A 62,649-nucleotide genomic window follows, 5' to 3' on the forward strand; every position below is an offset into this window, starting at 1 on the left:
CCCTTCATCTGGTCCTCAAACCTTCATCTGGTCCTCAACCCTTCATCTGGGCCTCAACCCTTCATCTGGTCCTCAAACCTTAATCTGGTCCTCAACCCTTCATCTGGGCCTCAACCCTTCATCTGGTCCTCAAACCTTCATCTGGTCCTCAACCCTTCATCTGGGCCTCAACCCTTCATCTGGTCCTCAAGCCTTCATCTGGTCCTCAACCCTTCATCTGGTCCTCAACCCTTCATCTGGGCCTCAAACCTTCATCTGGGACTCAAACCTTCATCTGGGCCTCAAACCTTCATCTGGGACGCAAACCTTCATCTGGGACTCAACTCTTCATTTCGGCCTCAGTCGGAAGATACGTGGATGGACAGGTGAGGAAGGTGCTCATGGAGAGTGGATCGGACACAGGATGTGTGACCTGTTGGTCTTGCACTTGCCTCTGTGGATGACCATGGAAGAATTGTCAATAGGCTAACTGAAATATATTTTTTTGTTGTTTTAAGAGCAACTCTGAGATTGAAAAGTGATATACAAATTAAATATATCATTATTAGAATGACCGGTCATTCGTTCCATACCAAATAAATATTATGAACTCAATGTGGAGAAAAAGTAGTAAGCCTACATATATACTGAACAAAAATATAAATGCAACATGCAACAATTTCTAAGATTTTACTGAGCTACAGTTCATATAAGGAAATCATTCAATTGAAACAAATGAATTATGCCCTAATCTATAGATTTCACATGAGTGGGAATACAGATATGCATCTGTTATTCACAGATACCTTAAAAAAACAGCGGAGGGATGGATAAGAAAACCAGTCAGTATCAGCGAGACACATCTCCTTTGCATAGAGTTGGTCAGGCTGTTGATTGTGGACTGTGGAATGTTGTCCCTCTCCTATTCAATGGTTGTGCAAATTTACTGGATATTGGCGGAAACTGGAACACGCTGTCGTACACGTCGATCCGGAGCATCTCAAACATGCTCAATGGGTGACATGTCTGGTGAGTATGCAGGCCACGGTATCTCTGTGCATTCCAATTGCCATTGGTAAAATGCAATTTTATTCGTTTTCCAAAGCTTATGCCTGCCCATACCATAACCCCACCGCCACCATAGGGCACTCTGTTCACAACGTTGACACCAAAACGCTCACCCACACAACCCATACACGTGGTCTGCTGTTGTGAGACTTGTTGGACATACTGCCAATTTTTCTAAAACGACATTGGAGGCAGCTTATGGTAAGAGAAATAAACTTTAAATTCACTGGCAACAGCTCCAGTGGACATTCCTGCAGTCTGCATTCCAACTGCACGCTCCCTCAATATCTGACATATTGATGGCATTGCGTTGTGACAAAACTGCACATTTTAGAGTGGCCTTTTATTGTCCCCAGCACAAGGCTGTGTAATGATCGTGCTGTTTAATCAGCTTCTTTTTGTGCCACACCTCTCAAGTGGATGGATTATCTTGGCAAATGAGAAATGCTCACTAAAAAGGAATGTAAACACATTTGTGCACAGAATTTGAGAGAAATAAGCTTTTTGTGCGTATGGAACATTTCTGGGATCCTTTATTTCAGCTCGTGAAACATGGGACCAACACTTTACATGTTGCGTTTATATTTTTTTGTTGTGTAAATCTCCTGAGGCATACCTACCAAGAGAAGCTGTAGATGTGTAACTCTGTCTGATAGCATGTCTGACTCGCCCATTACAGGCCGTCATCATGAGTAAGGTTGAGAAACGGTTTGATAGCACCATCTAATGGCCAAACCCATTCGTTAATGTGGGAGAGAAATAAAGGCTATTGTTAGAGATGGGGTTCCCAAGTGTATCCCAGGTGACCTACAAATTGATCTAATTGAATGTATTAACCCGAAAGGGGAACTTTGTCTGGCACGAAGAGGGACATCATCTGGTGTGCATCATGTGATTTTAACCAGTTATGAGTAGGCATTGCCCGTCATTTTCTGCAGACAGAAATGCAGAGTCAACACGATTCCTTCTCAGCTTTCTGATAGAATGCAATAAAGCAAATCCTAAACCTAATGTTTATGATATGAACTTGTAGGAAACAGAAAGGGAAGGGACAGACATACAGCACCAGTAAGAGGTTTGGACACACATACTCATTCTTTGGACACTGTGTTTTACAAACCTCCAAACGAGCTTCAACGCCATACAACACTCCTTCCATGGCCTCCAACTGCTTTTAAATGCTAGTAAAACTAATTGCATGTTCTTCAACTGATTGCTGCCTGCACCCTCCCGCCCGACTAGCATCACTACTCTGGACAGTTCTGACCTCGAATATGTGTAAAACTACAAATACCTAGGTGTCTGGTTAGACCGTAAACTCTCCTTCCAGACTCACATTAAGCATCTCCAATCAAAAAATTAAATCTAGAATCGGTTTCCAACAAAGCATCCTTCACTCATGCTGCCAAACATACCCTCGTAAAACTAACTATCCTACCGATCCTTGACTTGGGCAATGTCATTTACAAAATAGCCTCCAACACGAATTGCAAAAACCCCTGAAGCTGGAGTCTTATATCTCCCTCTCTAACTTCAAGCATCAGCTGTCAGAGCAGTTTACCGATCACCGTACCTGTACACAGCCCATCTGTAAATAGCGCACCCAACCACCTCATCCCCATATTATTACTTACCCTCTTTCTCTTTTGCACCCCAGTATCTCTACTTGCATATCGTCTGAATATCACTAGTATTAATGCTAAATTGTAATTATTTCACCTCTATGGCCTATTTATTGGCCATCTCCCTACTCTTCTACATTTGCACACACTGTACACAGATTTTTCTATTGTGTTATTGACTGTACGTTTGTTTATGTGTAACTCTCTGTTGTTGTTGTCACACTGCTTTGCTTTATCTTGGCCAGGTCGCAGTTGTAAATGAGAACTTGTTCTCAACTCGCTTACCTGGTTAAATAAAGGTGAAATAAATTAAATAAAAATTCAATAGTTTTTCTTTACTTTTTATATTTTCTGTAGAATAATAGTGAATACATCAAAACTATACAATAACACATATAGATAGAGTCATGTAGTAACCAAAGGTGTTAAGCAAATCCAAATCTATTTTATATTTGAGATTCTTCAAAGTAGCCACCCTTTGCCTTTATGACAGCTTTAAACACTCTTGGCATTCCCAACCAGCTTCATGAGGTTGTCACCTGGAATGCATTTCAATTAACAGGTGTGCCTTGTTAAAAGTTCATTTGTGGAATTTCTTTCCTTCTTAATGCGTTTGGGCCAATCAGTTGTGTTGTGACATGGTAGGGTTGGTATACAGAAGATAGCCCTTTTTGGTAAAAGACCAAGTCCATATTATGGCAAGATTTGACCAAGGAGAGTGATGGAGTGCTGCATCAGATGATCTGTGATCTGGCCTCCACAATCACCCGACCTCAACCCAATTGAGATGGTTTGGGATGAGTTGGACCGCAGACTGAAGGAAAACCAACAAGTGCTCAGCATATATGGGAACTCCTTCAGGACTGTTGGAAAAGTATTCTAGGTGACTACCTCATGAAGCTGGTTGAGAGAATGCCAAGAGTGTGCAAAGCTGTCATAAAGGCTGTCATGGGGTGGCAGGCAGCGTAGTTGTTAGTGTGTTGGGCTAGTAACCGGAAGGTTGCTATATCGAATCCCTGAGGTGACAAGGTAAAAATCTGTTGTTCTGTCCCTGAACAAGGCAGTTAACCCACTGTTCCTAGGCTGTCATTGTAAATAAGAATTTGTTCTTAACTGACTTGCGTAGTTAAATAAAGGTTAAGTTGAAAAAAGGCAGGTACTTTGAAGAATCTCAGACATATTTAACACTTTTTTTGGTTACTACGTCATTCCATATGTGTTATTTCATAGTTTTGATGTCTTCCCTATTATTCTACAATGTAGAACATAGCAAAAATAAAGAAAAACCCTTGAATGAGTAGGTGTGTCCAAACTTGACTGGTACTGTACATCTGTATTATCCAGGGGGGGAGTCGGCTTGGAGGAAGACATGAGTCCGTTAAATCTAGACCAGCTTCAGATTGGATCATACAGGGTTGTATAAAAAAAAAATCAAAAATTGGGGGGTAATCTCTGAAATTATGTTCTGAAATAGTTTCTTAAAAGTACACCAAATAAAATGTAACATTGAGGGCAATAAAACAACATGTGCACAAATGAGATAAGACAAGGTATTGATCAGAAACCATAAAGACCATTTAAATCATCAGTAGTCATCAGGATAAGCAGTACAGGGCAGTACAGGGCATTACGCCTAATTTACACCCTACGCAAGTACACAACACAAGCCATTAGAAATGTGCGTTCTTGCATTGTGTGCATGCGTAGGGTATACAGTTCACATTGAGTTAGAGATTAGAACACCTCCTTTATAATGAACGGTTGACCAATATGTTTCTGATGTTCGTCTGTTGGTGGCAGCGGTGGGATCTGTTCATGTGTTTTTAGGTCTGGAGCCACAGTGGACATAGCACTCAGAGGCACTGAGGCACGCAATGAGACACATCAATGATGGGCCAGATCAGGTGTCTGTTGTTCAGAAGCTAACAGACACCAGTATGACGGTAACATTGTCGGCACATCCTCTTCTCACTGCCTCGTTGGCCAGTCTCTGACATGCTGCTTCATAGTGGCCTTCTTCCTCAGTCTGTCCCTCCTTCCTCTCAACACTCCCATTCTGAAAATACCCGCAAAACAGTCTCACACACCGCAGCAAACACACATCTTGAGACCTCTTTTATCCATAAACACACATTGTGAGCATGATGTATACCTGCAAGACGTTGAGAACGTATTTAACAGCATCCTCTGCAGAAAACACTTTAAACAGACCATCACAGCCCAGGATAATGAACCTGAGAGAGAGAAAAAGAGAAAGAGTTCACCCATCAGTCCACCAACAAATTCAATTAGCTTTTCCAAGCCCACATCATGTCAGTTCAGTGACTACTTCAAGGAAGGGAGTAAAAGAAAATGCATTTACAAAGTATTGGAACAGGGCTCAGCTGGGAGTACCTGGCATAGATTGGTTTAAACCGTACATGTCTTACTGATCATTGGTTGAAAGAGTCAGTGTATTACCTGTCATTGGGTGTAAGCTGACAGCGTCTGAGGTCAGGTGTGGATATGACTCCAATGCGTTTGTACTGTCCATCTCCTATAGACCTGGACACTTCCAGCACCCCAAGGACTCTCCCATCCCTGCAGCAACATACACAGCAGCAACCATGGATAAAGAGTTGATTAAATAGTTATTCCTCCTCACAGAGCAGGTCAAGGACATCACTAGTACTTATCAAAGATTAGTTTTGTTGTTGATGGTTTTTTCCAGGCACAGATTTACAGAGAAAAGATATGAAAGCCCAGTGAAAGCCCAGTACCTCACGGTGCCCCCCGCCCGCTGGATCCTCATGCGCTCCTCGTAGATGGTGGGGTTGTGTTCCTTACTGAGCGCCAGAGTGACACACTTCCTTTCTCCGCCCTGCATTTCCTGTTCCATCCGACAGAGAACCGCCTACAGAAAGACAGAGACACAATGTTACAGGTGAGGAAATGTACTACAACGCAACAGAATAAAAAAAGCCGCTTCCTATGGCAATATCATCATTGATGATGGCTAAATAAACAGGTTAAAACTAAGGTTATGTATAAAATTGCACCCTATTCCCTAGTGCATTACTTTAGCCAAGGGTCAATAGGGCACTGGTCAAAAGTGGTGCACTATATACGGAATGTGTGAGCAGAGGAGCACCTTACCCTGCTGTCTCCCAGGTTGGCTACATACACCATGTCATCCACCACTAACATACAGGTGGCTGTAGAGCCATCCTTCCAGGCAGGCTTCCTGTGGGACCAGACCAAACACACTGTACACATCGCTTCATACTTTCATTCATGTAGGACAGATTACCTCATCAATTTATAAGGCTTCTAAAATACTCCCAAATGGCACCCTATCCCCTACATAGTGTACTACTTTTGATCATTTTGATATTTTGATCAGGGCCCATTTGGGAAACAAAGCTATATAAGGAATTGTTGGGAGAGTTGTCCGTCTTCCCTTATCGTAGTTACCAAGAGAGTGCGTCATGTCTACCAGAACCTAGTCACTGCTGTTGCCTAAGGTCAGGTTTACAAGACTAAGCACTTACTGGCTGGAGGCTTTTTTCAGGAAGTCTTCGTCTGTTTGTCGGAAGGTGTCTAGTAGGCACTTCTTCACGAGTTTGTCCAGGTTCTCAGTTTCTACTGTGGGAGGAGACACACAATATGCATTAGATATTGATGAATCTTCTAGAATATTGTGAAGAGATAATACCACTAGAAATGAAAGCCATGTTTATTGAGGATGAATAGGCATGTGATCTGAGTCATATTTTAAATTATTTAACCAGGCAAGTCTGTTAAGAACACATTCTTATTTACCATGACAGCCTATCCCGGCCAAACCCAGACAATGCCGAGCCAATTGCGCACCGCCCTATGGGACTCCTAAACACGGCTGGTTGTGATACAGCCTGGAATCGAACCAGGGTCTGTAGTGACGCCTCTAACACTGAGATGCAGTGCGCCACTCAGGAGCCAAATCTCAAGAATTAACTGATGTATATTGAATATGTGAAGAGATAACACAACAAATAAATCCAGCCCAGTATTTTGACAGTGAAGAGGAGATCTGAGTCTTTCCACTCACCTTTAGGGAACTTCAGGGCCAGAGTGTGGTGAAGATGTTCTGCAGCGAAGCGAGAGGCTCTAGCTCCTCCATGGCCGTCGAACACAGCGAAGTAGGCCAGACGAGACCTTCAACACAGACAGTAGTGTACGTCACTTCACTGGAGCACACCATCACACCTTCCAGGTCCTAACAGACTGACACTCCCCTATGTTAGAGAGAAGGGGGCTTAGGATGTCTCCCAAAAGACATTCTTACCTATATAGTGTACTACTTTTGGAGGGTCTGTTCAAAAGTAGGAAACTACATATGACTGGCAATAGGGTGCACTTTGGGACTCATCCTGACACTGCCCTGCGTCAGAGGGGACTTACACTGTAGTTGGAAGGGTGGACAGGCAGGTTTTCATGTCAGATAGGAGAATGTGAGCGTCCTGCATCTCCTCTCTCTCTCCCCTCCGAGCGGCTACATACCCCTTCAGGGTAGGCACACCTGGGGACACAGAGAGTGATCACTTTCACTCAGAGATTGATCATCTGGGGACACAGAGTGATCTCTCATAGCTAGTAGTAACTGTACAGCCAGACACAGACAGACACAGACAGACAAGCATAAAATAAGTGACATACTGCATATTCATGTGGAAATGTCAAAAACCTTTACAAACTTTCTTTTCTTCTAGTGTTTGTTCTTCCACCACCTCATCATCATCAGGTGCGTCTCTTTTCCTCTTGGACCCCCTGTCCTCCAGGGGTGATGGACATGTCTTCTGTACCGAGGCTTCACCTGATGCAGGACGAACCGGGACAGACAATGAAGGGAAAAGATAGCTATTCAGTCATCCACTGCTAACTGTCAACTACCCAGTTTAGCAGTTCCAGTTTAGCAGTTCCAGCTTAGCTAACAAGTAACGTTTGATAGCTAGTCGGGAAACCCACTGCACTGGGCCTATCAAATTAATGACTAGCTATTCTTATAAAAAATAAACTGTTAGATTATATTTGTTCAAGTAACGTTAGCTCGATAGCTAGATTTGTTGCTCTCTGTGTGCTACATAGCAGTTGACTTGCTAACTAAAACAAGGCTCGCTAACGTCACATAATTGGCTAATGTAATGTTAGCAAACACGTTATAGCAGAGGCTGGGTTAGCATTAGCAAGCTAACGTTATTTGATTACGACACCTTGAAACATGTTAAATGTGTAATTCGTGAAACATGTTTAAAGTGACATTTCAAGTTATCTACCTGCGGTTTGGGTTGGTTCTGGAAGATCGTCAAATAAATCCATATTGAAGAAGGCGCTTTCGTTGGTTTGCTGCTTCTGGCTTCATTCAGGGGCGCTCGCAAATAGTAGCTAATGAAAATGTAGCAAATGTGGCAAATGAACATTAGCACAGCTGTATTATTTAATCGTGACGTATTCTCAAAAGGTTTGCCTATTTTCTATGAACATCTAGCTAATTAGCAAGTCCGATATGTATATGGTCGAATAAAAAAATATATAAATGAAACTTTTCGAATTACGGAAAACATCAGCTATTACTTCAAATATTAATATGTTTCACGGATACTCTATGTCAGCGTTGGTGGTATAGTGGTGAGCATAGCTGCCTTCCAAGCAGTTGACCCGGGTTCGATTCCCGGCCAACGCAAGTTATTTTTTAATACTGTCTGATCTCGCATGCTATGTTTGGCTATAAGCTATATACAAACCATTTTCTACATGTTTTTTCCCCAAACAATAACAGACACGAAAGTGCCAACAACGCAACATTGAATGAAGATGTTCAAAAAGGGTTGTGATATAGCCTTCAACCACCTGGCGACGCCCGACGATTTTGGTCTCTAGTCGAACTCGGAAGCTATGTCAAGCTTTGCTTTAATAGCATCACCGCAGCAAGGTTAAGACATCCGGTTTTCGTATTATGCCTTCAAAATAAATGTCCGCGGTGAAGACGCTATGTGTACGATACAAAATCAATATTCTTTGCAGATTTGCATAGTGTTAAAATTATGTCAAAAAATTTATAACAACATGGGGCGAAATTTTTTACCAAAGAGAATTATTACATGTACTCCACTTTATAAATAATATTATAAAGTGGAGTGCATTGAGCAATGGTTGGAAATTAAGTAAATGAATGTAAAGAACATACAGTAGTAATAGCCTACCGGTAAAACAAAAAATATAGGCCTAAAATGACCATTTAAAAAAATGTAACATTATTTTGATTGTATGATTATTGTTAATTTATTGCTGCTATTGTTCAAGGTTGCAATTTAGAAATGTAATGTTTAAGAAAAGTCTTAGTTTATGTTTGTTGTGTTGCACAAACAAATTGCACATCACAGAAAAAACGACCAATTGTGTGTCCATTAAACCATAGTCCATTTTACTCACTAGTGTCCATCCCTATTATACAAAAAAAATAAGTGAATTTGAACAAAAAGCTCGGTCTTAGGAGGTGTTGCTGCACTTTTACTGTCCTCAGATAGGTTTGAATGGAGTAACTGGACTCTATGGCACAAATATCAACAATGATTCATATTACTTGCATCCTAAAAAAAGACTAGTTGTGTTTTGCTGCAAAACACACATTATTTGTCTACCCATATGATGTAGATCATTGTTAAGTTATTTGATGTATAAGCTTCAGTAACAAAATAACACCATGGTTGTAACAAGACTTTAAACAGGTACTTTTTGTGTACAATATGTTTATCTGGAGTCCACACTGGTAAGTTAACTTATGTAAATTAGACAGTCACAGAGGATTTTCTGCTGAATAACTGGTCAGAGCATAGAACTTTCCATTCAGCTTCAGGCAACTTTAATGTAAGGCATGATCACACCTGTAGTGACTACTTCTATCTGTCACACCTATTGTTGCTTATCCATAGTTCACTCGATATATCAACGTAATTAAACCCAACACAATGTTGGGTTTAAACAGAATGCTTCCCACCACTTGATCACATAACTAGACGTGATCTGTACGTGATCCCAAAGCTGCCACCAACGTAGCGGAAGAAAGTGAAAGCTGCAACAGGGACTCTAACCAGGGCGTATACTTGGCAAAGTGAGCTCTAACTGATGTTGCCATGAAAGCCTAGTAGACCTCTGGGAAGAGGCAGTAGGCCTAAAATCATGGCATGTGCCTTGTTACAATAGCCTAAGTATATAACATGATTAACACAACCATAATAATCATCATGAGACGGCCTTGGAAGTGTAAGCCAACAATTTTTTTTAGGTCTTCTGTTTCCTCACATTTATTGATTAATTCATTTCCCCATCATGAAAATGCATCCCCATTCCCCAATCAAATATGTTTATCAATACCACAAAAACAGTGAAAACAAGCATAGAAAACAGCAATGGCATTAATACTTTTTTTTAACGTAAGGCTACTATTATATTATAAATAGTTCGGTGACAACCTGGTTGATTAACAATATTGGTTTGTTAAAATGTTTGTTTTGTTATATAAATAATTGTGGGACACAAAAAAGACAGTGTAGAACACCATTGCCCAAAATGCATTGCTCCAATAACTTTCAAAAGATTGTTCTGAAGTTTGCTCCCCAAAAAACGTATTTTCCTATGAATGAAGTCCACAAATCTTTTTATGTTTTCCTATGAATTTAGTTGCACAAAAATGTGTGTATTTTCACACAAATTATGCCACACAAAAACACATGAAATGTGCTGAAATACTTTTTTTTCTACATATTTGCAGGAATTGAGTGTGAGATTATGTTGAACATATATATAGCATTCTGTTGGTGGCAAGAATGTTGTATAATAATTTAAATAGAAAAACTGGAAGTGTTGAATCAAGTGTTGTTTTTCATATCAGTTCATACAGTGCCTTAAGAAAGTATTCAGGCCCCTTGACTTTTTCTACATTTTGTTACGTTACAACCTTATTCTAAAAATTATTAAATCGTTTTTCCCCCCTCATCAATATACACACAATACCCCATAATGATAAAGCAAAAAAATTGGCAAAATTCTTTCCCTCCAAACATAACAATGGTCATTATGGCTAAACAGTTCTATTTTTCTTTCATCAGACCAGAGGACATTTCTCCAAAAAGTACAATCTTTGTCCCCATGTGCAGTTACAAACCGTAGTCTGGCTTTTTTATGGCGGTTTTGGAGCAGTGGCTTTTTCCTTGCTGAGTGGTCTTTCAGGTTATGTTGATATAGGTCTCCTTTTACTGTGGATATAGATACTTTTGTACCTGTTTCCTCCAGCATCTTCACAAGGTCCTTTGCTGTTGTTCTGGGATTGATTTGCACTTTTTGCACCAAAGTACATTCATCTCTAGGAGACAGAACGAGTCTCCTTCCTGAGCGGTATGATGGCTGCGTGGTCCCATGGTGTTTATACTTGCATACTATCGTTTGTACAGATGAACGTGGTTCCTTCAGGCATTTGAAAATTGCTCCCAAGGATGAACCAGACTTGTGGTCTTTATTTTTGAGGTCTTGGCTGATTTATTTTGATTTTCCCATGATGTCAAGCAAAAAGGCACTGAGTTTAAAGGTAGGCCTTGAAATACATCCACAGGTGCACTCAGATTATGTCTATGAGCCTATCAGAAGCTTCTTAAACCATGACATAATTTCCTGGAATTTTCCAAGCTGTTTAAAGGCACAGTCAACTTAGTGTATGTAAACTTCTGACCCACTGCAACAGTAAATTTTTTTTAGAAAAATTACTTGTCATGCACAAAGTAGATCAAGTAGATCTCCTAACCGACTTGCCAAAACTATTTGTTCACAAGAAATTTGTGGTGGTTGAAAAACAAGTTTTAATGACGCCAATTTAAGTGTATGTAAACGTCCGACTTCAACTGTACAATGGCTCTTCATTTCTTGTAAGTCTAAGTCAAATCGCAATTACGTAAAGATATTCACGTTTGTGCTGTACTGAACTAAAGACTTGTGTTTGCATCTTTTTACAATTTAATCTGGTTTCTCTGTTGCAGTGAGCCAGCCAGGAAGCTGTCAATGTCCATTCCCCATGTCAGTCTCCTAGATCACCCCGTCTTTGTGTCTGAGTGGTGTGGATGCAGTCTTCAAGCCCACCAGTCTCTCCAGGAGGAACATAACTCTGATAGTCAGCACCACAGCAGAGCACCCTGGCTTCTGTAGGGGGGGTCCTCCAGGTACCTATTGTAACCCAACGATTGCATTTGACAAGATGAAGTGAACAACCACTTTGTATAGGAGCTAAATGAAAATAAAACAAATTGCTATGAAAAGTATTTCAGATGTTTATTTGAAAAGTATTTACATCTAGGAATGTATATATTCATCCTAGCTTGGTAAGGCCTTCAAAATGGATATAATGAATGTACATCTGTGGTGCCTGATGCACATCTATTAACCCCCCCCCACATAAAAATAAAATAAAAAGTCTGAGCTGGAGGTAAAAAGCAGTGCACTATATAGTGAATAGGGTGTCATTTGGGACTCAATGTCCTTCTGGGTGAGTAGCGGCGACCAGTATATTCTGACATAATGGGTTTAGGGTTAGAATAGGCCGGATGAGGAGGAATTGTCCTCAGTACTGGAAACTTCTCTTGGTCTGAATGTCATCAAGGATTTGCTGCAGCTCCTCATCCTCAAACCGCCCCTCCACACTGCAGAGAGAACAAGCAGGTTTCAGAACGAAACAGCACAACTCCTGTCACTAAATGTATAATTAAATGTAACATTTATTTAACTAGGCAAGTCAGTTAAGAACAAATTCTTATTTACAATGACGGCCTACCGGGGAGCACTGGGTTAACTGCCTTGTTCAGGGGCAGAACGACAGATTTTTACCTTGTCAGCTCGGGGATTTTATCAAGCCACCTTTCAGTTCCTGGCCAAATGTTCTAACCACGAGGCTACCTGACACACAGTTTGGTTATACCAAACGTTTAAGCCCGATTTCCTGGTCAAGAGCCGACTGCTACCCAATCAGAGACGAGGCTAAAGAGTCCAGGTTAGAGCAGGGGTTTCTAAAGTTTCTCACTCAGGCCCTCCTTCCAGCATTGTGGAACATCCCACGCCCCCCTGCGTAAGCACCACATCTATTTCTATGGGCACAAGCTCTGTTCATGACACAAACTGTTCAACCCGCTTGTTGGCAGAGAGAACATGTTGAAGGTTTAAAGCTTAATTCCTGCAATTGTACACATTTTGTCATGGGGCGCAGAGAATGTTGCTGTTTTAAAGTTAATCTTTTTCAAATTCTTTACATTTTGCCCTGTCTAATGTGTGTTCATGTGATATGAGTGACAAACCTTACATGATATTTAGGCAAATAAAACTAGCTTTAAAAAGTTAACTGACATGGGATAGTTGATCTGGACATTCTTGACAAGTTATAAATGGCTCTCTAAGGTATGCAATGACCGACAAGAGGAACTGACGATGCACTACCCAACTTCAAAATGGCACCTTGTGCACTTTCTAGAGTAAGTTGAAAGCCGGACTGACCCCCCCCCAGGCAGTTTGGGAACCACTGGTTTAGAGGGCTGAGTATGGCGATAAGTGAGGAGACGGTAACAGCAGGTCTTACCTAGGGATGAGGGCTTTGGCCTCCTCCGCTGCTTCTGGACAAAGGTTGGCCAAACTGGCTAACTCAAACTTATGCAGCTTCTTCTGCAAGAGCAAGCTGTGGGATACAGGACAATTTCAGTCAACATGAAAAGTTAATGAAAACATTCACCACCAAATAAATGTACATGGACTTTTATAAGGTATTGACATTTGTTTTTGGTTGTGATAGTGACAACAATTACACTGACCTGCGAACACTGGCAATAGTTTCTCTGTTTTTGAAACGGCTGAAACGTGCAGTATAATTCAGAGTTTTCATGAAGACCTCAGATAGCTCTTGTTCGTCCTCTGCACTCTCGTTCTGCTGCTTGCGATGCTCCAGAAGCATGTGTACCTCAGAGTTTAGAAGAGTCTCCGCGTTCTCGAACTCTGAAGAACGCAGGGGAGGGTGGGTTTTAATTCAGCAATAATGCCTGAGGGGGTGTGGAATATGGCCAATATACCACGGCTAAGGGCTGTGTACAGGCACTCCGCGTTGCGTCGGGAATAAGAACAGCCTTTAGCCGTGGTATATTGGCCATTAATCACCAACCTCTCGAGGAGCCTTACTGCTATTGTAAAAACTGGTTACCAAGGTAATTAGAGCAGTGAAAATACCAGTGGTATTCGGTCTGATATTCCAGAATTCAGGGCTCAAACCATCAAGTTTCTAATGTGGAATATAGTTAGATAGGTACCTTAAGTGAATCGTTACATTCAATCTAGTTAACATAAATAAATTTTGATACGAACCTTTGGGGAAAAGTAGCTGAGACGCGTCCTCCTCAATATCTCCGACAGTTGTTGTTGAACCGCCACTGGACGCCATGCTTCTTGTCACACTGAATGAATGAGCCTTCCTAGCTGCGGGTACAGTTAGAAAAATGAATCAAAAAAGAAACAGCTGATATCCAGTTGCTTGCTCTGAACCAAAAATGCCGTATATCGGCGCCTTATAATTGTTTGCAGAATTGTTTCGGCATAACAAAAACACTAACACGACGAATCTCCAAATTCATCAAGGAAGGAAGCTGCGTACCAATCAGCGTCTCGTCAGAAACACAAAAAAGTACTTCTGGGTCACGGAATTTCAGAGATTTTCAAAATAAAAGTCCCCCAACGTAACAGTAGAAATATGTCAAAAAACTGTATTTGTTCATGATATATAACAAATAATTGTCTAAACAATAACAATGATCAATATTTGTTCATATTTAAGTGACATTTGGGTTTTAAAACATGTTCAAGTGTCAAATAAATGACCCCAATGCGAATCAACGTACATATATTACATATTGGTTTATATATTAAAAACTATTCTGGGTGCCACACAAAGTATTGCAACGAATACTCCGTATGGTCTGTAGAACGTATAGGCTATTTTATCTCACTTGGTGCTTTCAAGAAAACTTGGACTCGGAAAAAAACGAGGTCAAACGATGACTTCAGATAGTCGGAGCTCTAGAAAGATGGCAGAGTTTCTGACTTGGAACAAAAAAACACAGACACACACACACACACACAACAGCAGCAACCCAGCAACCCAGCAGGATGAATCTGACGTGCTTGCCATGAGATAGTGAGTCACGTAGTCGGAGCTCGTTTTTTCCGAGTTCCCAGTTGTCGTTAAGGCGTGAGACAGTGAGTCAAGTAGAACCAGTTTCACTTTCATACACAACTCGAGACGAGACAGAACTTCATCGGGTAAGCGAAACAAATATTTTGCGCAATACCATTATTGCCTGTAATTTAATAGAAAAGTAGAGTAGGACAATGATGTCCTCAGGTTATACGGCCGTATAGCCTATTGACATAGGTCTGCTGTATTCTTTCTAAAACTATTAGTTTGAAACGACCAAAACCCTAAAAGGATTCTTCGGCTGTCCCCATATGAGAACATTTTTGGTTCCAGGTACAACTCTTTTGGGTTGTATGTAGAACCCTTTCCACAGAGGGTTCTACATGGAACCCAAAAGAGTTCTACCTGAAACCAAAAAGGGTTCTCCTATGGGGACAGCAGGAATAACCCTCTTGGAACCATTGTTTTTTCTAATAGTGTAGGATTGCAGAAAATTAGCTTCTGGACCAGAGTCAGGAATATAAATATATAAGTATGTGAAGGGTGTGTATGGACAGTATGTGAATAGAAAATGTGTGTACAGCAGTAGTTGTATAGGATGAGCCATAGAATACGTTACAGTTGAAGTCGGAAGTTTACATACACCTTAGCCAAATACATTGAAACTCCGTTTTTCACGGAGTAAATATTACCTGTTTTAGGTCAGTTAGGATCACCACTATTTTAAGAATGTGAAATGTCAGAATAATAGTAGAGAGTGATTTATTTCAGCTTTTTTCTTTCATCACATTACCAGTGGGTCAGAAGTTTACATACACTCAATTAGTATTTGATAGCATTGCCTTTAAATTGGTTAAGTTGGGTCAATAAGTTGGGTGAATTTTGGCCCATTCCTCCTGACAGAGCTGGTGTAACTGAGTCAGGTTTGTAGGCCTCCTTACTCACACACGCTTTTTCAGTTCTGCCCACAAATGTTCTATAGGGTTGAGGTCAGGGCTTTGTGATGGCCACTTCAATACCTTGACTTTGTTGTCCTTAAGCCATTTTGCCACAACTTTGGAAGTATGTTTGGGGTCATTGTCCATTCGGAAGACCCATTTGCGACCAAGCTTTAACTTCCTGAATGATGTCTTGAGATGTTGCTTCAATATATCCACGTAATTTTCCACCCTCATGATGCCATCTATTTTGTGAAGTGCACCAGTCCCTCCTGCAGCAAAGCACCCCCACAACATGGTGCTGCCACCCCCGTGCTTCACGGTTGGGATGGTGTTCTTCAGCTTGCAAGCCTCCGCTTTTTTCCTCCAAACATAACGATGGTCATTATGGCCAAACAGATCTATTTTTATATCATCAGACCAGAGGACATTTCTCCAAAAAGTATGATCTTTGTCCCCATGTGCAGTTGCAAACCATAGTCTTGCTTTTTTATGTCCATTTTGGAGCAGTGGATTCTTCCTTGCTGAGCGGCCTTTCAGGTTATGTCGATATAGGACTCGTTTTACTGTAAATATGGATTATTTTGTACCTGTTTCCTCCAGCATCTTCACAAGGTCCTTTGCTGTTGTTCTGGGATTGATTTGTACTTTTCACACAAAAGTGTGTTCATCTCTAGGAGACAGAACATGTCTCCTTCCTGAGCGGTATGATGGCTGCGTGGTCCCATGGTGTTTATACTTGCATACCATTGTTTGTACAGATGAACGTGATACCTTCAGGTGTTTGGAAATTTCAACCAAGGATGAACCAGACTTGTGGAGGTCTACAATTTTTTTCTGAGGTTTTGGCTGAGTTATTTTGATTTTCCCACATTGTCAAGCAAAGAGGCAGTGAGTTTGAAGGTAGGCCTTGAAATACATCCATAGGTACACCTCTAATTGACTCAAATTATGTCAATAGCCTATCATAAGCTTTTAAAGCCATGACATCATTTTCTGGAATTTTCCAAGCTGTTTAAAGGCACTGTCAACTTGGTGTATGTAAACTTCTGACCCACTGGAATTGTGATACAGTGAATTATAAGTGAAATAATCTGTCTGTAAACAATTGTTGGAAAAACTACTTGTCATGCACAAAGTAGATGTCCTACCCGACTTGCCAAAACTTTAGTTTGTTAACAAGAAACTTGTGGAGTGGTTGAAAAACCAACTTCCAACTTCAACTGTATATACTTACAGTGCTATTCGGAAAGTATTCAGGCCCCTTGACTTTTTCCACATTTTGTTATAGCCGTTTTCTAAAATGGATTAAATAAATCAATTTCCCCAGCAATCTACACACAATACCCAAAGCAAAAGCAAAGCAAAAACAGGTAAAGAAATTTTAGCAAATGTATTAAAAATAAAAAAAACAGAAATACCTTATTTACATATGTATTCAGACCCTTTGCTATGAGACACGAAATTGAGCTCAGGTGCATCGATCATCATTATACAACTTCATTGGAGTTCACCTGTGGTAAATTCAATCGATTGGACATGATTTGGAAAGAAACACACCTGTCTATATAAGGTCCCACAGTTGACAATGCATGTCAGAGCAAAAACCGAACTATGAGGTCAAAGGAATTCTTAAATGGAAGAAGTTTGGAACCACCAAAACTCTTCCTAGAGCTGGCTGCCCCCGGCTAAACTGAGCAATCAGGGGAGAAGGGCCTTGTTCACGGAAGTGACCAAGAACCCGATGGTCACTCTGACAGAGCTAAAGAGTTCCTCTGTGGAGATGGGAAAACCTTCCAGAAGGACAACCATCTCTGCAGCACTCCCCCAATCAGGCCTTTATGATAGAGTGGTCAGACGTAAGCCACTCCTCAGTAAAGGGCACATGATAGCCTGCTTGGAGTTTGCCAAAAGGCACCTAAAGACTCTCAGACCATGAGAAACAAGAGTCTCTGGTCTGATGAAACCAAGATTGAACTCTTTGGCCTGAATGCCAAGCGCCACGTTTGGAGGAAACCTGGCACCATCCCTACGGTGAAGCATGGTGAGACAAGTCTCTGAATGTCCTTGGGTGGCAGAGCCAGAGCCCGGACATGAACCCGATCATCCGTGGCTCGGGTGGCTGAGGTACTTGATAATCTTCTCAGCCTTCCTGTGACACCGGGTGCTGTAGATGTCCTGGAGGGCTGACAGTGTGCTCCCGAGGATGCATTGGGCTGACCGCACCACCGTCTGGAGAGACATGCGGTACCGTGCAGTGCATTTTAAGTACCCTCGCTGTGATATTTCCAACAGAATCCTCTCAATGGTTCATCTGTAGAAGTTTGTGAGGGTCTTAGGGGCCAAGGAAAAATCTTCAGCCTCCTGAGGTTGAAGACGCATTGTTGCGCCATCTTCACCACACTATCGGTGTGAAGGGACCATTTCATGTCCTCAGTGATGTGCACACCGAGGGATTGAAGCTTTTGACCTTCTCCACTGTGGCCCTGTCTATGTGGATGGGGGCGTGCTCTCTCTGCTGTCTGCTGGAGTCCACCATCAGCTCCTTAGTTTTGTTGAAGTTGAGGCAGAGGTTAGTTTCCTGGCATCACTCCGCCAGGGCCCTCACCTCCTCCCTGTTGTGTCATCAGCAAACTTGATGATTGATTTGGAGACGTGCGTGGCCACGCAGTCATGGGTGAACAGGGAGTACAGGAGGGGGCTGAGCATCCACCCCTGTGGGGCCCCCGGTTGAGGATCAGCATGGCAGAGGTGTTGTTGCCTACCTTCACCACCCGGGATCGAACTGTCAGGAAGTCTAGGACACAGTTGGACAGGGAGGGTTTCAGACCCAGGGTCATGAGCTTAGTGATGAGCTTGAAGGCTGAGCTGTAGTCGATGAACAGCATTCTTACATAGATATTCCTCTTGTCCAGGTGGGATAGGGCCGTGTGCTGTGCAATGGTGATTGCATCATCTGTAGATCTGTTGGGGCGGTATGCAAATTGTAGTGGGTCTAGGGTGTCGGGGAAGGTGGAGGTGATCCTTAACCATTCTCTTAAAACACTTCATGATGACAGAAGTGAGTTCTAAGGAGCGATAGTAATTAGGTCAGTTATCTTGGCTTTCTTGGGTACAGGCACGACGGTGGACATCTTGAAGCAAGCTGGGACAACATACTGGGATAAGGAGAGATTTAATATGTCCGTAAACATTCCAGCCAGCTGGTCTGCACATGCTATGATGATGCGGCACACAGTCCTTGTGAGCGGTGGGGGCTCACATCGGCGGCTCAGTGTTGTTTTCGTTGAAGTGGGCGAAGAAAATTTTTAACTTGTCCGAGAGTGAAGCGTCACTGTCCCCGACTTGGCTGGCTTTCCCTAACACATGCGTCTCTTGTCCGAGCCTTTGAATTGCGACTCCACTTTTTCCATGTACTGTCGTTTTGCCTCATTGATTGCCTTACGGAGGTCATAGTCTGTTTGTTTGTACATGTCCATGTCCCCAGTCACCTTTCCGTGGTTAAATACGGTTTGTGCTTTCGGTTTTGCACGAATGCTGCCATTTTCCCATGATTTTTGTAGGAACAGAACATTTCCCTGTTTGAGTGATCAAAAAAGGCTTGAAGCTTCCTGCTTAAGTCTCTGCCTTTATGCGGGGAGGAGCAGCATGGAGGTGTGATCTGATTTGCCAAAGGGAGGGCGGGGGAGGGCCTTGTAGCCACTCCGGAAGGGAAAGTAACAATGGTCAAGCATGTTCTCCCCGCGTGTAGCACAGAAGATTTTCCTCAGATTTTCTTTATTAACGTCTCCAGCTACAATAAATGTGTCCTCGTATATGCTGTTTCTAGTTTGCACAAAGTCCAGTGTGGTTCCTTGAGAGCCATCACAATGTCGGGCTTGGGGGGGGAATATACACGACAATAACCGAAGAGCTTTCTCTCGGGAGGTAATGCAGTGGGCATTTGATGTAAGATCTTGAGTGGATGGCTGAGCTGAGCTAGTCTGGAGAAAGAGAGAGTTGAGCTGACCAACAGCTCACACGGTTGTGTGTGTGGCAGCCAGCCTAATGCCGCGTTCACATCATGTCGGGAACTCTTAAATGCGATCCACCTACTAGGAAACATGGGTATGATCTCTGGACCCTGATCTTTCCCACATGCTGAACTCAGACTTCATACACCACTGAAAATTGCAACAAACATGGCAATTTACTACGAACAGTAAACCATGCCACACACAGCAGGTCCAGATTTAGGAATAGGACATAGGAATGGTTTACATGCCACACACAGCAGGTCCAGATTTAGGAATAGGACATAGGAATGGTTTACATGCCACACACAGCAGGTCCAGATTTAGGAATAGGACATAGGAATGGTTTACATGCCACAGTATCTTACCTCCTCTTTTTTGTATTTAATTTACAGAATACTAACTTCTTGAAACTCACAGAACCATGAGTCCCAGAAAGACAAACAAAAATGGCTCTCACACTGACAGCTCAGCCTTAAAGAGCCCACCAAAACAAAGGCATATCAACAAAGGTTCCATCCTAAATCCCTCTAATGGCTCAGGGGACTCAGGAACCAGCAGAGCGACGGCCAGCCAGGCCAGGGAAGCAGGAGCAAACACAGACATGCGTTATGCCAAGAAGAACATCCCTACTGTCAGATATCATCTTGACATCGCACAGAAGAGACCTGAGGCCCATCAGCATAGTCATAGCCCTGACAAGAGCAGTCAGGTCAGGGGTAAGCCTGTGGTCTCTCCCCCCAGGACCAATCAGGATCAAATAAAATCTATTAAAATCAGCAGAGCCACAGCTAGCCAGGCCAGGGGAGCAGGAGAAAAGACCACAGACACACGTTACGCCAAAAGGAACATCCCTACTGTCAGATATCATCCTGACATCGCAGAGAAGAGAGCTGAGGCCCATCAGCATAGTCATAGCCCTGACACGAGCAGTCAGGTCAGGGGTAAGCCTGTGGTCTCTCCCCCCAGGACCAACCAAATTGGGGGGAGCTCCATGGTCTCTCCCCTCAGGCCCAAAGCACTGCCCCTGGGGTTATGTCAGAAAGAAGAGGTGGAGGCGGTGGAGCTCCAGACCCGGGGCCAGAGAGAGAACCCCAGCTGGTTCTCCTGGCGTCAGAACCGAATCACAGCGTCGGTCGCTCACCGAATCGCCCATAGCCGCTTCGTTACTGGCCAGAGCACGACCCCACCGGCTTCCTACCTGGCCGCCATCACAGGCCGCGGCACCAACGTCAAGACCCGCGCCATGACCTGGGGCATTGAGCGGGAAGCCGAGGCCGTGCGGAGGTACCATCTATGCATTTACTTTAATTGTTCTGCGATTGTTTTTAAATGTTGTGTTGAATGTTGTATTCTGTGTCTGTCATAAAGTACAATCTCATCTCATTTTATCTCAGATATCAGAGCCTGAAGAGCAAGGCCCTGGGCCGGGCGGTGAGGGTGCAGGAGTGTGGCTTGTTCATCGACCCCCAGCGCCCCTGGCTAGCAGGCAGTCCTGATGGCATCGTAGAGGACCAAAGGACCGGCCAATGGCTGCTCTGCCTAGAGGTCAAGTGTCCCTACAAGCACCGTCAGAACACTGTAGCCCAGGCCTGTAGAGAGGACCCAGCCTTCTGCCTGACAATACAGGACCAGGGGGAGGAGGGGGGACAGGTTAGTTAAGACATGTTGTTTTTTGTATCATTGTAGCCCCTGACTTGGGCTATACCAAGCTTTATTAAAAAAAATTCAAGCATACTATCATCATAAAGGCATTTTAATTATATGAAGAGTGCCTTGCCTTGGTCCCCCTTGTTTTTGATGACCAGTTAACCCCTTAACCAAAGAGCACCTTCAATCTGTAAAGATCTACCTACTAGTGTATTCTAGCAGCACTTCCCTATTCTTCTTTTCTCTACAGGTGAGGTACCATCTGAAGCCAGACCACAGCTATTTCACCCAGATCCAGTGCCAGCTGGCGGTGACAGGGTTAACCCAGGCTGACCTAGTGGTGTTCACCCTGAAGGAAACAGCCATCGTCCCTGTGACCTTTGACCCTGTGTTCTGGGACGAAACCCTGGCCAAGCTGGAGATGTTCTACACCGATGCTGTCCTGCCCTACATCAGAGACATACTAGATATGAGGCCGGAGGAGTAGCTAGCATGCCTGGACACTGTGGTAGAACCATGTGGCTAGCTTGTTCAGGATGAGACTAGCTTGTTCAGGATGTCAGATATGGAAGTCCCGAGACAAACTGTAGTTGTGTCTGTGGTAAAGGACTGGTCTGGGTTGTGTCTGTGGTAAAGGACTGGTCTGGGTTGTGTCTGTGGTAAAGGACTGGTCTGGGTTGTGTCTGTGGTAAAAGGCTATGGCGACTGCAGGTTTAGAGATTTTAACCTATTACTTTACTGTCAAATATTTGAATGTAAATAAACCATGCCTGCCTTACGACATCTCAGATACCTGGAGCTGATTTCATGTGAGCAGAGATCAACCTATTACTGAACAAAAATATAAACACAACATGCAACAATTTTAATTATTTTACTGATTTCAAAGAAGGAAATCTGTCAATTTAAATAAATGATTAGGGCCAAATCTATGGATTTAACATGACTGGGCAGGGGCACTGCTATAGGTGGGCATAGACCCACCCACTTGGGAGCCAGGTCTACCCACTGGGCTGGCGTGGTTACACATGGTCTGCAGTTGAGGCCAGTTGGACATACTGCCAAATTATCTAAAATGACTTTGGAGGCAGCTTATGGTAGATAAATGAACATTAATCTCTCTGGCAACAGCTCTGGTGGACATTCCTGCAGTCAGCATGCCAACTGCACGCTTCCTCAAAACTTGAGACATCTATGACATTGTGTTGTGTGACAAACCTCAGTGTGGTCTTTTATTGTCCCCAGCACCTAGTGCACCTGTGTAATGATAATGCTGTTTAATCAGTTTCTTGATATGCCACACCTTTCAGGTGGATGGATTATCTTGGCAAAGGAGAAATGCTCACCAACAGGGATATGAACAAATTCAAGAGAAATAAGCTTTTTGTGCATATGGAAAGCTTCTGGGATATTTTATTGAATCTCATGAAAACACTTTACATGTTGCATTTATATTTTTGTTCAGTATATATGATCAACAGTAGTGTGGCAGCTGACAGGAAGTTGTGCTGGAGATCAGTTGTTTAAATAGGCACGAAGAATACTTGTTTAATAATGGTGATGATTTTTACATTTATTTAACCTTTATTGAACTAGGCAAGTCAGTTAAGAACAAATTCTTAATTTACAATAACAGCCTACCCCGGACAACACTGGGCCAATTGTGCCACCCTATGGGACTCCCAATCACAGCTGGATGTGATGCAGCCTGGATTCGAACCAGGGACTGCAGTGATGCCTCTTGCACTGATATGCAGTGCCTTAGACTGCTGCGCCACTCAGGAGCCGTGCTCCATTAAAACCAGACAAAACCATATCTGGTCTGGTGACTGATGTGTACAATACACTTAATAATATGTAAACAGTACAGAACACCGATGAGACTAATGAGCTAGTCCTTTAACTTTATTACTGCATGTGTCACATATAAGATATAAAAAACAACTCTAAAAAGCAAACTATTTACATCTTATTAAAGGTTTACCATCTGATATACACTGAGTGTACAAAACATTATGAACACCTGCTTTTTCCATGACAGACTGACCAGGTGAAAGCTATGATTCCTTATGGATGTCAAATTCACTTCAATCAGTGTAGATGAAGGGGAGGAAGGATTTTGAAAGCATCGAGACAATTCAAACATGGATTGTGTATGTGTGCCATTCAGAGGGTAAATGGGAAAGAAAATATTGAAGTGCCTTTGAACAGGGTATGGTTGTAGGTGCCAGGCGCACCGGTTTGTGTCAAGAACTGCAAGCTGCTGGGTTTTTCAGCGTGTATCAAGAATGGCCCACTACCCAAAGGACATCCAGCCAACTTCACACAACTGTGGGAAACATTGGAGTCAACGTGGGCCAGCATCCCTGTGGAATGCTTTCAACACCTTGTAGAGTCCATGACTGTTCTGAGGGCAAAAGGGTGAGAGGGTGCAACTCAGTATTAGGAAGGTGTTCCTAATGCTTTGCATACTCAGTGTACATATATAACATGTTTGGCAGAGAGGCAGGCATCCACTGGCAATGTACAATAATACAGAGTCAGAAAGTTGAAGGCGTGACAATCTTATACATCAAATGGCAACAACTGTGGAAATAACTGAAAATGCATATTTTGAGAAAGTAGTCCCCAGAAACCTGTCCATGGGTCTCAAATGGCACCATATTCCCTACATAGTATTGTACTAAGTAGTGAATTCAACATATTAGTGTAGATGAGCCAAGGCAAGCCCTTAGGTTCAGTGATGCACAAATGAAGAGATGGGTAGAAGGAGGGAGGAAGGTATAGGTGGGTGGCAGAATGGAGGGGTGGGGGGTAAATGAGATTAGCATGTGAGAAGATGTTATGTTCTCACCACAACAGTAACAGCTGACCGTTACCAAACACATTCCTCTTTCACCCCCCCAAATCCCTCTTTCTCGCTCTCCTGTAGCCCCTCATTCCTTCCTGAGTAGATTGTCTGTGAATGCATGGACATTGTACTGTTCTGGGGAGAGTGATAGGATCTTACAATGCCTGGATAGGTATTAAGTATCAGCTAGCCATTTCATGTTATAACAATCTGGTGCCCGATGGCACAGTTGATGTGGCACGCAACCATTGGTTGATGAATGTAACATCTGAGCAAGGGAACACAACCATAGACTCATGGCTTGGTTGCTGATGGCAGTGTCCTGGGTCGTGTCCATTAGGCACAACATGGAAGAAAAAGGACCGAAACAGGGAGGACTACCTGGACTTGTCCAATAACAGAAGTTAATTTACTTTTTCTGTGTCTTACTGAACACAACCCTGGTGGCGGTTTTTGCAGAGCAACAAAATGGGCCAGCATAGAACTTGATGCTCACTAGTGGTCAACGTCCCAAATGGCACCCTATTCCCTACATCAAAAGTAGTTCACTATATAGGATACCCAAGTCAGTTGCACAACTTAATGCATTCAACCGAAATGTGTCTTCAGCATTTAACCCAACCCCTGAATCAGAGAGGTGCGGGGGGCTGCCTTAATCGACATCAACAGCACCCGGGGAGCAGTTGTTGTTTGGGGTTGCTACATAGCTCAAGGGCAGAACAGCAAATTTTTCCACCTTTGTTATTCAAACCTTTCGGTTACTGGCACAATGCTCTTAACCACTAGGCTACCTACTGCCAATTGGGACGCAGCCAATGAACCAGCTGGTGCCATCTAGTCTAGTCGCTGAAGCGTTTGCGGGGGGCAATCCGCGCCCGGTTGGAGCGTCTGATGTTGGTTTTGGTATCTCGGCAGGGCTGGCAGATGAAGACTTCAGGAACATGGGTGCGGCGGATCTTAGCGCAGGACAGGTGCACCCAGGTGCCACACTCACTACACTCTATCATGGGCCGACCCGCAAATGGCTTCAGGCAGAAACAGGTGATCAGGTCCCACGAGTCGTCCTCATCTGAGAAAAGAGAGAAATAGGAGACGTTATATTAAACACAGTCTCTGTTTTAAACTATCAATGATGGTTGTAGATAGTGATGAGGTGATGAGTGAGTGTCCAAAACTGCACCCTGTTCCCTATTACTTTTGACCAGAGTCCTACTAGGGTCCTGGTCAAAAGTAGTTCACTATATAGGGAAAATGGGTCCTGGTCAAAATGTATACAAGAGGAGAGCGTGCCATTTGGGATGCTTCTTTAGTCTCAGGTGGGGTTCCTCTACTCACCCTCCATCTTGCGGTTGTCTGCAGATGTGTCCTCTCCATCGCTCCCTCCCTGGTCTGTCTGGTAGTTGCTCCCTCCCTGGTCTGTCTGGTAGTTGCTCCCTCCCTGGTCCCGGTCGGGGCTGCTACCCTCCTCTGTGTGGTAGCCTGTCTCTTGGTCTTCAGCTAGCTGACCTCTGAACCTCCTGTCCATCACCATCCTTAGGATATCTGACCTCTGACCCCCGTCTATGCCTCCTTCACTCCCAGACCCCTCCCAGCTCTCCCGTGACCCCTTCTCTTCCTTTCTTCTCTTTTTTTCTCTGTCTCCCAGCCTGTGAGGACTGCTCCTCTCCGTCTCACAGCTTGTCATTGTCATGTCAACTGGCTGCTCTGTCCCTTCCTGTTCCAGTTCTTCACTTCTTTTCTTCTGAGGGAAAGCGTCGCTAGTCTTCCCAGCCGACCCGTTGAGGTCTGGTGTGTCTGTCTGACTGTTGTTGGTCTTGTTCCTGTGGTCAGACAGAGAGCTGCTGAGGGTGGCTTCAGGGAAGAGTTGAGTCAGGAAAGACTGGGGAAGTTTACAGTCATGGTCACGTTTGGAAACCATCAGAGGATGTGTTTTGTTGTCAGTAGGACAGCTGTTGTGGTTGGTCCATCCAGACTGGGGCAGGTGCTGCTCATGGATCTCTGGCGTTTTGCTGACCGTTGATCTAGTGGCAGCCTGCTCCATATTGGGAGACTTGGCACTTTCTCCTCTAGGCTTCTTCTCTCCCTGACCAGGCCCGACTGGATTCTTGTCTGACCTCCTCTTCACCTCCTTCCCTTCCTCCTTCTGGCCCCGAGCAGAGGAGCCACAGTCTGAGGTAGGAGAGGACTGGTAGGCCCATGGACTGGTACTCTGTCTGGTGCTGCAGGGGTTGCTGTCCCTGGGCTTGCTCTCACTACACCACCACTCCTACAGGGGGATACATCACCATGGAAACACAACAGCAGAACTAGAGACATCATTCAACAGAAATATACTGAACAAAAATATAAAAACGGAACATGCAACAATTTAAACAATTTTACTGAGTTACAGTTCATATAAGGAAATCAGTAAATTGAAATAAATTCATTAGGCCCTAATCTATGGATTTCACATGACTGTGCATTGGTCACAGATACCTTAAAAAAAGTTAAGGGTGTGGATCAGAAATCCAGTCAGTATCTGGTGTGAGCACCATTTGCCTCATGCAGCGCAACACATCTCCTTCACATAGTTGATCAGGCTGTTGATTGTGGCCCATGGAATGTTGTTCCACTCTTTTTCAATGTCTGTGCGAAGTTGCTGGATATTGGTGGGAACTGGAACACACTGTCATACACGTCGACCCAGATCATCCAAAACGTGATCAATGGGTGAGAATGCTAGCCCCAGAAGAACTGGGACATTTTCAGCTTCCAGTAATTGTGTACAGATCCCTGCGACATGGGGCTGTGCGTTATCATGCTGAAACAGGAGGTGATGGCGCCGGTTGGACTTACTGCCAAATTCCCTAAAACAACGTTGGAGGCGGCTTATGGTAGAGAAATTAACATTGAATTCTCTGGTCACAGCTCTGGTGGACATTCCTGCAGTCAGCATGCTCCCTCAAAACGTGATGTGTGCCATTGTGTTGTATGACAAAACTGCTCATTTTAGAGTGGCCTTTCATTGTCTCCAGCACAAAGTGCACCTGTGTAATGATCATGCTGTTTAATCATCTTCTTGATATGCCACACCTGTCAGGTGGATTGGATTATCTTGGCAAAGGAGACATGCTCACTAACAGGGATGTAAACACATTTGCGTACAACATTTTGGGGATCTTTTATGTCAGCTATGAAACATGGCACCAACACTTTACATGTTGCGTTTATATATTGTTTTCAATGTAGAAACAATAAGACATCAATTAATTACAAGAGCAATTTGGTGTTAATAAGCTACATCTCAGTCTTATTTGAACAGGAGAAAACTGTGTTTTATCAACCTACCTCTGTTTGATAGGGGATGTATCCAGCATAGGCCAACACAAAGGTGCAAAACTGGTTGAAGTCTTCCACAGTGCGTTTTCTCTTTCTCTGCAGAAAAAAACAACCTTGTTATTATAGACCATTAATAACCACATAACATGTGCAGAGTCCCTCCAATCCATGCAACTGGCCCGTAGCGCCAGGTAAGCAGAGTGTGCACATTTGAGACCATTCCATTGAAAGCAAACTGTCTACTCGGTGCACCCAGCGAGCTGAAACAAACGCACCGAAGTGCAATAGTAAACTGCCGTGAGCCAAAGTGCGGGAGGCGGCCACACCGACCACATTAAGACAGTTAAGTAACAGACAAACCCGCTGTGTGAAAGCAGGCATAGTAATGATACAACGATTGCCAACTGATTTAGAACATCAGGGCCCACGCCTTTTGAAATGTAAACGTTAATTACCTGGATAGATGGTGGGCTCTTAGCTTGATCGGTTAAAGAATTACTGTTTGTGGGATAGTCTACGCTAATTTATGCAAATGTTTATAGCTAATCAAGATTTTGTTACATTAAATGAGGATAGCCTGAACATTATAAAGTTGGTTTGGCGTGTCTAGCTTGAAAGGTTCAAGAGTTGCTGTTGGAGAGTTATTTTATGCTAATTTAGACATTTATGTAGCTATAGTTGATAAAGATTTTAAAGAATTTTAAATTAGGATAGCCTGAACATTTTAAAGTTGCTCTTATAGCTTAATTGGCAAAGGAGCAGGACCATTTTGAATAGCTACCTCTGTAGTCTGCTAAATGACTTAAATGTAAATGTAGTCCTATGGTTCTCATTCAAACCCATGTTAATTTATGCAAATCTTAAAATGGTTATAGGTGAAAAAGTATCTATATGAAACTAAAAAAATAATATGTTTAGGAATGTCATACAAAACATGATGCATTTATTTCAAAAGAACAGAATAGCATGTTTTGAGTTGTATTTAGCTGTGCTTCATAGCAGAGGCTATGAAAGCAACTTTTTATATTCCCTTGCCCTACCACAGTCAACACATATTTTACAGTAAAAATGTAATGGAAACAAGAAAGGATATTTATAGCTGATTGTCGCCAGTACTCACATGAGGAATGCAACGGTATGGAACCTCAGTCTAGGAAAAAGTCATACTTTGTCTGTTTCAATCTGCACAATTTGTAGAGTTGTTTGGCAAAAATAGGTTCATTAAAAACCTTGAAATTTGCTCTTTCCGACAGGGTAGAAGCAATCAAAATGACTGACCTGCATGGACCTCTGTAGACTGAAATGGAAGTGCTATTTCGTACGCCCCGGTCCCTTCTTTTCCAATGCGCTGGTGCACTTATCAATTGATTGTGAAGAGGCTGATGACAATTGTCACCCATCAGACTATTGGCAATTTAATATTTAAAATTAGTTTCAATGTGGTTTAGGTGTAGTTTGGACGGGCTAGATGGGCAGTCAACTATTGTCTTAGTCAGAAAATACACTATAATCTTATTTTAGTATTTACAGTCTATGCACTTTTGGATCATTCAATACATTTGTCTAATTACAATTTACATTTGGTGTCCTGAGGTTTCTTATGACCCATTTTAACAAAATAAATGCATTCATTTAGCAATGCATTGTTTATTATGGAATATTTACACAATTGAAACAACTGACTCGAGACCATTCTAGTAGTTATGGATTTCCTGAGCGCTGACTGTTAATATATTTATTTTACTAGGCAAGTCAGTTAAGAACAAAATCTTATTTTCAAAGACGGCCTAGGGTTAACTGCCTTTGTTCAGGGGCAGAGACAGCTTCTTTTTTTTTTACCTCGTCAACTTGGGGATTCGATCTCGCAACCTTTCGGTTTACCACCAGGCTACCTTCCGCCCCTTAGCAGTTTAAGCGCTAGAGCGAGTGGAATAATAATAACAATATTATTATGTAAGACACCTAGAGTTGTGCTTTGAAACAACCCTCAACTTTAGGCTAAGATTGTCAAAATAAACTTTCAAAAGGCCTGGCACCGGAAGGACAAAATGGACAGCCCTTCAAAAACGTGAAGCCAAATAGCCTACAACGCATGAAAAAAATGTAGCCTAGCCCAAGAAAGTCTCGCGAATATTGCATAGACAGACAGACAGACCCGTGTTGATAAACATAGGCTATTGCAACACTGTCGCAACTTGCGACTCAATTGGACATTATGTATAACTGAATAGCAACATTGTATCGAGTGTGTAAAGCCGGGGATAATGGGGGAGGGGAGGAAACGAGGGCTGAAACAGACTGTAGGTGCACCTAGAACAGAAACACTGACAACGAAGCCGGTCTCGATAGTTTCTCGGCGCGCCAACCGTAGACTAGTCGTCATTTCAACAAGACAACTGTTCGTGTATAGGCTGGTTAGCCGTATTGTCATTATCATCCCATCCGGGATTTGACAGTCAGGAAGAAAAAAATCAACTTCATGTCTGTCTCTACACCAGGGTCGCCTGCATAGGTGATCGACGCATAACGAGACAAACACTGTTCCCAAAAGCAATCAAATAATCCTCTACTGTCCTTAAGTAATTGTATCTAAAGATGGCGACGAAGATGTAATTTCATCGTAACATGATTGCTGGGCGGTCACCAGAGAAACATGACAGTGGGTTTGACTGTTGAAGTAAGCTTGTAACATGTAACCTTCGCTTCTCCAAATAGTTTCTCTAAATTAGAGAGCTTGATCAGATGGCATCCTAGTCTACTCAAGGATACATTTTTTATTAACTTAAAGTTGCGATTGCAAATCAATGAGCGGAGTGCCAAATATTTCAGCGACACAATAGAATTCCTCCTGACATGGCTTCTGTAGTCTAGCCTAGGCTAAACACACTCGATGCTGCGCAGGAAAAAAAAAGTTGTGTCAACGTTTTCTGGACACCAAATAAACTAGATCACGTTTCACACGAAATGCAAATAAAAGAGCATCCAGCATCGTCGATGCTTTTTTCACTGACCATCATTTAAAGGCGTTTGATTCATTAGGCTACGCGGAAAGAACGTTGTCGTATCCAAGTCGCGCGCCCTGGACACGCCACAACAAGCTTGCAACCTACACGGAAACGTGTGTTCTTACCACTTTGGAAAACATTTACCAACAATGTAGGCTAATAAACCATACATACCTGGGTTAACATTGTTGTATGTCTCTAAATCAAATGCAAACAAAATGCTGAGGGTGAGGTCTTGTCCTCTTTGCTCTGCTGTAGCCTTGTCCTGATGATCTTCAATCGACGAAATTGCGTATTTTAGGAAAACAAATCGATGTTTTACTTACAGCAACACGTTCGTTACAACAGACAACATTCAGCTACTAGACATTCTAGCATTGTCAGCAACGATGTTGTTTTATTCACAAAATGTTTAATGATAAACCATGGAACAGCTGTCCTAGAATGAAGACTAAGAGCGAAAATGTACTGTTCTTTGGTAGTCGCTCTACAAACAATTGTCTTTGTCGCTGCAGCGCAAGCTGTCCTATGAAATAAAAAGCAACGAAACGTACACGGACTCCTGACCGTGGGAGATCCGCGAAACCATCACATTCTATTAGTGACATCAGTCCACGGAGCAGGACAGGACCGCTTTAACTCAAAAGAGGAGGGTTACTCCCGTTTCGTAGATGGTTGAACGAATACTATCTAAAATAACTATTGGAGTATAAGAAATATGCGTTATAAATTGTAGCACAATATTATAACACATTTGCATGACGCAACTAAACCCAAACTTACTACATATAGCGTAGAATTTGTGGAACACCCCTTTCCAGTCAGATAGTTGAGTCCGTCGGTCATCGAGTAAGACGCTGAACAGGAGGATGGATATATTATCATATCTCCCGCGAAAAGTCGGCAACTGTTTATGGAGCACAGGTGCCCTCATTCAATTTGACCTGATTTGAAGTTGCATGTTTTTAACTTTGAGAAAGTCAATATTTGAGCCATGTAAAATGGTTAGCCTTCTGCGCAAGTATTTACAAATATTTCAAAATTACAACATGGTGTTTGGCTATACAAGCCTACTCTGGCACAAAAACAATCCATAGTCTACCAGTAGAGGGTGTTGTAACACTTGTGTTACCTGGGACAGCAGGCTCCCACTTACACTGAAAATAAAGTTCTTTAATAGATACCATTCTAGAGTTATTTAATAGATCCTGCCCGCAATAGATGGCATGTCAACTGCCTTGGTCAGGTGATCAGACATGTCCAGAAACAACCAAGGCAAGTCTGTGGGTCAGAAGACTCAGAAACCTCTACTGTTACTTTGAACCCAAATAGCATTCTTGAGAATAGAACATGTAAACATAAATCAAACTGTCCACTTAGGAAGCAACACTGATTGACAATACATTTCACATGCTGTTGTGCAAATGGAATAGACAACAGGTGGAAATTATAGGCAATTCGCAAGACAACCCCAATAAAGGAGTGGTTCTGCAGGTGGGGACCACAGACAACTTCTCAGTTCCTATGCTTCCTGGCTGATGTTTTGGTCACTTTTGAATGCTGGCGGTGCTTTCACTCTAGTGGTAGCATGAGACAGAGTCTACAACCCACACAAGTGGCTCAGGTAGTGCAGCTCATCCAGGATGGAACATCAATGCGAGCTGTGGCAAGAAGGTTTGCTGTGTCTGTCAACGTAGTGTCCAGAGCATGGAGGCGCTACCAGGAGACAGACCAGTACATCAGGAGACGTGGAGGAGGCCGTAGGAGGGCAACAACCCAGCAGCAGGACTGCTACCTCCGCCTTTGTGCAAGGAGGAACACTGCCAGAGCCCTGCAAAATGACCTCCAGCAGGCCACAAATGTGCATGTGTCTGCTCAAACGGTCAGAAACAGACTCCATGAGGGTGGTATGAGGGCCCGATGTCCACAGGTGGGGGTTGTGCTTACAGCCCAACACCGTGCAGGATGTTTGGCATTTGCCAGAGAACACCAAGATTGGCAAATTCGCCACTGGCACCCTGTGCTCTTCACAGATTAAAGCAGGTTCACACTGAGCACATGTGACAGACGTGACAGAGTCTGGAGACGCCGTGGAGAATGTTCTGCTGCCTGCAACATCCTCCAGCATGACCGGTTTAGTGGTGGGTCAGTCATGGTGTTGGGTGGCATTTCTTTGGGGGGTCGCACAGCCCTCCATGTGCTCGCCAGAGGTAGCCTGACTGCCATTAGGTACCGAGATGAGATCCTCAGAACCCTTGTGAGACCATATGCTGGTGCGGTTGGCCCTGGGTTCCTCCTAATGCAAGACAATGCTAGACCTCATGTGGCTGGAGTGTGTCAGCAGTTCCTGCAAGAGGAAGGCATTGATGCGATGGACTCGCCCGCCCGTTCCCCAGACCTGAATCCAATTGAGCACATCTGGGACATCATGTCTCGCTCCATCCACCAACGCCACGTTGCACCACAGACTGTCCAGGTGTTGGCGGATGCTTTAGTCCAGGTCTGGGAGGAGATCCCTCAGGAGACCGACCATCCACCACCTCATCAGGAGCATGCCCAGGTGTTGTAGGGAGGTCATACAGGCACGTGGAGGCCACACACACTACTGAGCCTCATTTTGACTTGTTTTAAGGACATTACATCAAAGTTGGATCAGTCTGTAGTGTGGTTTTCCACTTTAATTTTGACTGTGACTCCAAATACAGACCTTCATGGGTTGATAAATGTGGTTTCCATTGATTGTTTTTGTTTGATTTTGTTGTCAGCACATTCAACTATGTAAAGAAAAGTGTTTAATAAGAATATTTAATTCATTCAGATATAGGATGTGTTATTTTAGTGTTCCCTTTATTTTTTTTGAGCAGTGTATATAAACATAAAATGTGATAAAACTAATAAATAGTTGAGATGACTAAACAATTTCTTTCATTGATGTGGAGTGCAACTTTTAGTCCCTGTGTGTGTTGTGTATATGAGGCCACGTCGCATATGCACTCGTGTGTGTGTGTGTGTTACGTGTCCCTCCCCGGGGGTCTCTGTATCTGCTGAAGCTTATGACCGGACAGTGAAACACTGTCAGGGGGAGTGACACATTGGTGTCACTTCCCCAACCATTGTGGTACTTCATCAGTGATCTCATCAAGCGAGTAGACTCCTCCCAGGATGTAGAGTCGGTTGGCCACGCCCACGGCACCTGCGTTGAACCTGGTATACTCAAATGACCCCCCCCTCCACCTGCCACACACACGTCTCCTGGACATAAATTGTACACCGAGATAGAACACAGGAATCAGACTGGTCAGGTGTGGCGAGTTGGTGTTTCGTAGAATTGTCAAGTTTGTTTTAATGACAAAGTCCTTATGTCCTGTATCTATGCCAATAGGAACTGCCTGATTAAATGAAGGATAAATAAATACAAAGACTTATAGATGGAGACATCCATCAATCAAATACTCATTCAATCAGTCAATCAACCAACAAGTCAGTCACCTTATACATAGTTAAGTCACATAGGAGTAGTGTTGACGGACACAGCCTTGACCAAGGTGCCATGGAAAAACTGACCAAACTCTGCCACCAGGTGGCTCTACTGGTCAGAGACTACATCATAGCGCAGGAAACAGTCCAGCGACGGGTTGAAGGAGTCCGATATCGCCACTGATGATGTGTCGATGATACAGCCGCACGCACTGGTTTCTGGGTAATATGAGGCCATGGGGAGGATTAGAGGTATATGTGTGTGGGGGTTTCTGTATTTGTGTGTGTGTTCTTTACCTGGGTAGTTGGGTAGTATATAGCTGTGGCAAAGGAATGACGGAGGTCCAGGTGATGACCTTACTGCCATCTCCTCACTGGGCACTCTCAGACTGTCCGACCCCATACATACCTCCAGCACACCCACCTGGGAGGACAGGAAGTAGATCAGTATTTCTCACCATTAGTATTTAAAAGCAAACCAATGCTTTTAAATCCTTCAGGGGGAGTGGACCCATGCACAATTTTCCATGGCTCACATGTAGTGACTTTCTCAAAGCTAAAAGGAGCAACTATCTACTTCAGTATTTCCCAATGCTGGTCCTGGGGACCCAGAGGGGTGTATTTGTTCTAGCACTAACACACCTGATGCAACTTGATGATGAGGAAAGAAATGAGCTGGAACAGCATGTCTATGTTTTCATTGGTGACGACTATCTCTCCAGAGTGAAATAAGTCCAGGTAGCAGCGTACGGCTGGTTACCCAGGGTACCATCCCATCCCCACACTCACGCATTTTCAACTCAAACATGACCCTGCAGACAGAGAACCGTTAGAGCAAACGCACACATGCACGCACACACAGACGCACACACACACCAACCTGAAGATGTTGCTGCAGGCTGCCAGGACACAGGGGAAGGTCTGTTCCTGGACTGTTACAGTGAAGTCAAACAGCAGGCCTCTCTCTCTGAACGATCTGAGCATGCCCAGTAACTGCTGGCTGTGAGCCTCTGACACACACAGCTCAGATCTGTGATCCAGAATATAGGGAATACCGTAGGGAACGTAGTCGGTTCCCTCGGACTGGGAGTTGGATCCCTCAGACCGTGGGTCCATGATCGCTCCAGAGCCCGGGACAGAATCACAAAAATGTTATTATCAGTTTTATGTTCTAAGGTTGTATATTATGCAAACTAGGGGCATCAACTGAATGAGAAGAGGAGGACAGGTAGAGGATGAAGAGGTGGAGGAGGAGAGAAGGAATGGCTTTGATAGTAGCAGAGTCTATTTAGCTATTAAGTGGGGATCTTTCAACGATCATTCTCACAATGGCACATTGGTAGTAGTCAGGGCTGGGTTTGATTAAAACCCTGCATAGCTGTAGATGAATCAACTGTCCAGTAGGAGGTTCTACCCAGCTTTAACCATGGAATCTCATATCTGAACTTTTATTTGCAAATACTGTATTTTATAATAGTAATTGTCATTGTTTTTAAAACACAACATGAAACCTATAAGAAAAACATTTGTTTTTTAGAGGTTACACTCTCAGAACATAATTAATATATTTTGTCTCAAATATGTCTTACCATTTCTTTGTAGGAAATGCACCACAATCATGTATTCAATTGTCATATGTCATATAAGTAACATACATACAAATACAACACTGCCATATAAGGAAAAACATACAACATCTTACTAGATTCTTATTAGATTACTTAGATTTTTGGAAAAATAATGTTCTTCTGCCATTCAAGATTCTTATTCGATTTTCATGATTATTTTCCATATGGGGCTGTGCAAGCTCTATAGCCTTGTAGTCTATCTATATATCATTCATGCGGAGCTGATGAGACCGTTTAGGCTTCAGGGAGAGAGATGGAAGATTGATTGACAGAAAAAAATGTGCATGCAGTCTGCCTTATTATATCTCAACTATCTGTGAACACACGGAGGTCGTGTCTTCATGTCAGTTATTATTTGTCCCAAAGCAGATTGTTTAGCATCATATATTGAGTGAATCACAAAGCAGATTATTAGTTCGCTAACTGTTTATAATAAAGTATTTGACGAGCACTACCTCGGGAAAAACAAGGTTTTTTGTCCATAGATTTGATCAGCTGATCAGATCCGATGTTTGTAAACAATATTGTGCGCGTGCTCCTAAAGGTTTCAGCACCACGGACAGCTCTCTACCCTACCGGAAGAGCGAAGCCACGCGAAGACATGAAGTGACAAATACTCAACCTGCGACCTCATTCCAAGATTTCAAGTATAAAGTATTTCAACTGTCTATGTTTTTTGTTTTGTTGTCTCAATGTATTATTATTTAATCAGGTGATGTTTCACGCATTGAGCCCTGCAGTTAATATAGAAAATGTCTATCTTCATGTGAAAATATCTTGCTTAAAATTGGGTTTATGTTTGATATCAATGAAGTCTCACTCATTAAATTGACACACCCCACAATGAATGTGGAATAAAACATTTATTATTCCTCTTGCCAAGTCAACTAGTGGAGAAATATTACAACTAATACAAAACACCTATACTGTACATACAGCTGAAGGATGAACCAGACTTGTGGAGGTCTACCATTTTTCTGAGGTCTTGGCTGATTTCTTTTGATTTTCCCATGATGTCAAGCAAAGAGGCACTGAGTTTGAAGGTGGGCCTTGAAATACATCCACAGATCCAACTCCAATTTACTCAAATGATGTCAATTAGCTTATCAGACGCTTCTCAAGCCATGACATAATTTTCTGGAATTTTCCATGCTGTTTAAAGGCACAGTCAACTTGGTGTATGTAAACTTCTGACCCACTGGTGTATATAAACTTCTGACCCACTGGAATTGTGATACAGTGAATTATAAGTGAAATAATCTGTCTGTAAACAATTGTTGTAAAAATTACTTGTGCCATGCACAAAGTAGATGTCCTAACCAACTTGCCAAAACTATAGTTTGTTAACAAGAAATTTGTAGAGTGGTTGAAAAACACGTTTTAATGACTTCAACCTAGTGTAATGTAAACTTCCGACTTCAACTGTACACCGGTGAATCTGTAGATCTATTAGAATAGTAAGAATGAAAGAAAGGAGACAAGGAGATGAACAGCTATAGACTCTTGGGAAGTGCTCGTCTAGTAGATCAGATCACATCGTCGGTACTTCCTCATACTGTGTTCTCTGATTCCACGATACCCCTGGGCATTCACCCTCTTCCTCTTCCTGCTCCTCCAAGACCTCCACCACTACTTCTTCATTGATGATGTCATCAGGGTTGTCATAGCCACCCTCCTTCCAGCCAACAGAGGGGGTGATAGGGTCTGCAGGGGTAGGGGTCGTTGCCACAGCGTTGAAGGAGACAAAGCCCACCAGGATGATCACCAGAGACACAATATACAGACCTGAGAACTACACACACACACACACACACACACACACACACACACACACACACACACACACACACACACACACACACACACACACACACACACACACACACACACACACAAACACACACACACACCAGATGAGCTATATGAGGCCATAGTAGATTACGCATTAACAACAGTCATCAATACACTGAACAGGGACACGGTGACCAGGGATTTCTCTGCACGACTAAGATGTTTTAAGATAAGGTCAGCTGTGTCCTGTGATCAGGACAGCTCTACCTCTGTTTCTGGGTACTGATCTTATCACTACTGTGTCCTTGATCTCACAGAGATTAGATTCGACAAGTTTGACAGAGATTACAGTGAGTACAGACATAGTTTAGCAGCAACCAATCAATCTATCATCCATATATGGAGTCATCAAATCATTGATTAACTCATCTCTTTATCTGTTCAGACACACAATCACTAACTGAACTGTCAAATGGCTCAACCTGCTGTACCCACTATCCTCAGTGTTTCTGCAGTGTGTGTGTGTATGTGTGTGTGTGTACTAACTGTGTATTGAAAGAGAAACAGGCCACAGAAGAGGCTGAGGAGGTCTTCAGTGAGCAGGGAGAGGTTGACTGCTGTAGCACTGGTCTTCCTGAGCACTATGGGCATACAGCTGTACAGGGTGTACATACACAGGGCATAGCCAGCAAACAACAGGCCTGGGGAGAGAAGAAGTATACATTATAAAATGAACATACTATACTATACCGACAACAGGATTTCTAATATATTTTACTTGGCTCTCTTATCACAGGTGCATCTGTCTTTTAAATATTTTATTATGTGTTATTATCTGAATATTATTGATCCGTGTCTTGTGTTTTGTAACATTGATTATGCTTGTGGTGATTAAACAATTTCCCAAGTTGGAATCAACAGAGTACTACTACTCTACTCTCTGTAGTCATTTATACAGCTGTACTGGGTGTAGTCAGAGAACAATAGGCCGGAACAGAAAACACATACAGTCATTATACAGGGCAGAAAGTATTATTAACAAGGTAGATCAACGGTTGCAGCTCCCATAAAACCCAAGATAAAGAGCAGCAAAGAGCTGTATGTGGAAACTGTACTTCTGCAAGCTAACACAGCACACATTCTGTACTCTCTGTAACCTTGCCACCAAAACATCAGTAACCACCACCACGTCTGTAACCCTAAGAGAGAGGTAATAACCGGTGCCCTGGGGTGGTCTAGTCGTTTACACTACCGAATCTGCGGACCCACAACTACTTTGTAACTAACCCTCTCCTTACTTTCCTTCTTCTACACTGTCCTGTCTCTTTAATAAAAAAAATGTCAACAAATATACAGGTAACTGCCAAAATAAAGGAAGCACCAACATAAAGGTCTTAATAGGTCGTTGGGTCACCACGAGCCGCCAGAACAGCTTCTGTGCACCAGGCATAGATTCTCCAAGTGTCTGATCATTGTATTGGAGGGATATGACGCCATTCTTCCATTAGAAATTCCATGATTTTGTGTTTTGTTGATGGTGGTGGAAAACGCTGTCTAAGCCACTCCAGAAACTCCCATAAGTGTTCAATTGTGTTGAGATCTGGTGAATGAGACACACACACACACACACACACACACACACACACACACACACACACACACACACACACACACACACACACACACACACACACACACACACACACACACCCTTTACAACCCTATGCACCTTTGAGACCCCTCTTTTAAAGTCACTGAGTTCTCTTTTTCCAGTCATGGTAGCAAAAAAAATGTGCAACTGGGCATTTTTTACATGACCCTAAGCATGATGGGATGTTAATTGCTTAATTAACTCAGGAACCACACCTGTGTGGAAGTACCTGCTTTGAATATACTATGAATCCCTCATGTACTCAAGAGTTTATTTTATTTAGCCAGTTACTTGTATATTTTGTTTTATGTGGTACTAACCGATTCTCCAGTCCCATTGGATGTTTGCCACATTGTTATGTTCCAGAACACCCCTGTAGGAACACAGCAGACCACTCAAATCAACCACATTCCCATTCTACTACCTTCTCACCGAACATGTACACTCAACACACATCCACACGCATACGCACACACACGTAAACACACACACTTACAGCTGTATGCCACTGATGAGTGTTCCGAACAGGCCGACCATGCCTAGGAACTCTACACTGCTGAGGTGTTTGACGATGTACTCCTGACACAAGTTAGACACAGCATATAGACTGGCACTGAGCAGGACCAAGCCATCACCTAGCAGAAAGTCTGAGGCTAGGAGAGAGGGGGGAGAGGAACGAGATAGGAGAGGAGGATGAGGAAAGAGGTGAGGTTAATATGTTACTATTTATTATGATATGAATTGAGAGATTGAATTAAATAATTAATGAATTAACAAATGAATGGAGTGGGTTCTTACTGGATCCCAAGTCTCGTCCAGCCAGTAGGTCAGCTCCCACCATGGCCCCCACCCCCAGCAGACAGACACACACAGATATGTAGTGGACGGGTCTGTAGCACGTCTTCAGGAACCAGCAGGAGAGTATCATCAACACAGGGATCACAAAACAGTCCAGCAGCTGGAAGACAGAGAGACACACCAGAATAGTCACATACATTGACATAACTCAGCACACACACACATGCACACACACACATGCATGCCTGCAGGCACGCAAACTCTAACACACACAAAAACATACACACACCCTCTCGTAGTTCTGACCTGTATACTGGTGAGTGTAGTGTACTGGTAAGCTTTAACCACAGTGTAGTTAGCCTCAACGTCCACCAAGCCTACTAGGAGATACTTCCACCACCTCTTCTTTAAAATCTGAAACATATTGCCATCCCCTACAGTACGTTAGGAGAGGGTAGCCTGGAGGTTATTGCACTGCTACACAACTATAACATTTTATAGAGTTCACAACTGCACTATTCTGATGAGGAGTGCCCTGGGGTGGTGTGTGTGAGAGAGAGACTACCTGTTCTTCAGAACAGCACGTTGGTGTGCGTGAGTGTGTGTGTACCTGTTCTGAACAGCAGAGCGGTGGTGTAGGTGATGCAGAGCAGTGCATAGCTCATAAAGCTCTGGAGCATGGGCGCGTCCACATGGTAGTCTGAAGCCAGGTACTGGGAAGTTACTGCTGTGCCACACATGAGAACAGCCAAACCCTGACCCATGGCTACTGTCTTCACCAGCTGCCTGTTAGGACAATGCATAAGTGAAGCAGAAATTCAGAAACTCTGGAAGACAGTAGACGTTGATAAAACTGGGTCTTTATTGGTAAAACCAACATGTTTCGGCCATATAGTCTTCATAAGGGTTTTATCACAACTCAGTCCAGGCATCTGTATGGTAGCCGCCAGGGACATTCACAACTACTGGACAGTGGACACCCTCCATTCTTAGACATTGATAGATCTCCACTATGTCACTATCTGTCCGACATGGCACCGTATTCCCTATATAGTGCTCTACTTTCGATCAGAGCCCATAGGGAGCTGGTTAAAAGTAATGCATTATATAAAGGATAGGTTGCCAGATGGGATGCAGATAATCACTGATATAACATCCCCTCCCCCCCTGACTCACCATGTAAACACTTGTTTAGGGTTGAACTTCAGAAGCTTCCGGATAATAAGGCATTTTCTATCATAATTATTTCTGGGGTCTGTAGCTATAATCCCATCTGGGTCCATCTCAGCCATGTTGTATCTCTGTAACAGAGGGATCCTGGGATGGGGAACACACTGCTGTGTGCTGCCTGTCCTGGGGCTTTTAAATGTCTACTGTGCTGCCTGGGCTGAATGATTAACAGTGTTCTCTAATCAAAGTGCAAAGACTACTTAGTGTTTTCAGATGATAGGTGTAGTGATGAAAGTGTGTGGTACAAAGTGGGTGAACATGGGTGTGTGTGAAACTGTGGGAGGGGGTTGGGGGGTATTTAGATCAGTGATTACTTCATTTCAGCCAGGTAATTACTCTACCCAAGGAAGGAAAGTGGGAGGAAAGGCTTGAAAGAATAAAGGAAGGAAAAAAAGAGGAAAGAGGAAGGCTGTGTTGCTTCGAACAGGACGCATATCCCTTCTCTATGTTACTTGCTTGTCTCCAAGTCACATAGCTACTGTACATACCATGCACTGACCTTTAATAGAACTCAGTGGTTCCATGGCAGTCAAGTCCACGGCAGCTAAGTTTAGCACTGGCCCAGCCCAGTCAACTGTGTCCTACTGTATTTACCTTCCAACACCTGCAATATCCTAGTTGGTGCAGTGTCTTATGTGCATTTAGTAGACAAAGAGCAGTGAAAATGTCATGACACAATGCTGTAAACTGGACAAATATCTAGCCTTTAACTCTGTTTATTTTTAAGTCAGAAGCTACGTTACCCAATTCCCTCCAACCATACTCTCGCGAGACTGCGCGAGGAGGGCACAAGTTGGAGGAAACATGGCGACGTCTAATTTGTTAAAGGTAAGAGCCTCTTCACTTCAACATTTTACCTGGATTTGAACACGTGATTATGCTCCCAATGCCCATAGTCTGGATGTAAATAAGTTCATGAAAGAGTTCAAAACAAACCTGACCACGAACACTGTGACAGTTTTTTTTGTTGTTGTTGCATTTAAGGCAACAGAAAGGTCTTTCTTGCTAGTTAGCTAGCAAGGGATGCTAAGATAATTTAGCTAGACAGCCATCTGGCTAACGTGCAATACAGTTGTCACCGGCATAAGCATTTCGTCTTTTAAATTGATAGTTAATCAATAATATAATTCCCAGTTCATTGTAGTAACGGTTGTCTGGCCACATCAAACTGTAAGAGAATATGCAAAGGCTTGTGCAGGTGGTGGAACAATCAGCTGAATTGGCAAGCTAACCTTTCATTCGTTCTGTTTGTCAGTTCTCCAGCACAGCAAACTGTACATACAATCTTGACTGCTACAGATTGATCAAAGTTGGGTGCAACTACACTGTTGACCATGTAGTCTGTAGCTAAGATTTTAGTTGAAGCCGGATTTATTTTAGCGAACTAAACCATTGTAACGTTATGTTTTAAAAGAATATAATAGAAAACTACTATTAAACATACAATTTGATTCAGAACAGCGTCAGTAGCAAATGACTGGGTAATGGGTTAGTATGTAGGAACAGTGTTGTTCGCGTCTCTCTCCAGAATGAATGGTTCTAGATACTGGGTCGTGAGTGGTGTCATCTCTCTGCAGAGTGAAGGCACTCTGTAGTCTGAGATACTAAGTAACAGGTGGTAAAAGTAATTGTTTCAGTTTCTTTCCAGAATAATGTTCCATTGCAGTCTGACAGTAGTTCTAGTGAGTCCTGGGTCATATTCACTAGGCACAAAATATAAGCAAACAAGCCGAAACAGAGAGTGACTACTTTAAATTGTCCAAATAGAAATGCTTGTTTTCATTTTCTGTTGCCAAACATTTTCCACCGTGTGTACTAATGAATACAACCCTGAGTAGTAACAGTATAGTTGTAGTGAGTAGTAACAGTAGTATCATCTCTCTCCAGAATAAAGGCTCCTTGCAGTTTGAGGACAAGTGGGACTTGATGAGGCCCATTGTTCTCAAGCTGCTGAGACAGGAGGCTGTCACCAAGCAGCAGTGGTTCGACCTCTTCTCGTAAGATACACACACTGCATCACACCACACCAAACTGCACAGAAGACACACACACATACTGCAACCGCACACACACACAAACCCTGCGCTTGTTATTTTGTGTTGCAGAGACGTCCATGCTGTGTGTCTGTGGGATGATAAGGGCCCAGCTAAGATCCACCAGGCCCTCAAAGAAGACATCCTAGACTTCATCAAACAAGCTCAGAACGTAAGTGGAACAGTGGGTTACAGGGGAAGGGTTTCGGTAATGGTTGAAATCCCATTTGAGGTTGGAATGTGCTATTCTTCGTACACACACACATACACACACACCTTTCCAGTACAGTGATAACAGTTGTAGGCAAGAGGCTGACCCTTAAACCTCTGAATCCTAACCTCTACCTATGCAAGCTGTCTCTGACCTAACCTCTGACCTGTTTCCATGGCAGCGTGTGTTGAGTCACCAGGATGACACAGCGTTGCTGAAGGCCTACATTGTGGAGTGGCGAAAGTTCTTCACGCAGTGTGACATCCTGCCCAAACCCTTCTGTCAGCTGGAGATCACGCTGATGGGGAAGCAGGGCAGCAACAAGAAGTCTAACGTTGAGGACAGCATCGTACGCAAGGTGAGGAGAGGGGAATGAGGGAGAGGAGGAAGGAGAGAGGCAGGGCAGAAACAATGAGTCTAATGTAGACTACAGCATCGTACGTAGGGAGGGGAGAGATGGACAATGCTCTTCTTTTTGATGGTATTCATCAACTGTCTTGTCCTGCTTTTTCTCTCTCTTATTTATATATATATATCCCCCTCTGCCTCTCATCTAGTTGATGTTGGACACATGGAACGAGTCAATCTTCTCCAACATAAAGAGCCGTCTTCAGGACAGTGCTATGAAGCTGGTTCATGCTGAAAGGCTGGGAGAGGCTTTTGACTCCCAGCTGGTTATAGGAGTACGAGAATCATACGGTAGGACATATACACCCTGAGTGGCTAATATCCACACATTTTATATGGGAAGTTTTTGTGAAGTATGGTATGTTTTCGGTATTTTGACAAAGTGTGTGTGTGTGCTTGCGTTTTGTAGTCAACCTGTGCTCTAACCCTGAAGACAAGCTCCAGATCTACAGAGATAACTTTGAGAAGGCCTACCTGGACTCAACTGAGAGGTTCTACAGAACACAGGCCCCATCATACCTACAGCAGAACGGAGTCCAGAACTACATGAAATATGTAAGGACTGCGCTCTGTGTGTGTGTTGTGACAATGTCTCTCAGTGAGTGTGTATACATTCACTGACTGTGTGTGTGTCTTGCAGGCAGACACAAAGCTAAGAGAAGAGGAGAAGAGGGCAGTTCGATACCTTGAGACTCGTCGTGAATGTAACTCTGTCCAAGCTGTGAGTAGACAGTTTACCCATGAGGCTGTATAGACTGGTTTAAACTCATATTCACAGTCAAGAGATGATGATGTCATGTAGACCAATGTTAGTCTCTGTTGTCTCTCTCCAGCTGATGGAATGTTGTGTGAACGCTCTGGTGACGTCGTTTAAAGAAACCATCCTGGCTGAATGTCCCGGCATGATCAAACGCAATGAGACAGACAGTGAGTAACATGTTGCATTACTACTGTTACCTACCAACCTTGGGACCGGTTATAGAAGAGGGTCCTTCTTTGTGTGACGTTAATGTCCTTCACCCTGCAGAGCTCCACCTGATGTTTTCCCTGATGGATAAGGTTCCTAGTGGGATAGAGCCCATGCTGAAAGATCTGGAGGATCACATCATGAACGCTGGGCTGGCTGATATGGTGGCTGCTGCAGAGACTATCACTTCTGTATGTACACACACACAGAGCCATGTCTTACTATACTTGTGAGGACTTTTTGGGGACCAACAATTGATTACCATTTAAAATCCTATTTTTCTTAAACCCTAACTCCTAAACCTAACCGTAACACCTAACCCTAATTTTAACCCTAAGCCTAAAATGTCCTCACTTCTCTGAATTTTAGTTGGTTTACTATTTTTGTGAGGACTTCTGGTACTAGTAAGTGTAGTAAAGCATGTACAGTGGGGCAAAAAAGTATTTAGTCAGCCACCAATTGTGCAAGTTCTCCCACTTAAAAAGATGAGAGGCCTGTAATTTTCATCATAGGTACACTTCAGCTATGACAGACAAAATGAGGGTAAAATCCAGAAAATCACATTGTATCACATTTATTTGCAAATTATGGTGGAAAATAAGTATTTGGTCACCTACAAACAAGCAAGATTTCTGGCTCTCACAGACCTGTAACTTCTTCTTTAAGAGGCTCCTCTGTCCTCCACTCGTTACCTGTATTAATGGCACCTGTTTGAACTTGTTATCAGTATAAAAGACACCTGTCCACAACCTCAAACAGTCACACTCCAAACTCCACTATGGCCAAGACCAAATAGCTGTCAAAGGACACCAGAAACAAAATTGTAGACCTGTACCAGGCTGGGAAGACTGAATCTGCAATAGGTAAGCAGCTTGGTTTGAAGAAATCAACTGTGGGAGCAATTATTAGGAAATGGAAGACATACAAGACCACTGATAATCTCCTTCGATCTGGGGCTCCACGCAAGATCTCAACCCGTGGGGTCAAAATGATCACAAGAACGGTGAGCAAAAATCCCAGGACCACACGGGGGGACCTAGTGAATGACCTGCAGAGAGCTGGGACCAAAGTAACAAAGCCTACCATCAGTAACACACCACGCCGCCCGGGACTCACATCCTGCAGTGCCAGACGTGTCCCCCTGCTTAAGCCAGTACATGTCCAGGCCCGTCTGAAGTTTGCTAGAGAGCATTTGGATGATCCAGAAGAAGATTGGGAGAATGTCATATGGTCAGATGAAACCAAAATAGAACTTTTTGGTAAAAACTCAACTCGTTGTGTTTGGAGGACAAAGAATGCTGAGTTGCATCTGAAGAACACCATACCTACTGTGAAGCATGGGGGTGGAAACATCATGCTTTGGGGCTGTTTTTCTGCAAAGGGACCAGGACGACTGATCCGTGTAAAGGAAAGAATGAATGGGGCCATGTATCGTGAGATTTTGAGTGAAAACCTCCTTCCATCAGCAAGGGCATTGAAGACGAAACGTGGCTGGGTCTTTCAGCATGACAATGATCGCAAACACACCGCCCGGGCAACGAAGGAGTGGCTTCGTAAGAAGCATTTCAAGGTCCTGGAGTGCCCTAGCCAGTCTCCAGATCTCAACCCCATAGAAAATCTTTGGAGGGAGTTGAAAGTCCGTGTTGCCCAGCAACAGCCCCAAAACATCACTGCTCTAGAGGAGATCTGCATGGAGGAATGGGCCAAAATACCAGCAGCAGTGTGTAAAAACCTTGTGAAGACTTACAGAAAACGTTTGACCTCTGTCATTGCCAACAAAGGGTATATAACAAAGTATTGAGAAACTTTTGTTATTGACCAAATACTTATTTTCCACCATAATTTGAAAATAAATTCATTAAAAATCCTACAATGTGATTTTCTGGATTTTTTTTCTAATTTTGTCTGTCACAGTTGAAGTGTACCTATGATGAAAATTACAGGCCTCTCTCATCTTTTTAAGTGGAAGAACTTGCCCAATTGGTGGCTGACTAAATACTTTTTGCACCACTGTATATACACACACACACACTCACTCAAAATGTATCTGTAACATACAGTATATCTGTATGTTTCTCTTTTTATTCCGGTGTGCAGGACTCTGAGAAGTACGTGGAGCAGCTGCTGACATTGTTTAACCGTTTCAGTAAACTGGTGAAGGAGGCTTTTCAGGATGACCCTCGATTCCTCACCGCCAGAGACAAGGTACACACATACACATACAGCACCAGTCAAAGGTTTGGACACACCTACTCATTTGAGTTTTTCTTTATTTTTAGTATTTTCTACATTATAGAATGATAGTGATGACATCAAAACTATGAAATAACACATATAGAATCATGTAGTAACCAAAGAAGTGTTAAACAAATCAAAATATATTTATATTTGAGATTCTTCAAAGTAGCCACCCTTTGGCTTCATGACAGCTTTGCACACTCTTGGCATTCTCTCAATCAGCTTCACCTGGAATGCTTTTCCAACAATCTTGAAGGAATTCCCAATTATACTGAATACTTATTGGCTGCTTTTCTTCACTCTGCGGTCCAACACTTCCCAAACCATCTCAATTGGGTTGAGGTCAGGTCATCTGATGCAGCACTCCATCACTCTCCTTCTTGGTCAAATAGCCTTGAATTCTAAATAAATCACTGACAGTGTCACCAGCAAAGCACCATCACACCACCACCTCCATGCTTCTTGGTGTGAACCACACATGCGGAGATCATCCGTTCACCTACTCTGCATCTCAGAAAGACACTGCGGTTGGAACCAAAAATCTCCAATTTGGACTCATCAGACCAAAGGACAGATTTCCACCAGTCTAATGTCCATTGCTCGTGTTCCTTGACCCAAGCAAGTCTCTTCTTTTTATTGGTGTCTTTTAGTATTGGTTTCTTTGCAGCAATTTTACCATGAAGCCTGATTCATGCAGTATCCTCTGAACAGTTGATGTTGAGATGTGTCTGTTACCTGAACTCTGTGAAGCATTTATTTGGGCTGGTTTGATTTGATTTGATTTGGATCTCTTTTAGTCCCCATTTGGACTTATCTTCCAAGAGTCCTTAAACATTAAAATACAATTTATAATACAAACACACTTTCACATATAACACACTATTACAAACATGCATAATGACCCAATAAATACTCAATCTAAAAAAATATTGATTCTTCATCTACTATAATCCCACAACATTTCTATATACTATATTTAAAAAATAAAAACAATTATATATATACATTTATATATTGAAAGGTTTCTAGTTTGCTAAGTTAATTTATTCCATTTCTGTATTGCTCTAAATCGAAATGCCTATTTCTCTTTTCTGTCTGGATAACGCATAGATGGTGGACAATCTATTCCTAGTATTTACAGAATGTCTGTCTCTTACCAACTGAATACCGTTGTGAATAGAACTTGGCCGTTTTAAATTATGTATATTATAAAATAAGCACGTTTTTTTCAATTACCTTGTCGATTGATGACCAACCAAGGACACTGCCCATGACTGCAACAGAAGAACCATATCTTCACCTTAAAACAATCTTTGCTGCTTTATTCTGTGCATTCTGCAGTCTCCTCACTTCACTTGATGATGCATTTCCCCAGACCACCGAACAGTAGTTCACCTGACTCTCAATTAATGCTTGTTATTTGCTGAAGAATTTGATTGGCTGTAATCAGATCATTATTTTCCATGTACTCCCACATTTGTCTACTCACAATACCCTCCAATATCTTACTGAGTGTAGGGAGTAGACTAATTGGTCGACTATTAGCAGGAGTAATGGGTTCTTTGCTGTCTTTCGGAATAGGACACAGTTTCAGATGCTTCCATACATTTGCAAACGTCCCCTTTTCCAGTGACCAATTAAATATGTATCTCAGTGGAACTGCAATCTGGGGAGCAGCACAGTGAAGCAAAAAATTGTCCATAAGACCCTAACCTGTAGATTTACCATCTGGTAATGACTTCAATAGGTTTAACACCTCCTCCACTGGCTGGCAACTCTAATGAACGTATCCTCTGCAGCAGAGGTAACTCTGGGTCTTCTTTTCCTGTGGCGGTCCTCATGTGAGCCAGTTTCATCATAGTGCTTCGAGGTTTTTGCGACAGCACTTGAAGAAACTTTCAAAGTTCTTGAAATATTACGGATTGACTGACCTTCATGTCCTAAAGTAATGATGGGCTGTAATTTCTCTTTAAATATTTAAGCTGTTCTTGCCATAATATGGATTTGGACTTTTACCAAATAAGGCAATCTTCTGTATACCACCCCTACCTTGTCACAACACAACTGATTGGCTCCGTTAGGTTCTAAATATCAGAGTAAGAAATCAATAGACACTATGAAAGCTCCAACCAATTTTATTCACCCATTGGGTCAATACAGCTACATAAGACAAAGACGTGGTTCCACCAGTGGTGGTATATATACACCCCAATTTGGTGGAGTCTCCTCCTTCTCGCTAAACATAACATCTTTGTTGTTAGGCAGGGAATTAAGTGATACCGGCAATAAACTGTTCCTTCTCCCTTAATCTGACCTGACCCCCTTCCTCACTAATCCACAGCTCTCCACCCTTATCAGTGCCAGCCAACATGTGATCGTCTTTCTGTCACTCATCTATTATATCCATTCCTCCTACAGATACCCATTAACTTCTGGTGCAGACCCTAGACTATGGCACCCCTTATGTCTCTAGTATAACTGATGACTAATAATATTCAATGTTTAGAAATCCGAAACCATCAGTTCAAATGCATTAAGACGGACAGAAATTCCACAAAATTCACGTTTAACAAGGCACACCTGTTAATTGAAATGCATTCCAGGTGACAACCTCATGAAGCTGGTTGAGAGAATGCCAAGAGTGTGCAAAGCTGTCATTAAGGTAAAGGGTGGCTACTTTAAGAATATAAAATATATTTAGATTTGTTTAACACTTTTTTGGTTACTACATGATTCCATGTGTGTTATTTCATTGTTTTGATGTCTTCACTATTATTCTACAATGTAGAAAAAATTCAAAACCCTTGAAAGAGCAGGTGTGTCCAAATGTTTGACTGGTACTGTACATGCATACAGCGAGACAAAAGGGGGTGAAGGGAGGAGACGGAGGGGTGGAGAGAAGGGGGGATGGAGGAGAAAAAAGGGGGGTGAGAGGGCAGAGACATTAAGCGAGAGTAAAGGGTTGAAGAGAGCAGATGTAACGGAGGGGTGGAGAGAAAAGGGGGATGGACGGAGGAGGAGAAAAAAAGGGGGGGATAGCGGGAGGTTTGACAGTTCTGTGTTTCTCTTCAGGCCTACAAAGCTGTGGTGAACGATGCCACCATTTTTAAACTGGAGCTGCCCCTCAAACAGAAAGGGTGAGACAAACCTGGGTTGTATGTTTATATTATATTCCTTGGTTAAGGGTCAATATGGCTGCTAGTCCACCCATCACAGAATATGAGCTGCATCCTGATTCTTCACCCTTTTCCTGAGGGGTGCATTTTCACACTCCACATCATGGATTTAAAAGCATATGATCAGTGTAACCATTGGCTGGAGGAAAGTGTGCTCATGTAGACTTCAGAAAAAGGGTGGAGAATTGGGACGCAGCCAGACTTGAATGTGGAGGCCTGTTCTAGTAATTAGATTTCTATGTGTACTATTAATCTGTGTGTGTGTCTTTACAGGGTAGGTCTGAAGACCCAGCCAGAGTCGAAGTGTCCAGAGCTGCTAGCCAACTACTGTGACATGCTGCTGAGGAAAACAACCCTGAGCAAGAAACTCACATCAGAGGAGATAGAACTCAAACTCAAAGAAGTGGTGAGACTCTCCCCTAGTACTGTAGAATGAGCCCTGATTCTCAAGCATTGGATTGGTTTAAGCATTGCTGTTGTGAAATCCATGACAGGAAGTGTGCACTTTCAGAGAAGGGCGTAGAAATTGGATGCATCCATAGTCTTCTACCCCCCACCACCACCACCATCTATTCTAGTTGGTTGTGTTGAAGTATGTTCAGAATAAGGATGTGTTCTCGCTCCCTCCCTCTCTTCTCTCTCTAGTTGCTGGTATTGAAGTATGTTCAGAATAAGGATGTGTTTATGAGGTACCATAAAGCCCACCTGACCAGAAGACTGATCCTGGACATCTCAGCCGACAGCGAAATAGAAGAGAACATGGTAGAGTGGCTCAGGGTAAGAACACACACACACACACACTCTTTCTCTCTCTCTCTCTATATCCCCTTTTGATTGAGTTTTTTCCGCTGGGTCTGTGTGTATGCGTGTAGGAGGTGGGGATGCCTGCAGACTATGTGAATAAGCTGGCGAGGATGTTCCAGGACATTAAAGTATCGGATGATCTCAACCAGGTCTTCAAGGAGATGCACAAACACAACAAGCTGGCTTTACCAGGTAACAAACACAAACACAGCCACAATACTCCACCAGCTGGTGTACCATAGTAATACACAAATTCTCTCTCTCTCTCTCTCTCTCTCTCTCTCTCTCTCGCTCTCTCTCTCTCTCTCTGTCTCTCTCTCTCTCTCTGTGCCTCTGCCTCTTTTTCTTTGTCTCTCTCTGTTTCTGTCTCTGTCTCTCTCTCCAGCTGACAGTGTGAATATAAAGATCCTGAATGCGGGGGCGTGGTCGAGGAGCAGTGAGAAGGTGTTTGTGTCTCTGCCTACTGAGCTGGAGGATCTGATCCCAGAGGTAGAAGACTTCTACAAGAGGAACCACAGCGGAAGGAAACTACACTGGCACCACCTCATGTCCAATGGCATCGTGAGTGGGAGATGCGCACACACACAGCAAACGCACACACTCAGTAGTTTTTCCATGGATTATATTACTATCACCTCATGTCCAACGGCATAGTGATCCCCTTCTCCCGTGTGTGTGTGTGTACCTGTGTGTTTTTGTGTGTGTGTGTGTGTGTTTAGATCACCTTCAAGAACGAAATGGGTCATTATGACCTGGAGGTCACAACCTTTCAGCTGGCTGTCCTATTTGCCTGGAACCAGCGGCCGCGGGAGCGAATCAGCTTCGAGAACCTTAAATTGGCCACCGAGCTTCCCGATGCTGAGCTACGACGCACACTCTGGGTAACACACACACACAAAGAGACTCTGGGTACTTTATACACACACACTCACACTCTCTGGGATTGAAAAATGTAAGCACACATGCCAATATAAACACAATTCATACACAGAGAAGAAACGAATGACCTCTCCTTTTTTTCTCCCTCTCTGCTGTCTCCTCTCTGTCTCTAGTCTCTGGTAGCGTTCCCTAAGTTGAAGAGGCAGGTGTTGTCCTATGAGCCTTCAGTCTCCTCCCCTAAAGACTTCACAGACAGCACCCTGTTCTATGTCAACCAGGACTTCTCTCTCATGTACGTAGCTTTGAACCCACAACATTGTGTTAGCCCCCTGACCTTAATAAAGGCATTGAATGCACCTGGGGTTGCTAAACTCTGGTACCTTTCCCCAAATTCTCACATTTTCAAAGAAGTACTAATTGGAGCATTCCAGAGTTTCCTGCTTATTCCATCCTGAATCCAGGAATATTCCCACAGGGATTTCTTGAAAACCTGGGATTTTTGGGAAAGATGGCAGTGTTTTGCAACCTTAATTGCACCTCACTTCAACAGCTTTTGGCTTACCATGTTGATTCATGCTCTATTTAGTTAATGTAACTGTATGTATTCTAACTCATTATTCATTTTGGGGAAGTTTGAATGTTGATGAAAGCTTTGTTGTCATGGTTTCCTACTGAGGACCAGGATGGAATGTTGAGCAGTTTCAGGTGTGATGGCTGATCGGATGTTGAGTTCTTTTGTCTCTGTTTCTCAGTAAAAACTCCAAGGTCCAAAAAAGGGGCAAGATTAATCTGATTGGTCGATTGCAGCTGACCACAGAGCGAATGAGAGAGGAGGAGAATGAGGGCATCGTCCAGCTGAGAATATTAAGAACCCAGGTAACTTTACACATTGAAAGGTCCAATTTGAGTAATCTGAAGTTTCAGCACTTTTCTTCCCCCCAAAGACTTTAATGGAGCACTACTGCCTTCCACCCTGCAAGTTTTTATCAATCATAACAATACCAGTTGAATGTGTGCCTCGACATTGAGTAAAGATATAATGCTGTACGTTGTTTGACCCCCAGGAGGCCATCATCCAGATTATGAAGATGAGGAAGAGGATCAGTAACGCTCAGCTACAGACAGAACTGGTAGAGATCCTCAAGAACATGTTCCTGCCCCAGAAGAAGATGATCAAGGAACAGATTGAGTGGCTCATCGAACACAAATACATCAAACGGGACGAGACAGACATCAACACCTTTATCTACATGGCATAGAACCCCTTTACCTGGATTGGAACCATCTACCTACTGCTTGACCTGGCTGGGCCCTCGCTGCAGCAGGAGGAAGAAGAAATGCAGTAAGAGGAGGAGGGAGGAGTGGTTGTTTCAGAAGAAGAGGAAGGAGAATATCTCTGCGGCCTGGGGGGGGTTGGTTGGTTGGTTGGCTGGCTGGCTGTATGAGATGGATGGTGTAGTCTTCAGACTGTGGTGCCCCTCGGGGTCCAGGAGGAGAAGGACAGGAGGACAGTGGGGCTGACTGACAGTCTCAGTATCACAGTAGAGACATTATTAAATAAACTCTCCCTGCCTTACCCTCCTTACGCAGTCCGCACAGAGACAGACAGGAGGACTAGTGGTCTATATCATTATGGAGTAGACACAGAGAGGAGTGTATTTTGCCAAATGTACTGTGTGTGTCTATGTATATGTGTGTCTGCACCTTGACAGCTTGTTGCTCTGTGGAAGTCTTGCAATCACCTGAGGACCCATCGCGCGTGCGTGTGTGTGTATCTCACTCCCCCCTCACCCCCAACTGCCACACCCCTCAGAGAGGATCATGACTCCTCACATATCAGCCAGTCGCTGGGTGAGAACAAACGAGAACATCAGCACTTTTCTGTGTTTCAGTGTGTCTGAATGGCTTTATATATCAATTACATTCTACTTTTCAATGCTCATCATTATTTTTATGAACACTTGTGTGTTGTCTCTCGCTTGTTAAATGCTGCACAGCGTCATCCAATCGATCGAAGTCACAAAGCTCTCTAGCGATCTTTGATTCTTCTCTTTCCCCCACCTATAGCCAGTGCAGGACAGGACATGACAGGTGTGTTATTGTCAGACCATGAGGGGGTGTCATGACTGGTCATGACCCAGGTTTCTTCCCAAATGCCACCCTATTCCCTAGGTACTGCAATATTTTTGACCAGAACTCTATGGGTTAAAAAAGTAGCTTATGTTCCCTATATACACTGCTCAAAAAAATAAAGGGAACTAAAATAACACATCCTAGATCTGAATGAATTAAATATTCTTATTAAATACTTTTTTCTTTACATAGTTGAATGTGCTGACAACAAAATCACACAAACATCATCAATGGAAATCAAATTTATCAACCCATGGAGGTCTGGATTTGGAGTCGCACTCAAAATTCAAGTGGAAAACCACACTACAGGCTGATCCAACTTTGATGTAATGTCCTTAAAACAAGTCAAAATGAGGCTCAGTAGTGTGTGTGGCCTCCACGTGCCTGTATGACCGCCCTACAACGCCTGGGCATGCTCCTGATGAGGTGGCGGATGGTCTCCTGAGGGATCTCCTCCCAGACCTGGACTAAAGCATCCGCCAACTCCTGGACAGTCTGTGGTGCAATGTGGCATTGGTGGATGGAGCGAGACATGATGTCCCAGATGTGCTCAATTGGATTCAGGTCTGGGGAACGGGCGGGCCAGTCCATAGCATCAATGCTTTCCTCTTGCAGGAACTACTGACACACTGCAGCCACATGAGGTCTAGCATTGTCTTGCAGTAGGAGGAACCCAGGGCCAACCACACCAGCATATGGTCTCACAAGGGGTCTGAGGATCTCATCTCGGTACCTAATGGCTGTCAGGCTACCTCTGGCGAGCACATGGAGGGCTGTGCGGCCCCCCAAAGAAATACCACCCCACACCATTTTTTATTTATTTTATTTTACCTTTATTTTACTAGGCATGTCAGTTAAGAACAAATTCTTATTTTCAATGACGGCCTAGGAACAGTGGGTTAACTGCCTGTTCAGGGGCAGAACGACAGACCTTGTCAGCTCAGGGATTTGAACTTGCAACCTTTCGGTTACTAGTCCAACGCTCTAACCATGACTGACCCACCGCCAAGCCGGTCATGCTGGAGGATGTTGCAGGCAGCAGAACGTTCTCCACGGCGTCTCCAGACTGTCATGTCTGTCACGTGCGCAGTGTGAACCTGCTTTCATCTGTAAAGATCACAGGGCGCCAGGGGCGAATTTGCCAATCTTGGTGTTCTCTGGCAAATGCCAAACGTCCTGCACGGTGTTGGGCTGTAAGCACAACCCCCACCTGTGGACGTCGGGCCCTCATACTACCCTCATGGAGTCTGTTTCTGACCGTTTGAGCAGACACATGTACATTTGTGGCCTGCTGGAGGTCATTTTGCAGGGCTCTGGCAGTGCTCCTCCTTGCACAAAGGCGGAGGTAGCAGTCCTGCTGCTGGGTTGTTGCCCTCCTACGGCCTCCTCCACGTCTCCTGATGTACTGTCAATCAGTGTTGCTTCCTAAGTGGACAGTTTGATTTCACAGAAGTGTGATTGACTTGGAGTTACATTGTGTTGTTTAAGTGTTCCCTTTATTTTTTTGAGCACTGTAGGAAAATATATATATATTCCCTACTAAGGGAAAAATATTTGATATCCTATATATGGAATAGGGTGTCCCAGTAAAATCCCTCCAGTGCAATAGCTAGACAACCCCTCCTACTAGAGCACTTCCTGTGATGAGGTCATTTTGCTAAAGCAACGGCACTGCAGTGTTGCTATTAATGTACCCTACCCACAACCTTTTACAGAAGACTGTGTGTTGCAGTATGATATGAGTGGGGAGGGTGATGATAGAAGGAAAATAAAATGTGTTGCTGTCGAGTGTTTGTATGCGAGTGTTTGATAAATAGGTCGGGTCTGTAGCGGGCTACTAGGTGTACATAGCCACTTATTGATTTGGAGTAATGTTACATGATTAAATGTATGAGACGACCTAATAACACTATCCCGCTTTTACTCTTTTTAGTTTGTTTTACTTTTGGCATTGGGATAATGTTGTACTGTGGGATATTACACTGCACCCCAAATGGCATCCTATTCCCTATATAGTGCACCACTTTTGACCAGGACCTATAGGGCTCTGGTCAAAAGTTGTGCACTATGTAGGGAATATGGTGCCATTTGGGACGCAACCTAGGTGTCAATGTCCTCTTTTCTCTCGCTCTGATTTTAATGCAACCACATTGGAATCAATTCAGAGACCTCAAGACAAAGTGATTGTCAGATGATGGAAACATTACTTGGGATTTAGCAGTTATGAATTGTTTGATCATGATGTCATGGCTTTATTTCACACACACTACATACCTACGCAGCACCGTATAGTCCACCATTCTACAGTGGAGGACACCTATGAGAAACACACGTACACACAATGACTATTGACAAAACATTTAATAGTTTATTCTACCGGATAATGTCATGTGTGGATAACTACTACCTGTCAACTGGCAATAAGAGGCTCTCCTTCATGTGAGCTAGTTACATTTTTCAACCGACTGACGAGTTCAACTTTAGAATAGTTACTCTGAAGGATATCTGTCTTTGTGAATAAAAAGTGTGTTTATCATTATTGACAGTTTTATGCGGTGATATCGTCCACTGAATGACATTGTGTCCAAGCAGGCCCAGGTTTTAGTAACGTTGTTCTTTTTCATGTCTTCCTTCCCTGGTATCTGACATTAATTGTTACGCATCACTGCTGTAGTTGTTGCATCAAAACAACCTAGAGAAGAAGTCTTTGTCCCAAATGACACCCTATTTCCTATTTTAGTGCACTACTTTTGAACAAGGCCCATAGGGCTCTGGTCAAAAGTAGTGCACTATATAAGGAATAAGGTGTCATTTGGGGACGTAAGCAAAGTGTTATTACATTTTAGTAATTTAGCACACTCAATTAGCGCATTCTTAAGATATGTTATCAGAGTAATGTACTTAATGTAACTCCGTCTGACACACTTAGCTATTCTCTAGATTTTAGCCATGTTCAACAATGTTTTAAGATGACACAACTTAGGTAACTTTATGAGTAACAACAAATAAACAGTATTAAACAATGACATAGTCAATTTTTGTTGTAACAATTAATGTTTTTCTCTGCACAGAAATTTCAGATAGAGCAACTCTTATTGTGTTATGAGACTGACATCTTGCTTCAGTTTGTGTTTAAGTGTTTGTGATGATGGTAAACAGATGGGTAATCATAAGACGCGTATCTCTTCCTCTTCTTCCCTACTTGCATATCTGGAGCCTTGAGTGGAAACTTGAAAACTACGTTTTATCAATCATAACATTACCAGATGAATGTGACCCAACTTTGAGTAAAGATATAATGCTGTACATTGTTTGAATGGGAGTATTCTGGCTGTTGGGCTCAACTACTTAGATGTGCTGCATTATTATAATTTTTTGGTTTGTGACTTTGAGCTATTTTTTGTATAATTTATTTCCTGGCAAATAAAAACTGTACTGTAAAGAGAGAGTCATCTCCACCGCTCTTGGTTTCCTTTGTCTTCTGATGTTTTTCTATAGACAGATGTACTTATCTATAGACATGTGTAGGACAGGCACAATTCAAAATGTTGTTCTTCCTCTCAGTGTACTTTGATAGTAGCCCTCCTGAATGTTAGCATACCAATGCCTCTTTTAAGAAGTCAGAAACTTTATGGAACAGAAGATAGTGTGATGATTGCCCTTTGATATATATATATATATAAAGTTTAATTGACCTGCTATGTATGGAACGCTGTTTGGGTCTTTGTGTGTCAAAAAAGATACACAAGTAACACAGTTCTATTATAGAATGTTGTGTGTTCTGAATTTTCACGTGCAAGCCAAGCGCCACCACTACTATAAGTAGCACTGTCAAAGCTGTACAAAAAAGTATGCAAACAAGCAAACACCGGCCAGGAACGATGTGTTTACAATACCGCGTTGGTAATAAAGCATTACTTGTTCAACCGCAACTTCTGGGCGAGCTAGCTTGCTTTAGCTTGGTACCTAGCTAGCACCATACAACCAGCCTGAAAACAATGAACAGTAGAAACTGCAGTCATTTTCATTATTCTTAGCAATGATTTAGGAATCCTTGTGATTAAGTATTAGTTAGGTAGCCACTTGTTGTTCGCCTATTGAAATTTAACTTCAAGTCATAAAAATAAATAGCTAGCTAGCCCTGTTGCCCAAAGCTAACGTTATAAGCAACCAGCTAACTTCATCTGGCTCGACTGGACCGGGTTATGTGTTGTGAAGCTAGCCACAATAATGATTATGCACAATCATGTAATTTGCAGTTTGCCTTCAAAATAAAAGTACCTCTGAAAGTGATTCAGACGGTTACAATTGGAGGAATCATGCCATATTTAGACTAGATAATGTTATCAATGTTGGAATGTGAAGAAATAAAATTGCGTACTTACAAACAGTATCAAAAAGTACCATAACAATATCAGAATACCAAAACACCTTAAAAAAAAGTGCTGTTCTGCAGAACCTGACCAGTATTATTGGCCTATATTCAAGATTAACATGCCTCTAACAATCTCCAATAACAATACAAACAATTCTATAAATACAAATATATACATATGCCAAAATGCACTCTGGATAAACCTCGGTGTATATAAAATATCTACAAAGGCTTAGTTTACATTCCAAATGTACCTATGTAATACACTTATATCGGTTATACACACATTTACAATGACGGGTAAATCCCTTTCCATCTCTGTTTTACTGATGCAATGCACCCCTTATCTATTTCGAATTGTATTCTTTTCCAAACTTCCTGTTTTATAAATTGAACCAATCCCGTCGGTGACCACTTGAGGGTGTCATTAACTGCACCACATCTGGCCTCCCAAAGTTTGGTCTTGATAAGGGACACCAGAGTAACTAATGCTAATAATTGCACCCTTTCCACATTTTTTTATTTCAAGTTTGGCAACACCTTCATAATCAATGTTTTTTAAAATCTCAAAAATTGTTGACTTTTTCCCCAAACTGATTGGGCAAAAGAACATTCTCATAAAACATGTGGAATTGTTTCGATTGCGAAACAATTGTGCCTGGGACAAAATTTATTTAGGGTCAAATTATGATCGTATAAAGTTGAACGGACCGGAAGACGTCTGTGTAAAACAAGCCAATTAAAATCTTTCAGTCTGTTATTTAACCCTTTTAATTGTGTCCGTATCCAGGTGGAAGGCGATATTGGTAACCTGTCTCTTGGACGACAATTTTCTATTAATTTTGCGTATAGCAATCTGTGGTTGATTACATTTTCTTTTACTTTGCAGACAGGGGTTTTCCTTGCCCATTCCACTATTTTCTTAAAATGTAACGGGATAATTTCAGCTTTTGGCTTACTATTATCCCACTTCACCATGAATCTTAACGGTACAGACAGCCAGAATTTGATTAAAATGTGACATTTGTGTACAGAAGACGACAAAAGACAACAAATGTTTGAGTAGAACAACGCATCTAGCTTGAGAGGAATATGAGGGAAATCCCTTCCACCAGCCTCTATAGGCTGGTACATCCGATCTCTACGGATGTACTCATATCCCCCCCAAAAGAAATTAAACAGTACCCGTATGAAAGTTTTTCTTAGGGACACCGGCATGGGAAACACATAAGCAAGGTGAAGTAATGAAGGCAGAATGTCCGCCTTCAGCACTAACACCTTCCCACTAAAATATAGTCGCCTTACTTTCCACAGTCCCAATCTTTTATTCATTGATAATAGTTTTTCTTTCCAATTAAACATGTCATCTTTAATTTCATTTCCAAAAGATATACCGAGCACTACCATTGGTCCTGTGCACACAGTCAAACCACATAACTGATCCGTTCTCCATTTCCACTGTCCCAAATATTTTATTTCTGTTTTATTCTTGTTTATCTTCGACCCTGACGCACAGAGAATTCATCAATGATTTTGATAGACTCTTTCAAGCTCAGGTCGTCTTGTAAATATAAAACTGTGTCGTCGGCATATTGCGATATTTGGAGCATATCCCCTCCAGGTAAAATGATGCCTTTGATGTTGTAATTTGTCCTAATTGCGCATGCGAAAGGTTCAATATATAAAACATACAATAGAGCAGATAGAGGGTCACCCTGTCTGACACCTCGTAATTTCCAATATTCCCATTAATATTTACCCTGCTACCCACATTACTATACAGAATTTTTACCCATTTCATAAAATTATTTCCGAACCCAAATTTTTCCATAATTCTAAACAAAAACTCATGGCTTACCATGTCAAAGGCTTTTTCCTGGTCCAAATTCACAGTAATAGCCGGCAGGTGCCTTTCCTCTAAATAGGCTTGAACGTCTCTGTGCAATTGCAAGTTCCAGGTTAATCTTCTCCCCACCACACCACATGTTTGGTCTAAACCAGGGGTGTCAAACTCATTTCGCATCGTGGGCCACATACGGCCTAGGGAGATGTCAAGTGGGCCGGACCATTAAAATTATACCATACTCTGCTATAAATAACCAAAATATCATGTCTTTCCTTTGTTTTGGTGTAAAGAAGCACAAGAACATTAGGAAAATATTGAAATTTAATGAACTATCCTTTTACAAAACATTTCATGAAACACCTCATATTTCCTTAGACAAATGTGCAATTTACTTTTATCATTCACAAATATGCATTGCAACTGATCCCACTGATTGTACAAAGGCACAAAACTTTAATTGGTACTGAAAAATATAGTAATGCACTTTAAGATTAAATGAGACTTTTAAAGAAAGGAATTTTTAAACCACTTACACATACGCATATAAAATCTAAATGTAATCCCTGCGTACACCTTACAAACTAAGGAGAGTGATTTTAAATGTGTAATGAAGAAAGTGTTCGCCTGTCCTGTAAATCTGTAAACTTCATACATGAAACATGCATACACATACAATACATACTGAAAATGTATGGAGTTGTATGAACAGTAGAATTCCATCACACAACTTTTGTTTTGAAGCTGCTGACTAACATTAAAGTGCACATTTTTAAATCACCACAGTAAGGATTCATCTTCACAGAGCTGTATTCTTTCAATGCAAACAGTATCTAAGGCAGCATTTTAAAGGTGTTAGTCTAGTCTGGACTTGTATTTGTACCTGAAACTTGGCATCTTTTGGCCTGTACAAGTGCATCAACACCAGGTGTCATGTCCTGACTAGCTGTCACTTTCAGAATGTCATTTAAGTGCTTGTTTGTGAGCCTTGAACGCATTTTTGTTTTATTGATATTCATCACTGAGAAAATTTGTTCACAAAGGTAGGTTGTCCCAAACATGCACAAAATTTTAGCAGCCAGGGCTGTTAATTTGGGGTACCCTGGTAGTAGATACTGATAAAATCAGGGCAGGGTTGCCATTTGCCAGTTGCATCTCCCACAAAGTCAGCTTCAACTTAAATGCATGTATGTTGTCAGAAAACTGTGTGACAACTTTTTGCGGCCTTGCAACATTTTGTTCAGATTGTTCAAGTGTTCAGTAATATCAACCAAGAATGCAAGGTCCCGTAGCCATTCCTGAGATTGTAATTCCAACACCGGTTTTCCTTTTTCTCCATGAACTGTCCGATTTCCTCTCGTAGATCAAAGAAATGCCTCAGCACAGCGCCTCGGCTTAACCATCTCACTTCAGTGTGGTATGGCAGGCTGTGGGTAATGTTGCTGTCGCTGAGAAGTTTGTCAAACTGACGATGGTTCAGACCTCTGGACCGGATGAAATTTACAGTGCGAACAACCACCTCCATGACGTGGTCCATTTTCAGCGACTTGCAACACAATGCCTCCTGGTGCAAAATACAGTGAAATGTCCAGAAACGATCTCCTCCATTAAGGGCTTGTACTTTGAACTTTGTCGCGACACCTGCTTTCTTTCCGACCATGGATGGCGCGCCGTCTGTAGCCAGGCTGACAGCGCGGGACCAGTCCACTCCAACTCTGTCCAATGCAGCAAGGACAGAGCCGAAAATGTCCTCGGCTGTTGTGGTGTCCATCATTGGCACCAACTCAAGAAACTCTTCAGTAACAGTCAATGTCTCATCAACTCCTCGAATAAATATGGCCAGTTGGGCCACGTCTGTGATGTCAGTGCTCTCGTCAATTGCCACGGAAAATGCAATAAATGACTTGACTCTCTGTTTCAATTGACTGTCTAAATCTGCCGATAGTTCCGAAATCCTCTCTGCTATAGTATTCCTCGTCATGCTAATATTGGCAAAAGCTTGTCGCTTCTCGGGACATACAAGTTCAGCCGCCTTCATCATGCATCGTTTAACAAAGTCACCGTCGGAATACGGCTTCGATGCTAATGCTATTTCGCTAGCAATTAGGTAGCTGGCTTTTACCGCTGCTTCACTGACTTCTCGGCTCTGGATGAAAGTTGACTGCTGTTTCCTCAGACCCGCCAGCAATTCGTTAATCTTATCTCTTCTCAGTTGTCCTTGCAAGCCGTCATATTTTTCGCTGTGATGAGTCTCGTAGTGGCGTCGAATATTATATTCCTTCAATACCGAAACTTGTTGCAAACACACCAAGCACAAAGGTTTTCCGTGCA

At 42.8% G+C, this 62,649-nt stretch overlaps 6 protein-coding genes and 1 non-coding gene across 12 annotated transcripts; 3 read left to right on the forward strand and 4 right to left on the reverse strand.

Moving 5' to 3' along the window:
* Nucleotides 1-4,455: 4,455 nt before the first annotated feature.
* Nucleotides 4,456-8,577, reverse strand: ilkap (integrin-linked kinase-associated serine/threonine phosphatase). Of its 4 annotated transcripts, XM_035792032.2 has the most exons (11): nucleotides 8,432-8,577; nucleotides 7,964-8,072; nucleotides 7,375-7,503; nucleotides 7,092-7,209; nucleotides 6,739-6,845; nucleotides 6,200-6,293; nucleotides 5,805-5,892; nucleotides 5,429-5,562; nucleotides 5,130-5,249; nucleotides 4,822-4,903; nucleotides 4,456-4,725 (listed from the first exon to the last, which is right to left on the reverse strand). In XM_035792032.2, exons 2-11 carry the CDS (start codon nucleotides 8,004-8,006, stop codon nucleotides 4,585-4,587), a joined length of 1,056 nt encoding a protein of 351 aa, XP_035647925.1. In that variant the 5' UTR covers nucleotides 8,007-8,072; nucleotides 8,432-8,577; the 3' UTR covers nucleotides 4,456-4,584. The 4 variants fall into 4 exon arrangements, with proteins under 4 accessions (XP_035647925.1, XP_035647926.1, XP_035647927.1 ...); XM_035792033.2 differs by having other exon boundaries at nucleotides 6,200-6,290; nucleotides 7,964-8,570; XM_035792034.2 differs by having other exon boundaries at nucleotides 7,375-7,497; nucleotides 7,964-8,569.
* On the forward strand, nucleotides 8,299-8,370 carry trnag-ucc (transfer RNA glycine (anticodon UCC)). The gene has a single exon. It is a non-coding gene; the product is annotated as a tRNA-Gly (tRNA).
* Nucleotides 8,578-11,991: 3,414 nt separating the features above from the next.
* Nucleotides 11,992-14,385, reverse strand: polr2d (RNA polymerase II subunit D). Its single transcript, XM_035792036.2, has 4 exons — nucleotides 14,073-14,385; nucleotides 13,529-13,709; nucleotides 13,300-13,395; nucleotides 11,992-12,373 (listed from the first exon to the last, which is right to left on the reverse strand). Exons 1-4 carry the CDS (start codon nucleotides 14,146-14,148, stop codon nucleotides 12,295-12,297), a joined length of 432 nt encoding a protein of 143 aa, XP_035647929.1. The 5' UTR covers nucleotides 14,149-14,385; the 3' UTR covers nucleotides 11,992-12,294.
* A 435-nt stretch (nucleotides 14,386-14,820) lies between these two features.
* LOC118397371 (uncharacterized) lies at nucleotides 14,821-23,290 on the forward strand. Its single transcript, XM_035792037.2, has 4 exons — nucleotides 14,821-15,023; nucleotides 20,245-21,136; nucleotides 21,247-21,502; nucleotides 21,750-23,290. The coding sequence occupies exons 2-4, from the start codon at nucleotides 20,274-20,276 to the stop codon at nucleotides 21,984-21,986; spliced, it is 1,356 nt and encodes a 451-aa protein (XP_035647930.2). The 5' UTR covers nucleotides 14,821-15,023; nucleotides 20,245-20,273; the 3' UTR covers nucleotides 21,987-23,290.
* Nucleotides 23,291-23,386: 96 nt separating this feature from the next.
* On the reverse strand, nucleotides 23,387-31,592 carry LOC118397372 (PHD finger protein 13-like). Of its 3 annotated transcripts, none has more exons than XM_035792042.2 (5): nucleotides 31,460-31,565; nucleotides 30,851-30,949; nucleotides 27,681-27,767; nucleotides 25,686-26,616; nucleotides 23,387-25,419 (listed from the first exon to the last, which is right to left on the reverse strand). In XM_035792042.2, the coding sequence occupies exons 2-5, from the start codon at nucleotides 30,860-30,862 to the stop codon at nucleotides 25,190-25,192; spliced, it is 1,260 nt and encodes a 419-aa protein (XP_035647935.1). In that variant the 5' UTR covers nucleotides 30,863-30,949; nucleotides 31,460-31,565; the 3' UTR covers nucleotides 23,387-25,189. The 3 variants fall into 3 exon arrangements, with proteins under 3 accessions (XP_035647935.1, XP_035647934.1, XP_035647931.1); XM_035792041.2 differs by lacking the exon at nucleotides 31,460-31,565 and adding an exon at nucleotides 31,231-31,453; XM_035792038.2 differs by lacking the exon at nucleotides 30,851-30,949 and having other exon boundaries at nucleotides 31,460-31,592.
* Nucleotides 31,593-36,474: 4,882 nt separating this feature from the next.
* Nucleotides 36,475-41,526, reverse strand: LOC118397374 (solute carrier family 35 member F2-like). Its single transcript, XM_035792044.2, has 8 exons — nucleotides 41,198-41,526; nucleotides 40,632-40,807; nucleotides 40,328-40,455; nucleotides 40,022-40,181; nucleotides 39,720-39,876; nucleotides 39,544-39,596; nucleotides 38,119-38,273; nucleotides 36,475-37,573 (listed from the first exon to the last, which is right to left on the reverse strand). Exons 1-8 carry the CDS (start codon nucleotides 41,311-41,313, stop codon nucleotides 37,313-37,315), a joined length of 1,206 nt encoding a protein of 401 aa, XP_035647937.1. The 5' UTR covers nucleotides 41,314-41,526; the 3' UTR covers nucleotides 36,475-37,312.
* A 406-nt stretch (nucleotides 41,527-41,932) lies between these two features.
* On the forward strand, nucleotides 41,933-57,177 carry LOC118397373 (cullin-5). Its single transcript, XM_035792043.2, has 19 exons — nucleotides 41,933-42,079; nucleotides 43,139-43,248; nucleotides 43,357-43,456; nucleotides 43,677-43,853; nucleotides 44,053-44,194; nucleotides 44,313-44,458; nucleotides 44,544-44,624; nucleotides 44,737-44,830; nucleotides 44,931-45,061; nucleotides 46,968-47,075; nucleotides 50,181-50,245; nucleotides 50,558-50,690; nucleotides 50,930-51,061; nucleotides 51,157-51,280; nucleotides 51,474-51,649; nucleotides 51,808-51,969; nucleotides 52,141-52,259; nucleotides 52,720-52,843; nucleotides 53,032-57,177. Exons 1-19 carry the CDS (start codon nucleotides 42,056-42,058, stop codon nucleotides 53,224-53,226), a joined length of 2,343 nt encoding a protein of 780 aa, XP_035647936.1. The 5' UTR covers nucleotides 41,933-42,055; the 3' UTR covers nucleotides 53,227-57,177.
* Nucleotides 57,178-62,649: the final 5,472 nt, after the last annotated feature.

Source organism: Oncorhynchus keta, chromosome 18, assembly GCF_023373465.1.
Source record: "Oncorhynchus keta strain PuntledgeMale-10-30-2019 chromosome 18, Oket_V2, whole genome shotgun sequence".
Lineage (NCBI taxonomy): Eukaryota > Metazoa > Chordata > Actinopteri > Salmoniformes > Salmonidae > Oncorhynchus > Oncorhynchus keta.

Coding starts and splice junctions, on each gene's coding strand:
- LOC118397371 (XM_035792037.2), top strand. CDS start 20,274: ATGAGTCCCAGAAAGACAAACAAAAATGGCTCTCACACTGACAGCTCA. Junction 21,137..21,246: donor GAAGCCGAGGCCGTGCGGAG/GTACCATCTATG, acceptor ATTTTATCTCAG/ATATCAGAGCCTGAAGAGCA. Junction 21,503..21,749: donor AGGGGGAGGAGGGGGGACAG/GTTAGTTAAGAC, acceptor TTTTCTCTACAG/GTGAGGTACCATCTGAAGCC.
- LOC118397372 (XM_035792038.2), bottom strand. CDS start 31,561: ATGATAATATATCCATCCTCCTGTTCAGCGTCTTACTCGATGACCGAC. Junction 27,768..31,459: donor CAAATTCTACGCTATATGTA/GTAAGTTTGGGT, acceptor TTTTTTCTGCAG/AGAAAGAGAAAACGCACTGT. Junction 26,617..27,680: donor ACATCCCCTATCAAACAGAG/GTAGGTTGATAA, acceptor ATCCCCCTGTAG/GAGTGGTGGTGTAGTGAGAG.
- LOC118397374 (XM_035792044.2), bottom strand. CDS start 41,313: ATGGCTGAGATGGACCCAGATGGGATTATAGCTACAGACCCCAGAAAT. Junction 40,808..41,197: donor CCTAAACAAGTGTTTACATG/GTGAGTCAGGGG, acceptor TTGTCCTAACAG/GCAGCTGGTGAAGACAGTAG. Junction 37,574..38,118: donor TGTTTCTCTTTCAATACACA/GTTAGTACACAC, acceptor GTGTGTGTGTAG/TTCTCAGGTCTGTATATTGT.
- ilkap (XM_035792032.2), bottom strand. CDS start 8,006: ATGGATTTATTTGACGATCTTCCAGAACCAACCCAAACCGCAG. Junction 5,893..6,199: donor CTGAAAAAAGCCTCCAGCCA/GTAAGTGCTTAG, acceptor CTGGTCCCACAG/GAAGCCTGCCTGGAAGGATG. Junction 5,563..5,804: donor CCAACCTGGGAGACAGCAGG/GTAAGGTGCTCC, acceptor GTCTTTCTGTAG/GCGGTTCTCTGTCGGATGGA.
- polr2d (XM_035792036.2), bottom strand. CDS start 14,148: ATGGCGTCCAGTGGCGGTTCAACAACAACTGTCGGAGATATTGAGGAG. Junction 13,396..13,528: donor ACTATTGCCAGTGTTCGCAG/GTCAGTGTAATT, acceptor TGTATCCCACAG/CTTGCTCTTGCAGAAGAAGC. Junction 12,374..13,299: donor GCCAAAGCCCTCATCCCTAG/GTAAGACCTGCT, acceptor TTCTCTCTGCAG/TGTGGAGGGGCGGTTTGAGG.
- LOC118397373 (XM_035792043.2), top strand. CDS start 42,056: ATGGCGACGTCTAATTTGTTAAAG. Junction 42,080..43,138: donor CGACGTCTAATTTGTTAAAG/GTAAGAGCCTCT, acceptor ATCTCTCTCCAG/AATAAAGGCTCCTTGCAGTT. Junction 51,281..51,473: donor CAACAAGCTGGCTTTACCAG/GTAACAAACACA, acceptor CTCTCTCTCCAG/CTGACAGTGTGAATATAAAG.